The sequence below is a fragment of the Palaemon carinicauda genome, unplaced genomic scaffold (assembly GCF_036898095.1).
Source record: "Palaemon carinicauda isolate YSFRI2023 unplaced genomic scaffold, ASM3689809v2 scaffold597, whole genome shotgun sequence".
Lineage (NCBI taxonomy): Eukaryota > Metazoa > Arthropoda > Malacostraca > Decapoda > Palaemonidae > Palaemon > Palaemon carinicauda.
The window spans coordinates 10,284-82,372 of record NW_027171868.1 but is presented as its reverse complement, the minus strand read 5'-3'; the positions used below and the strand labels follow the sequence as shown (position 1 = coordinate 82,372).

At 38.3% G+C, this 72,089-nt stretch overlaps 2 protein-coding genes, 1 long non-coding RNA gene and 1 pseudogene across 4 annotated transcripts in view; 1 reads left to right on the top strand and 3 right to left on the bottom strand.

The window, feature by feature from the left end:
* LOC137637234 (zinc finger protein 585A-like) overlaps positions 1-9,044 on the top strand; it is a 22,795-nt gene extending 13,751 nt beyond the window's left edge. For both annotated transcript variants that reach the window (XM_068369494.1, XM_068369495.1), the window contains 2 exons: positions 76-864; positions 3,305-9,044. In XM_068369494.1, the coding sequence (XP_068225595.1) occupies positions 76-864; positions 3,305-5,022 (2,507 nt within the window). In that variant the 3' untranslated portion in view covers positions 5,023-9,044. The remainder of the gene's footprint in view (positions 1-75; positions 865-3,304) is intronic.
* Positions 9,045-12,222: 3,178 nt separating this feature from the next.
* Positions 12,223-45,109, bottom strand: LOC137637232 (ankyrin repeat and SAM domain-containing protein 6-like). Its single transcript, XM_068369493.1, has 11 exons — positions 45,017-45,109; positions 41,676-41,789; positions 41,083-41,310; positions 40,328-40,537; positions 31,741-31,929; positions 31,048-31,288; positions 19,256-19,434; positions 18,037-18,133; positions 16,508-16,649; positions 14,505-14,754; positions 12,223-12,856 (listed from the first exon to the last, which is right to left on the bottom strand). Exons 2-11 carry the CDS (start codon positions 41,755-41,757, stop codon positions 12,384-12,386), a joined length of 2,091 nt encoding a protein of 696 aa, XP_068225594.1. The 5' UTR covers positions 41,758-41,789; positions 45,017-45,109; the 3' UTR covers positions 12,223-12,383.
* Positions 45,110-48,853: 3,744 nt separating this feature from the next.
* LOC137637233 (uncharacterized) lies at positions 48,854-50,569 on the bottom strand. The gene is made up of 3 exons (XR_011043489.1): positions 50,505-50,569; positions 49,761-49,909; positions 48,854-48,949 (listed from the first exon to the last, which is right to left on the bottom strand). It is a non-coding gene; the product is annotated as an uncharacterized lncRNA (long non-coding RNA).
* A 4,177-nt stretch (positions 50,570-54,746) lies between these two features.
* On the bottom strand, positions 54,747-66,857 carry LOC137637231 (uncharacterized; annotated as a pseudogene).
* Between the last annotated feature and the right edge of the window lie 5,232 nt (positions 66,858-72,089).

Genomic DNA, 72,089 nt, shown 5'->3' with positions numbered 1-72,089 from the left:
GTAGAATAGTGTGCTTGATTTTAGATCAATTTTAAATGTAATTCCACCTCTTAAGACATGTTTTCCATTTGCTAGATGAAGTCTTCAAGCTGTCGGGCAAAGAGTGCCTTGTATGTGGCAAAACAGTTTCCAGAAGCAAGATGAAAGTACACATGCGTACGCACACGGGAGAGAAGCCATACGAGTGTGACGTGTGCAACAAGCGTTTCGCCAGGTCGGATAAACTCATCACCCACAAGAGGATCCACAGCGGAGAAAAGCCCCACGTGTGTTTCTGTGGGAAGCAGTTCCGACGGCTGGATCACCTGAAGGATCACATCAAAACGCACGACCTCAACGATGCGGACCGAGACGCCCTGCTCGAGAAAGCTAGAAATTGCCAATTCAATGGCAACGTCAGGAAGGCCGTGACCACGCAAGTACGTCCGCCCGGCGCCTTCACTTGTACGGAGTGCGGCATGTCGTTCACCCAGAGCTACAAGTTCAAACGTCACTTGCGCGTACACACCGGAGAAAAGCCGTACGTCTGTTTCTGCGGTAATAAGTACACTCGTTCGGAAGGGCTGCGCAGGCATCAGTTGAACTTCCACGGCCTTGATAAAAACAATTGTGTAGTAGGTGAGGTGCCGATAAGATTATTTCCGGAGGTCATTTTGCAAGTGGACCAACAGCTCCCCGGCAACGTGGAATTGAATGCTCCCGGAAGTTTAGAGACCCTAGTGAAGGCAGAGCACGACGAGACTGATGCCGAGCTCAGTCATGAAGTTGTCTTGGAGAGGGTGGACGGAATAGAAGGCTCGGAATCGGAAGGGGGTTACAACAATCTCGGCGAAGCTGATCTGGATGACAGCATGAGTCAGAGTGGTATGTATAACTTTTTATTTAGTGAGTTCTGTAAAGTTAGATTCTTAGCAGATTGTGATATACTTTATCTTGTTATTAGAAAATAATTGTCTTGGAAGTTATGAAGACTGTTGAAATAAGTTATTTGTTCATACACAAATACAAACCCTCGTGTTTCAATAGGAGTATTGTATTTCTTTTGTGAAGTTGGGACAGTCATTGGAAATTTATCGAGCTACATATAACTACCGTTGGGTGGTGGGTAAACCCCACTCTCCTGTCAGGCCGCTAGACAGTCGGTTTTGACTTCGGCTACGGCAGTACACATGCACCCTTGCTGCCTTTCAAATCTTGACTTGAACATTTTAGCTTTTGCCTTCTAGAGTAAATAGATAAGTGTGCAACCATGCTGTTGTATTAGGGTTAACATGGATAAAATAAATGAAAAGTACTACTGTATATTATGGAGTAGTTTCTGGACAATATAATACAGTACCACAAATGTGTGGCAGGTTTATATTTATTATTGTTATTGTTATTATTACTTGCTAAGCTACAACCCTAGTTGGAAAAGCAGGATGCTATAAGGCCAGGAGCTCCAACAGGGAAAATAACCCAGTGAGGAAAGGAAACAAGGAAAAATAAAATATCTTAAGAACAGTAACATCATCTAAATAAATATTTCCTATATAAACTATAAAAACTTTAACAAAACAAAAGAAGAGAAACTAGATAAAACAGTGTGCCCGAGTGTACCCTCAAGCAAGAGAACTCTAACTTGTTTGTAATCTCTTCACCCTTATTCATTTTTGAAGGGAGCTCATTGCTGTTTGCAGTCATCCCCTTGGTATGTCTGGCAGTTTGACAATGACAACTTAAACCCAAGGAAGTTTATATTCCTTGGGCATCAATGGTCTACTGTTAGCGGAGCAGTGTCTCTTACTGCCAGGACTTCTAAGACTGCCCTTGTGTCGTCTGCATGACTCCTCCTTTCAGCTGTGGCACCTGTTGGTGTTGTCTCTGCTGCTTCAGTAGAGGGCCCTTTGGTCTTTCTCTATTCTAGCATCGTCATTGGTTTTCGAAAAAGGCCAGCAAGAAGCAGCAAGTGTGCTCCTCCTCCCCTTCTAGTTCTTCCTCCTCCTGGGCCTTGTCTTTGTTATATTCTTCAGATGTTGTTATTTCTAAGAATAAAAAGAAAATAACATAAGTCAAGGAAGATAAATCGATAGGAGTCGTGCAAGACTCCGATGGTTCTCTCCCTACTTACGAGTGAAAGAGACAGTGCGGGACCGAAAACTAAGTTTGGAATGCGTTAGAGTACTAGGTACAGGAGTTTATGCTATTGCTTTATTGCTGCTCAGTCTTGTATTAATTTATTATGCAGAAAGGAATCAATTATTATTAAAAGGAAATAATTAGATGATGGAGGGCACCATCTTCCTCCTCTTCCGTCCCCGGGACGATTCTGGTACACCTCGGTCTCTGCCCCTGATGATACTTTGGTTATGAAGGGATGGAAATTGGCTCGTGTCGGGAGAGAGGAAATAGCGATTGGTCTACAGTACTGTATTCGCTTTTACAACTAACGAGACATTTGAATTCACAGCACACCTCGCTCTGAGGAAATGCACCCTGTCACGCCCTTACTGCGCGGCGAGTTCCTGTGTGTAGTCCTGCTCACCACTTCTGCAATCTCTCCCTACACTATCTGTTTGGTTACTTGTCGCACAGCAATTGTGTGACAAGGTGCACTTCGTCAGAGTGAGGCGTGCCTTCAATTCCTGTGTCCGGCTATACATTATCACCTTTGACCTGTTATTTCCCCATATGGCCAGTCCACGCGCTAGGAAGTTGTTATGCTCTCGTTTGACCGGGAACCAGAGCAAGTCGGTGTTTAGTTAACTAATAGGAAAGGATTCAGGTTTGTCTATTGTCAGGAAAAGTACAAATTACTTTTAAAGATTTATGATAGTCTCTTGGTTTTAGTATTTAGGAAGGATTTTCTTTTAGCTTTTTTTCTATGATAATGAATGACTTTTATAACAGAAATTTGAATTGGTCCAGCGTCGAAAATCAACTTTCTACTGGAAGGTATCGAGTAGGTCTTTACTGGCCCTGTTGGTGTACCAATGACTTTTTAGAACTGGCAATAGGTCTTGTGTTAAAGTGGCTTCAAGTGTTCTAACATGAGATTCATCTATTCCTTGTCTTTGAAGGGCTTTCATTACTGCTGAAGTTTTGGCAGAATCATTATGATATTGTAGTAATTTTCTTCTGGATTTTCAGGTACAGTTCTGGTGTAGCTTTGATAATCCCTTTTTTGTAGGTAAATTAGTCTGAAAGAGTTGAGCAGTTGTTGTAGGATTATCATGTAAAATCCTTTCTAATTTTGATGTATTTTAGGTACTGTACTGCCAGCATGTCATCAGTCAGTTTTGTATACGTACCTCTTTATTTTCAGGGGACTTGTCCAATAAAGACTGCCCTATTTGTGGGAAAAGTGTATCAAGGAGCAAAATAAAAGTCCACTTGAGAACACACACCGGTGAGAAACCGTTTCAGTGCGACATATGCAACAAGAGCTTCGCGCGCTCTGATAAGCTCACGTGCCACAAAAGGATCCACACGGGTGAGAAACCTTACATCTGCTTCTGCGGGAAGCGGTTCAGCCGAATAGATCACATGAAAATGCACGCCGCCATACACAAGGTGGACGGCAATAGACTCGATGTTATGCTGGAGGAAGCCAGAAATAAGGACTTGATAAGCAGGGGACTTCCTTTGCCTATCCACTCTACCTCCCCATTTACCTGCTCCTACTGTGGGGTGACTTTCACCCAGAGTTATAAGTATAAGCGGCACTTGCGCGTCCACACGGGAGAGAAGCCGTACGAATGCTTCTGCGGTAGTCGTTACTCGCGTTCTGAAAGGCTCCGCAGGCATCAGATCAAGTGTCACGGATTCCCAGAGAAAATCGTCTCCCGGAATGGGGTTTCAACGAACGTGATGCCCGAGGTTTTATTGCAGGTTAAGGAGCCCGTAAGCGGTGTTTCCTTCGAGGTGAATGAAGCCGGTATGTTAGAAGCCACGAATTGTAACGCTCAGCCGGAAGTCAAATCAGAAATGGGTGTTAATATTGGCAGTGCAATTCCTCCACCTTCTTTTGGGACTTTAGCAGATATCGAGCACGTCATGAGGGAAGTGATCGTGGAGCAGGTGTCCCAGCCAAAACCGAAGCCCGTTAAAGAAAGTGGAGTACACTGCTGTGAATTCTGTCCGAAGACTTTCAAAAAAGCTCACAAACTAGGTCTTCATCGAAGAATTCACACAGGGGAGAAACCTCACCTCTGCTCTTCGTGCGGCAAGGCCTTTGCTCGTAGAGATCACATGCTAAAGCACATGAACATACATTTGAAAAGAAGGAAATTCTCACTGATGAATGCTGCGAATGCAGGGGCTGAAGGACAGAATCTCTTTGCGAATTCCTCGAATGTAGAGGGTGAAGAAGACCTTAGGTCCTGTGAAAACATCACCGACACAGAGGTCGAGGAACATAATTCAAGTGTGGACGATGCGAAGATGGATGGAAATCCCGACGAAGAGGATGGGGATTCAGAGCGGGAGAAAATGCAGGGCGAAGAAAGTGACACCACCGAAAATAAGGAGGGGGACGCGACCCAGATCAAAACGGAGGGCAAAGAATTGCACGTGTGTAATATATGTGGACATGCTTTTAGGAAGGTATATAACCTTCAGTCACACATGCAGATTCATACAGAGAGAACACTGTTTGAGTGCGGTGTTTGTAGTAAACAGTTCAAAGTGAAAAAGAATTACGAAGCACACTTACTAAATCACGAACAACAGATGGATCTCTCGGAGGAGATCATAGAGCGATCGGACCTCAAAAAAGCGCGATCTCAGCGAGCGCAGTGCACAATCTGCGGCAAGTGGTTGGTCTCCATGAGCAGTTTGGAAACGCACATGCGATCCCACACGGGGGAGAGACCGTTTCAGTGCAACGTGTGCGAACACGCTTTCATTCGGAAGTCCGACATGCTGCGGCACATGAAATCACACACGGGAGAGAGGCCTTACGAATGCATTCATTGTCTGACTACGTTTTCCAGGAAGGACAAGCTTGCATTTCATTTGAAAAAACATGAGGAAAGTACATAGTACAGTACTGTAGTTATGTCAATGGTTGATGTTTCTTATAAATGTACAGAGTATGTCTAATATAAATAAGATTTTATTGTATCCAGTATTTTATACTAGTCAAGAGTTTAGTATTTGGAATAACATAACGTTATGTAGCCAACCTTTATATACTTGTATATACAAGAGAGTTTTTGTGCACATATATTTGTATAGCTTGTTACATCGTTAATCTTAGGTCGTTGAAATGTGTCAGAGGATTATACATTTGTGGATCTGGTGCCTCCTTTCCCCGAAAATTTCTCTCTGGGTATTTTGAAGTATTGGAATTTTATCAGAATTTAAACATACTCTGTCTTCTTTTTTTCTTTTGTGGTGGGCCTCTTGTCGTCTTTGTAAATTCACAGCGTTGGTTTGTAGATATTTATTCAGATGTTTATATTAGTCGAGAACATTCTCCGAGCGTTTTCAGAAAAGATTTTCTTATATTATTTCTTCCTCGGATTTATGAAATTTATGATTTTTACTAATGCCCTTATACCTCGTCAGAGGGCGTTGATAGTGCGACCTGATAATAATATAATTGTTTTCAATTCGTACTTTTAACAGATCCTACAATTTGCAAGTTAAAAAGAGTAACCACCATGGCTTTAAGGCTCACTTTGCAAATCATTCTTTTTTTTTTTTCCTTGAAACTTTCTCTTGATGCAATAACCTCAAATGTCAAAGTTATTTTAGCTTGTTCAGCGTTTCTGGCAACTTCTGCCACACAGACTTGGTTGCTTCACAGAATGTGCTTTTGACAATTATTCTGTACAGTACTACAATTAATATTATTGAATTGATACACAATCTAATTAAATAAACATATGAAAACTTATTTGAGAAAGGTACCCATTAATATAATGATATTTTTTTTTCTCCTATAACTCACAGTGAAACGACAGATCGCAGGGGATTAGAAAAGTGTGTAATGTCGAACAAGATATTGGTCTTTTCTATGCGAAATGTGGCGACCATTTTCTATCGCTAGTTTGCTTGCCGTAATACTGTAATTCGATATTCGTTTAGCAATCTTGCACTGGGTGTAATGACGTTATTCAAAATTACAAGATACAGTGGAGTCATACCTCGGGTTACGAAATTAATTCAATCCGGAGTGGCTTGCGTAACATGATTTTTTCGTATAATGATTGATTAATTGATTGATTAATTTGAGGTTTTCCGGCATCCTGACATCTTAGGTCATTGATGCCGATTGTATAATGAAATACAATGAAATAGACTATTTCATTTGTATGATGAAATAGTCAAATATATTTGAATCATTAAATAAATTAACATCACAAATTTCGTTATGTATCCTGAGTTTTTTTCTTAAGAGACAAAAAAATCTTTGTATGTCATTTCCTACAATGAGTGTTTCGTATAAAGAAACTTTCGTATCCTGAGGTATTACTGTACTGTATTTATCTTTGGAAAATGAACTTTTACTTTATTTTGCGAGAGAAATTACGATAATGAGATTATTTGCTTTCTTGTAGGTCACAGATTGTATAAATAATGTTTATAAATACAATATATTTTAGGGGAAAGAGGCACAAATATATGCATACAGTATATATATATGTATGTGATGGATAAAGTATATATTATTTTATATGTTAGTCTGTAAAATCATTCTCGTAATAAACTTATGCAAAGTTTTTAATAATGTTGATCGCTGAATTTTTTTTTTTACAGTAGTTAAGTTTTTTGTTATTTAAGTACTGAGTATAAACTATTGTCCAACTCAAAGTTATAATTTATATCTTTAGTTTTGCAATTATGTTCTCAATTGATTATTCTTCATTCCAAGAAAATAGTATAATCCGTGTCTATATTTTAGAAGCCGTTCTTGTGAATCTACACTTTGTTAATGAACGTTTTGGAAAGTGGCTTGTCGATGTACAAGATGTTCTCTCGTCCACATTCCACTCTTAAACTGTACGTACATATGCTAATGACCAGACACCCTATGTGTGTAGTCCCTGTTCATTTAGGTGTTTAGTGTTACAATCAAAACCATATTGTAACCTGCAATTATTAAGTTAGTATTTCTTACAAGTTGAGAATGCAGAAATTGTTACAATCAAAATCATTTTGTAACCTCTGATTAAGTTTGTATTTTTTACAAGTTGAGAATGCTGAAATTATGTTACAATCAAAATCATTTTGTAACCTCCAATTAAGTTTGTATTTCTTACAAGTTGAGAGTGCAGAAATTATGTTACAATCAAAATCATTTTGTAACCTGTGATTAAGTTTGTACTTCTTACAAGTTAAGAATGCAGAAATTATGTATTTATTCATTTTATATAGAGTAATAGATTTTTATAAATTGTGCAATATATATTGTTATAGTTTATATGATTATAATGGTATTTATGTAAAGGGATCTCTAGATTTTATTGAAAAAGAATATTTATCTTTTGTTGAGAAGTCCAGCTGTTTGTCGTTTTTTATAATTTAATGTTTATATCGTGAATATGGGCTGGTGGATTCGTAATTTGAGGTTGCTGTGTTGTAAGCCAACTTCAAGATAAGGTTTTTCCGAAAGCTATGAATATGAAACATAAATGCAAGTAAGAAATATATTTATCGAAGCTCAAGCAAGGACATTGTATGGACTTTTAAGTTTTGAATAGTGTATTACCGAAATGTAATTTTAGTACCTTGATCGCTTTCGTTTTTATCGAGAAGCTAGTTGGCAGAACATTGTCGGTATTATATATCGTAAGAATCTTTTAAAAAAACTGTATTTTTAATTTTCTTGCCGACTAAATTTCGTCCCGGTAATTACGGCATGTTGAAAGTATTTCATCGCTCGTATGGTCTGTGTACTGTTTATCAAGTTTTCATTTGCTGGTTGCTTGTGATGAAATAATCTTCAGTAGAGTATAATAATTTACAGCAGTCTATTTTAACAATCTTTCAACTGAAATCTAACCGAGGCCCTTTGCATCAATGGTCGTAGATGATGATGATTCTTTCAAACCAGAAGTTATGAAAGTAAAACGGTATAGTCTCTCGCAAGTAGAACTTCAAATATGTACAGAAGGTTCTTAACTTACAAGCTTAATAGGTTCCAAGAAGTTAATGTAAGTCGAATTATTTTGCAAAATTAATTTTGTTAAATTTCGGTCTACGGTAAACCTAGCCTGACTATTCCATTCATATGATTTCCAGCTACAAAAGTCAACTAATAATCCCGTTCCATATGTAATAAATGTCAATTCATTTTATTAAATGATATAATATTGGTTTACAATATTTTTTTATCTCATTACAGTATACGAACTCTTCATAAAATATCAGAGATTTATGATTTCAGTCGAATTTGTGTTTGTATCTCCGAGTGTTTGTAAATTGAATGTTTGTGAGTTGACCCTTTTACCCCCCGTGGACGTACTGGTACGTTTCACAAAACTCGCCCCTTTACCCCCATGGACGTATTGGTACAGCCTTGCAAAAAAACAGCTATTTAAATTTTTTTTTTTTTTTTTTTTTTTGCATATTTTTGACAACTTTATGAGAAACTTCAGACATTTTCCAAAAGAATGAGACCAACCTGAACTCTCTATGACGAAAATTAAGGCTGTTGGAGCAATTTAAAAAATATATATTACAAAATGTGTTTAAAGAAAAAATAACGCCTGGGGGTTAAGGGTTGGAAAGTTCCAAATAGCCTGCGGGTAAAAGGGTTAAGGACCTTCTGTACAGCAGATTTCCCAAAACTTTTGTAAACCGTTTTCTATTGAAAGTAAACTGTCCGGTGGAATTTATTAAATTTACGTTGGCTTTAGTCAATTTTTTCATATAGAGCACGGCTATTTTGTATTCGGCAGATCTGTGTTTACGCCCGGTTAGATTCATGTTGATTGCCTTCTCAAGTACAGTAAAGGAACTAGACCTAAAGAGAAGAAATATTTTATAATTTTCTTTTTATTTATTTATATAGTCTTTAAAATAATTTATTTAAAGTTAACCCTTCTAATTTTTATATTTCTCAGATTCCTGGACAATCAATAATGTACGTTTTTGTGGGTTACACCTACTTATCAATGAATCTATTTAGGTTAGAATTTATTTATGTTCTCAAGCAAAATATAATGAAAAATAAAAGATCTAATTGATTTTAACTTTAGTTAGAATTATGAGCTGGAAGTCGGAATATTTTTATTCACATAGAAGCAGGATTAAGATTTTAAATTCAGACACTGATTGTGTGAGACAATAAAGTGGGGAAGAACTATTAAATGCCAAAACACTTACATTATTGTAAAAGAAATATCTCGTAGAAAAATAATATGAAGAATAATATTTCGACATCAAAAGGCCTCTGGTTTTATCAAAATATCTAACCTTTTAACATATTTAACTTTTAAATGTTCAGGAATTTTCAGTTTTATCAAGTGCTAAATATTCTCTAGCATGTTCCCTTAGCTGCATTGATCTGTCTTCAACTTGTTTAATCCCTTTTGAAGGAACAAATCTCTCCGGCAAAATCAATGAGAGTCAAGATAAAACATTAAAATTTTTATTTTCAAAATTATTCATAAATATTTTTAATCTTTCCATAAACTGAAAGTTTTTTTTTGTACAGTACTCCTCTTAATGGTGTTTTTATTTTATATTTTAATTTATACAAGTTTATTCTTTATAAATTTTTTTTGTTTGATTCTGTATTGTTGGTAACAAATTTCATAAAATGTATGACAACAGTACTTAATTTTGTATGTTAAACATTTCAACCAAATTTATATACAGTACTTGGAAAGTGGCTTGTAAAACTCAATTTATCTACAGTACTTGGAAAGTGGCTTGTAAAACTCAATTTATCTACAGTACTTGGAAAGTGGCTTGTAAAAATACATTACATTTTATATTCTTTTAAAGAATCTCCTAAATGTACAATATACCGATTATATAAGCAACTGTAGCCATATATACATTATTAAAAGTAATGCAGAAAATTTAGGATATTAGATATCCAGTAATGACAAAATATACAATATTTGTTTTTTATTACAAGATTTTTAGCATAATTTCACTAATAGAAGAAATTAAAAAATATATCTGTAATTTTGTTAAATATTATTCCTGTCAAATCGTAATTCTCTACTATGTTTTCATCAATGCTCTATTATTTTTTAAATACAATTTGTTATGGGTAAATAATGTGATATCCAAACTATGTATCCACTTAGTATGTGAAATGTTGCAATAGTTATGAAATGTAAGGGACTGCAATTCTGAACAATCCTCTTTTCCCCCCTTTGTTCATATCTCACAGAAACATTGATGGACCAAGCGCGAGAGAGCGCACACACACCTTTTTGATAGTGCTGTAGTTCTGAGTTTGGTCATAAGCATTCATATTTACTTTTAAGAGATATTTTAACTGAATTTTATATATACCCATGTGATGTTAATTAGAATTCTCAGTGTGTCACAATAAAGACACTTTTGGTTATGGTGAAGAGTATTATTGAACTATCTTTAAGTGTTTTGCAGGGAGGACGGCTTGAAATTCCAACGTAAGGGAGGTCTCCGCCCATTGATTGTATTATAAACTTTTAGTTATGACAAAAAAAAATTTCAAGATAATAGTCGCTTTAAAAGAAACGATGGTAGTCTCTTTGAAAGCAAGCAATAGAACATTGTATTAGTTTTATAACCACTTTTGCTTGTGTACGTATCAACGTGACCGATGTCCCAAATCGAAATTATTTCCTTCAAAGTAATCCTCTGCTTAATACAATTATTCTACCTCAAAATTATCATACCTAATCCAGGAAACTGCACATCAAATGCTGTGTTGGCGGTTACACTTTCCGTCATTTATATCGAACACAAAATTATAGTCGACTGGACAGTAACTGCGCAGTTGTACCTATACAACTTGTCTGCCTTGGCAGACTTGAATGGCTGTTACCGTCTGTTTTCTAAACCATTGCCCATCAATCTGAGAATGCTGTATACAGTACTGTAGATTACATACCTAAGGAGACTGTCAAGAAGTCAAGACTTAAGGATAACCACTCCAGTGGCAAGTTCATCAGGACAGCTCAAGAGTTGGGCCACTGCAGCTTTTGTCAGGACCTAATTGGACTTGTACACTTCTAACGCGCACACAATTGCACATTCTATATCAAGGCTGGTCCATCAACTATTTATTAAATACTCTTCCATACAGCACAGGCTTGCAGGTTGTGTACACCTTACCAAAAGGTGAGTAACTGGTGGTAGTCTCCATACAACATTATTCTGGCCTCCTTCATTGAAACTAATTACAGTACATTAGAGTTTGTCCCTGTGGCAGCCTATAATGTAGCTTAGTTACACTGACCAGCTTTTCTTTTAGTAACAGGTAAACAGTCTTTTCCGCATATTGTGGAGCCCAGCAAGTTACTAGTACTGTATTGATCAACCATTATATCAAACACTGGCTATCTTTTGCATTGGAAATATTGTAAGATTACAACCTAACTGACATGTCTATCTGGTGTAATAAATGACCTAATCTTGTTCTTGAAAAAATACTAAAATACTATTCACATTTTGAGTCCAATCAGCAACACTTAAAAGTCAGTTTATAAATCACTCCATCAACAGCAAGAAAGGGATCGACAAGGGCTTCCTTTCTGTACCTATCATGGCCTTTAACTACATACGATGGTAATGTCTCGGATACTGTACAGTATGTCATTACAAGATGGATAATAAAGGTTGTTTTTTTTAGGGTGACATTTCTTCAAAATATGAGACTAAAACCAATATCACAGTTGTCTTCGACATCCATAATTGGAGGATCTATAAAAAGTTAAAAACTCTAAATGAACATAAACTACATAAATTATCCAACAATATATTTCCAGTATTCTTTTAACAAAGTGTTTTATCCAACAAAGGTCTATTTCACTAATGTTAAATATCCACCCTGGGATGTATATCTTACCCGCCAAAATCATCGGATATAACTCATCAATTTCAGCACTACATCGTGAACAGATATATGAAGTCCTATAAAGATAGTAAGAAATCTCACTAGAGTTTACAATCAAATGAGCCCTGATTTTGTGAGACAAGTTCAAGCTCTGAACTGAATGGTAAGGAAACTTGAGAACAAAAGTTTCTTTGGTAGTACAGTATATCATTATTTCCACAATAGTTGTAAATATTTTGTAGTCGGGTTAAGATTATCAAGTGCGGTAATATATTACTACAATTATAAGAAGTACGTAATTAAGATTATGGATTTATTAAATTAACGGTTAGGGTCTTATCTTTTGTTCAAAGAAACACGGAATGACCAGATATTTGATTGCGACGTCTTGATCTCATTGATTAACTTTGGCTTTGAGACTAGCAATAGCTTTTAAGATTTTTTCTCTGGCTGGAGCAGTAGATATACCTAAATCCTCGAGGTCTTCATCTGATAGTTCTAAGAAAACATCTAAGTCCACTTCCTGGTCAATAAACAAATCTAGATACTGATTGAGAGCCAGTTTCTGGAGGACCTCCGACAACTGTCCCGACCCCAGACTGAGCGTCAGGTGATGGGACGAAGAGCTGGTCTCGTTCTGCTCTTCTCCTATCTGCGGAGTCAGCGTCGCGGTGGAATGGGACGACTTCGAGGATTTCGAAGACTTGGAGGACGTCACTGTCTTGAGGGACGAACCTCCCGAGCCGCCGCTGTCCAGCGAGGACCCCAGGAGGTTGCTTTCCCCGGTGCTACTGCCGCCGACTTTCTTCTTGTCGAGGCCCCTCCTGCCGCCGTTCTTCAAGATGTGACCGAGGCCTCTTGCTTCACCTGCATGGTTAAATGTGATTTCTTCATCTTTACAGGGAACAAACTGTTGTATCCAAAATAAAATAGTTAATACAGTGTACAGAAGGTCATCAGTTTACAAACCTTTGGAGATACAAACACAAATCCAACAGAAAATAACAAAGATAAGATAAATACTGTAATAAAACATATCATTTAACCCTTTTACCCCCAAAGGACGTACTGGTACGTTTCACAAAACTCATCCCTTTACCCCCATGGACGTACCGGTACGTCTTTGCAAAAAAATGCTATAAAATTTTTTTTTTTCATAATTTTGATAATTTTTTGAAAAAATTCAGGCATTTTCCAAGAGAATGAGACCAACCTGACCTCTCTATGACAAAAATTAAGGCTGTTAGAGCAATTTAAAAAAAATATACTGCAAAATGTGCTGGGAAAAAAATAACCCCCTGGGAGGTAAGGGTTGCAAATTTCCAAAGAGCCTGGGGGTAAAATGGTTAATACAATAAGCAAAATGACATTTGTAATTACTTCTTATCTTTTCATATGAAACCTGACTATTTCTTGACTTTTGCAGCTGGAAATCATAGTCATGGAATTCAGGTTAGGCTTACAATAGGCCAAAATTTAACAAAATTTGACTTTCAAAGTTTGTAAGATGAGGACCTTCTGTACGTCTAGCTAAAAATTTCAACGGGGGATTTTGAGGAGGGAGAAGTCTAATTGGAAAGGGACCTCGAATTGTTATCACTCGCCCCAGTTTTAATACCGACACCCTTTAGGGGTGAGGGAGCTGGGTATATTCCTGGCATTCCATGCAACTTTTTTCTCTGGTATATTTAGCAGTGTTTATACCTTAGAAATGGTGCTTTAAGGATCATTTCACTGGGGGACACAGGTCCCTCGCCCAGAAATAGATTTTTCCTTCGTCAAAATGCCTTTTTTATGAAAACTATAAACTCACTTTGCAAGTTAACAGTGCTTTATGAAAATTAACAAGAGAGTGCTTTTTGGCTATTGAAAGGCTGCCATTGCTGATAATTTACTCAAATTGTTAACATTTCTAAAAAAGACCGAAGATGTAAAAAACAAATTTTATCGATGAATAGTCTGAATATTGCAGAGATTTGCATACCTAAAATTGGTGAAGCTCCTTTTTTTTTTTTTTCAGAGCAGAAAAATTACTGAGATAAATCTGACCTTTCTTACATATTCTAAATCTGATCCTTCCTATATATTCTTTTAACCTTAAGTATGCAATTGGCGCTGAATGCATCCACCGTGAAAAAAAAAAAAATTATTTCTCTTACGATAGGTTTTTAAACCTCATAATTTTCAGACTATTATTATGATGATAATTATTATTATTATTATTACTGGCTAAGCTTAATCCCTAGTTGGGAAAGCAAGATGCTATAAGCCCAAGGGCTTCAACTGGGAAAAATAGGCCAGTAAAGAAAGGAAATACGGAAATAAATAAACGGTATGAGAAAAAACAATGAAAATAAAATATTTAAAAAGACGGTAACATCATCAAAAAAGATATTTCATCTATAAACTATAAAAAGACTTATGTCAGCCTGTACTACTAATAGTTACAACAACCTAAAGTCAAATTCTCGACCAATGTACTGTACTGAAGAAAAAATCAAAAGTACCACAGTACCTGAAGACTGGGGACTTGGTCCAGAGAGCGATGACCCAGGAGACAATCGTCCCCCACTTCCCATGCTGGATTTCAAGAGATGCGAATTCGTGGCATGGTGGGGGGGTTCGACCGGCCCGCCCGGCAGTATTCTCCGTCCCGGAGGCATCACTTTGGAGACAAAACCGGGTTTCCCACCCGTCGGAGATATAAGTGGAGGGACCATGTTCTTCATGGTTTCGGTCACATATATACTTCCGCCTTCAAAATCCTGTAATTTATTTCATTAATTATTATAGTGGATACTGTGGCATCTTATTTTCTTAACTGAAAGACTTGAAATATGAGAGGAAATGAGTAAGGGAACTATCCTTCCTTGATTAATTCTAACAATAATGGTTTTTATTTTGTAAAGTGCAATACTACAGGTATATGGTATTATACAAGTCTTAATCTCGGCAGTGAACAAATTTTGGCATGATCTTTCTGAAAAAAGTTGAACCGGTGGACCTCCTGAAGTTCAAACTAAGTTCAAACTTGGTACATATGCTTTTTTTTTTTTAGTTTACAAGTTACTTATTTTTTAATTGTTATTGTTTACAATGAAAGAAAAAATAAAATATTTTTAAAATCTGATGTACTACCTTGAACTTTTAAATCAATACCTCTCCACTCATCATCTCCCAGTTGCCACTTCATAGTCCTCAGCCATGTAGGCCTGGGTCTTCCAACTCTTCTAGTGCCTTGTGAAGCCCAGCTGAACGTTTGGTGAACTTATCTATCTTGGGGAGTGCTAAGAGCATGCACAAACCATCTCCATCTACCCTTCATCATGATCTCGAGTAATCTCTATTAATGTTTCATTTCTAATCCTGTTCTGCCATTTAACTCCCAATATTCTTCTGAGGGCTTTGTTCTCAAATCTACCAAATCTGCTTCTTCCATTTATAATTCTTATGTTCATCTTATTTCAAGATTTCAATCGTGAAGATTATAACAGTGATTTTATGACTGCATTACATTCTTTATAATATTCATTCTTTTGAAAAATCTTTTGTATATCCTGAACAAAACTAGAGGGGCAGTCAGCAGAGCGCAGACCTCCGCCGCAGCAGCGTATTTCTAAACCTTTTGCTTGACCTTTGACCTTAACATGTATTAAATGGCATAGATTTTCATACTCAATTATGAACTAAGTTTGAAATTTCTGTGACAACAATGTCCAAACTTATGGCTGATTGTGTGAATTGGTTATTTTGTTTGACTGTGACCTTGACCTTTGACCTTGACCTTTCAAAATTTAATCATTCCCAGCTTTTTACACAACAGGTAGTCTAATCCCTGCAAGTTTCATTACTCTACGATTAAAATTGTGGCCAGGAATCTGTTCACAAACAAACACACACACAAACAAATGCACAAACAGGGGGTAAAACATAACCTCATTCCAACTTTGTTGGCGGAGGTAATGAATGTATTAACGGAGTACTGTGATGTACACTGTATTTATAAAAGTATTGCATAATCTACTATACAAACATAAAAAAATAGCTTAAGTACATTTACTTAACCCTTTTACCCCCAAAGGACGTACTGGTACGTTTCATAAAACTCATCCCTTTACCCCCATGGACGTACCGGTACGTCCTTGCAAAAAAATGCTATAAATTTTTTTTTTTCATATTTTTGATAATTTTTTGAAATAATTCAGGCATTTTCCAAGAGAATGAGACCAACCTGACCTCTCTATGACAAAAATTAAGGCTGTTTGAGCAATTTAGAAAAAATATACTGCAAAATGTGCTGGGGTAAAAATAACCCCTTGGGGGTTAAGGGTTGAAAATTTCCAAATACCCTGGGGGTAAAAGGGTTAAAAATAAAACCAAAACTGTACATAAAATTATTCATATGACCAATTTACCATCACATATATTACATCGTTGATGGTCGAAACTGCAAATCAATTTACTTAAATTCCATCCCAATTATACAGAAAACTGAAGGCAAAAAAAAAATATGCTTACCATAATTGGAGGCAATCTGAATTCCTGCGGTAGGATTGGATCATAGTGTATCGGCACCATGGGAGGAAACGGGCAGATATCGCCCAGACTGTCATCTTCCGATGTTGATCGGTGCACCTTCACCCCCTTCACTTTGTTGAATCTGAGAAGTTAAAGATTTTAAACTCTCTAGGCTCAGTCAATGCATGTCATTTTTTTTTTTAAATCGAGGTACTTTTTGTGATCAATTCAGTGAAAGGGAGGTTCCCAATAGAATGCATTTGTCATTTTTTTTAAAATCAAGGTGCTTTATTAATTGAGAGCTGATCTATCAGGTAAAGAGAAAGGCATACAGGTAGGTAGTGTGTTCGAAGAGAAAGGTACTATTTGTGTAATAATAATACTGGTAATTAACCCTTTTACCCCCAAAGGACATACTGGTACGTTTCACAAAAGCCATCCCTTTACCCCCATGGACGTACCGGTACGCCCTTGCAAAAAAATGCTATAAAAATTATTTTTTTCATATTTTTGATCATTTTCTAAAAAAAATCAGGCATTTTCCAAGAGAATGAGACCAACCTGACCTCTCTATGACAAAAATTAAGGCTGTTAGAGCAATTTAAAAAAAATATAATGCAAAATGTGCTGGGAAAAAAATAACCCCCTGAGGGTTAAGGGTTGGAAATTTCCAAATAGCCTGGGGGTTAAAGGTTTAATAATAACAATTGATGATGGTTCATAGCAAGGTCTGACATGTGTGCTGTATATACAGTATAGTATTAGGTTGAATAGTAAAATGAATATAGAATTACTATATAGCTGAGTAATGTGCAGCCATTCCCTGCCCCTCCCTGGTCCTCGCTTGAATATAGAGGAAGCTTTGGCACTGATTATATATAGATATGGTCATTCTCTAAGGCATTGTCCTGTCCCCCGTCTCCGCTGCTCACGAGTGATCGTCACACTCGGATGACACACGAGTTTCTGCTGGCTGGCCAACACCTACCATTTTGCGATGACTGTTTGATACCCTTGACAGTGAGACATTTGTTGACTGAATGCCCCATTTATACCACAGAGAGAAATAGATATCTGTTTGAGGCTCGGGGTGAGGATGGCAGGTTCATCCTTCCCAAGATCCTTGGACATGATGTGTTGTACAATACTAGTGGCATTTTTAAATTTATATCAAAAGCAGGTCTTCTTAATGCTTTTTAACTTTTATAACATATTTACTTTTCTGGTTTTAATTGAATATTCTTTTAATCTGAGTCCCTGGTTAGGCTGGAGGAACGTAGAGAGTAGTCCCCTTTTTGTTTTGTTTCTTTGTTGATGTCGGCTACCCCCCAAAATTGGGGGAAGTGCCTTGGTATATGGATGGATAACATATTTACTTTTCTGGTTTTAATTGAATATTCTTTTGATCTTTATTTGTAATAAATGATATCGGCGTCAATGACCTTCGATGTCAGAATGTCAGAGAACTTCAACTCAATCAATCAATCACGAGTGATCTTTAGACCTTTAAACACATGTACGTCACTGACCTGTTTGACACCCGATTCCACCAGTGCTTGAGACCGTGCTTCGACATGCTGGCTACTTCTTGGGAACTCCCTCTCTGCTGCGACCAGCCAACCTGAGGTGCGAGAATTCATCTAAACGTTAAATTACATGTCTATCTGATATAAGACATCCTGGTACTGTTTACATTGTCACTAATACAACTAACTAGTTACTGTACAAGCTATTGTTTATAAATAAAGTTTCCTAAACATTTCTTCAGAGGATATGCCTAAAACTGCTTATACTGTCACTAATAAAACTACTGTAGTTTGTAACTAAAACTTCCTAAACATTTCTTTTTTAAAATATGCCTATATAATCCACAAAAGATTAAAGATATAGATGTAATTAATGATATTGGTGTTAAAATTATTATAATGATGATGTTGAGTAGGAAGAGAGAAGTCAATGTTACCCATTCTCTGGGATTTATTCTACTCAATTTATAACAATTGTTGGCAACCAGTAAGAAGATTTAACAGTTTTATGTGGTTTACTGTTTATGTCAACAGCAGACAAAAACCACAAGTGAATTATCAGCATCTGTCCCTGTTTTGCAAGACCAATTCTATACGAAAGACCTCAACAATGCTCATCCCTGGCGATATGCAGCATTTGTGAATAGGAAGACAAAATAAAAGCCATACAGTGATGCCCCAGCATACAAAAGTAATCCGTTCAGGATACGGTTTCGTATGCTGATTTTTTCGTATCCTGAGTCGCGTTTTACATGTAATATCCAATCCGTTCCAAGCCTTACGAAAAGACACCTTTTCTTTCATAAACATGCTAAACTGTAGTAATAAACATGCAATGCAGCCATTTCTATCATTCAATAATTAACCCAACCGTTAAAAACAGCCTAATCCATTCCAGAAACCACCATGAGATTATTCAATAATGTAGTTATAGCCTAGTTATCCCCTCCAAGCCCTAAGAAAACGGTCCGTTTTCTTTACTACTGTATAAAAGTTACGGTACTGTATGTAAAGCATTTGGATCAGTGAAGGTGTATTGTTACCTGTACACCTAAATTAAGGGTTGATACCCTGAAAAAAAAAAAAAGGTACTGTACTCTCGGCGACGAGTTGGGATTTTGTAAGCTTTTCGTATCCTGAAAATTTTTTCGTATACTGGGGCATAAAAATCTTTGTATCGCTTTTCGTACCCTGAATTTTTCGTAAGCAGAAACTTTCGTATCCAGAGGTATCACTGTATTTATATTAAAAAAATGGTCACTTGCCTGAGCTTCCACTAAAATACTCATGATATCAATGTCGAGCGTTTCACTGGCAAAATCATAAGCCGTGTATCCTCGGTGCGCTACTTTGTTCGTGTTGGCTCCGCACTTAATCAGCAATTTGGCCATGTCTGTCTGTCTGGAATTAAAAGAAAAGTGATCTCTAATTGTTGGTGGCTTTTTATCCCTTTATTTCAGTGTTTCCCAACCTTTTTTAAATGATTACCCCAAAATGTTATTTTCATTAGTAAAATAAATTTTTGAATATACTTACCCGATAATCATGTAGCTGTCAACTCCGTTGCCCGACAGAATTCTACGGAAGGGATACGCCAGCGATCGCTATACAAGAGGGGGGTGTACTCACAAGCGCCACCTGTGGCCAGGTACTGCAGTACTTCTTGTTGACACCACTTCAATTTTTCCTCGGTCCACTGGTTCTATGGGGAGGAAGGGTGGGTCAATTAAATCATGATTATCGGGTAAGTATATTCAAAAATTTATTTTACTAATGAAAATAACATTTTTCAATATTAAACTTACCCGATAATCATGTAGCTGATTCACACCCAGGGAGGTGGGTGAAAACCAGTGTACAGTACATGTATATCAAGAAGCTAAGTATCCCGTATTTCATATTATCAGTTATTCAAAATAACAATGAAATTACAAGTACCTGGTAAGGAAGTCGACTTGAGCCATTACTCTGCCTTAAATAAGTTCGTCTTCCTTACTGAGTGCAGCGTTCCTCTTAGGAGGCTGAACAACTCTAAGGTGCTGAAGTATCAAGGGCTGCAACCCATACTAAAGGACCTCATCACAACCTTTAACCTCGGCGCTTCTCAAGAAAGAATTGACCACCCGCCAAATCAACAAGGATGTGGAAGGCTTCTTAGCCGACCGTACAACCCATAAAAAGTATTCAAGAGAAAGGTTAAAAGGTTATGGGATTATGGGAATGTAGTGGCTGAGCCCTCGCCTACTACTGCATTCGTTGCTACGAATGGTCCCAGGGTGTAGCAGTACTCGTAAAGAGACTGGACATCTTTGAGATAGAATGATGCGAACACTGACTTGCTTCTCCAATAGGTTGCATCCATAACACTCTGCAGAGAATGGTTCTGTTTGAAGGCCACTGAAGTAGCCACAGCTCCCACTTCATGTGTCCTTACCTTCAGCAAAGCAAGGTCTTCTTCCTTCAGATGAGAATGTGCTTCCCTAATCAGAAGCCTGAATAGTAAGAAACTGAGTTCTTAGAACTTGGGAAAGAAGGTTTCTTGATAGCACACCATAAGGCTTCTGATTGTCCTCGTAAAGGTTAAGACCTTTTTAGATAGTACCTAAGAGCTCTAACTGGGCAAAGTACTCTCTCCAGTTCATTCCCCACCAAGTTGGACAGGCTTGGGATCTCGAACGACTTAGGCCAAGGACGTGAAGGAAGCTCGTTTAGCAAAAACCGAGCTGCAAGGAACATGTAGCCGTTTCAGATGTGAAAACAATGATCCTGCTGAAGGCGTGGATCTCACTTACTCTTTTAGCTGTTGTCAAGCACACGAGGAAAAGAGTTTTTAATGTGAGGTCCTAAAAAGAGGCTGATTGGAGAGGTTCAAATCTTGATGACATAAGGAACCTTAGGACCACGTCTAGATTCCAGCCTGGAGTGGACAACCGACGTTCCTTTGAGGTCTCAAAAGACCTAGGGGGGTCCTGTAGATCTTTGTTGGTGGAAAGATCCAAGCCTCTGTGGCGGAAAACCGCTGCCAACATACTTCTGTAACCCTTGATCGTAGGAGCTGAAAGGGATCTTACTTTCCTTAGATGTAACAGGAAGTCAGCAATCTGGGTTACAGTGGTACTGGTTGAGGAAACTGCATTGGTCTTGTACCAGCTACGGAAGACTTCCCCTTGAGACTGATAGATTCTGAGAGTGGATGTTCTCCTTGCTCTGGCAAACGCTCTGGCTGCCTCCTTCGAAAAGCCCCTAGCTCTTGAGTCTTTCGAAAGTCTGAAGGCAGTCAGACGAAGAGAGTGGAGGTTTGGGTGTACCTTCTTTACGTGAGGTTGACGTAGAAGGTTCACTCCTAGAGGAAGAGTCCTGGGAATGTCGACCAGCCATTGCAGTACCTCTATGAACCATTCTCTCGCGGGCCAGAGCGGAGCCAATCCACGTCAGCCGTGTCCCTTTGCGAGAGGAGAACTTCTGAAGTACCCTGTTGACAATCTAAAACGGCGGGAATGCATACAGGTCGAGATGGGACCAATCCAGCAGAAAAGCATCCACGTGAACTGCTGCTGGGTCTGGAATCGGAGAACAATACAACAGGAGTCTCTAGGTTATCGAGGTAGCGAACAGATCTAAGGTTGGCTGACCCCACAGGGCCCAAAGTCTGCTGCAAACACTCTTGTGAAGGGTCCACTCTGTGGGGATGACCTGACCCTTCCGGCTGAGGCGATCTGCCATGACATTCATACCGCCCTGAATGAACCTCGTTACCAGCGTGAGCTTTCGATCTTTTGACCAGATGAGGAGGTCCCTTGCGATCTAGAACAACTTCCACGAAAGAGTCCCTCCCTGCTTGAAGATGTAAGCCAGGGCTGTGGTGTTGTCAGAGTCCACCTCCACCACTTTGTTAAGCTGGAGGGACTTGAAGTTTATCAAGGCCAGAAGAACCGCCAACAACTCCTTGCAATTGATGTGAAGTGTCCTTTGCTCCTGATTCCATGTTCCCGAGCATTCCTGTCCGTCCAAAGTCGCACCCCAGCCCGTGTCTGATGCGTCCGAGAGGAGACGGCGGTCGGGTTTCTGAACAGCCAAAAGTAGACTTCCTTGAGAAGAAAGCTGTTCTTACACCACGCGAGAGAAGACCTCCTCTCTTCGGAAACAAGAACTGAGACCGTCTCTAGCGTCATGTCCTTTATCCAGAGAGCAGCTAGATGATACTGAAGGGGGGGGAGGTGGAGTCTCCCTAACACGATGAACAGGGCCAGCGATGAAAGTGTCCCTGTTAGACTCATCCACTACCTGACTGAGCATCGGTTCCTTCTCAGCATGCTCTGGATGCATTCTAGGGCTTGGAAGATCCTTGGGGCCGACGGAAAAGCCCGAAAAGCTCGACTCTGAAGATCCATACCCAGGTAGACAATGGTCTGGGATGGGACGAGCTGAGACTCCTCAAAATTGACCAGGAGGCCCAGTTCCTTGGTCAGATCCATAGTCCATCTGAGAATCTCCAGACAGCGACGACTTGTGGGAGCTCTTAAAAGCCAGTCGTCTGACGGAGCCGGACACAAGATCATGGTACTGCTGCACAGTCTGTGAACTGTCAACCATGGGGAAGCGAGGAAGTACAGTGACAACCCGAAGCTGTCTAGACTGTCTGGGTTGTATAGACAACTCCTTATCGGGTTGCTGAGGTTGCCGCACTGCGTCACAACAAGTCACTTCTGCTGGTTGTTGAACGTCTTCCCAGTGACACACTGACTCCGTAAACAAAAAATCCTCTAAAAAAGGACTAAGCTTGGACTGCATGTCTTGCAACACAGCTCAAGGTCTATGGGAGCAGGTGTGTTAACAGACGGGGTTAGCGACTGAAGTGGAACCATTACCTTCCCTGGAAGCATGTTATGCTTAAATAAAAGTCCATAGGAGGCTACGCAGCAAAAGGCTCCTCTCCAAATGACAGAGTCCTCAAGGGAATATCAGAAGGAGGGAGAAAAGCACTTTCTCATCTACAGGGACCAAATCCGAGAAAAGCTAAGTTCTCTCAGTGAGGGTTTCACTGGTGCAAAAGCAGCAGACTAGAAGGCAACGTTATGAAACTGCTTGACAGTCTAGTGAGTTGGCAACAACCAAAGATGTGTGACTGAGAAGCATGCGGTAAGGTATGCAGAGCATGCTGTATGTAGAGCATGCTGTATGCAGAGCATGCTGTATGTAGAGCATGCTGTAAGAGAAGCAGAGCATGTTGCATGGCGTGTAACATTTCTCAGAAATTCCATGACCAGTGCTAGATTGAGTAATATCGCATTACTGTCCATTGAAAGTGCACGTGCCGAGGGAATTGATTTAGACTGTTTTGTTGATGAATTTGATAGCAGGCATGATAATCGTAGAATTAAGCTGCACTAAATATACGATCTATAATCTACTTCACCTCAGGACAGGGAAACTCGCCCTGTTGGCAACACTGCATTACTTCATGCATGCTTGCATGGGGTTTTAATCAACATAATATTTACATTACATTCGTAACTCATGATTCATTTTTGTTTTGAAGATATTTTGCCATATTTGCGATTTGTTAAAAATATATTGCAAGGAATACATATATATTTTTTTATTTAAGTAATACGAATAACCTCCATTATCATAATGTTTGTGTAGGCATACATGTATATGATTACAAATGCAAGTTATGAAAGTAATGAGGTGTTATTATTGTCATTTGTTATTTCAAAGTTGAATGGGAAGAGGCTCAAGTTGAGGAGAAAGTGGCAGATGCATGCGTTGAGGTGGCTGACTCCTAGCATGAGTTTCTTGTCTCAAGAGCTGCGCTTGCTGTAAGGGTAGCGGATGCGCAGTAGCAGGTTCCTGAGGAACGAGTTGAGGTTCCTGAGGTGTGAGCTGCGAGAGTTGAGGTAGCGGCTGCGCAGAACGCAGTTCTTGTCTCGCGAGTTGAGGTTCCTGAGGTGCTAGCCTAAGGAGTTGAGGCTCACGCCTTGAGGAGGGTTGAGGTCGCTGCAGCGAGTGCTGAGGTGGCTGCCTCATGGATGGAAGAGGTTGTCGTACCTCAAGAGATTGATGCCTCGCTGGTGGAACCGCAGGCGGAAGCGGAGGAAGTAAGGCATAAGACTCCTGCTCCCATTGCTGAGGTTGCCTTAAGGAAGGCGGAGGTTGCTGCACACCGCTGGTAACTGGCAACTCAGTACGCGGTAAGGTATCCTGAGGAACCTCAACTTCGTACGCCTGGCAGACTGGACTGCGGTGAGGCGGAGCGATCGCAGGAGGAGGTGTAACCTTCTCAGCCTGACACTCACGCATTAAGACCGCAAGCTGTGACTGCATGGACTGCAGCAAAGTCATCTTGGGGTCGACAGACGCTAAGGTCTACTGAGGCAAAGCCTTAACAGAAGATGAGGTCTGTTGCGGCATCACCTTACCTCTCTTAGGAGGTGTGCAGTCACCTGATGACTGCGGAGAGTCAGAGCTAATCCAATGACTGCAACCAGGTTGTAGAACTCTTGAGGTCTGGACTTTGCGTTTGAGAGGTCTTGAGACCTGAGTCCAGCGTTTTCTCCCTGACATTTCTTCTGCAGACGAGTAAAAGACGGGCTCAATCGTCTGCGGGTGGGAGTGACGGTCTCTGTAAGACACGCCCGCAACCACCGAGGATACTTCTGTGCGCCGATCAAGGCCTGCCGAACCCTTTTGCCCTTCGACATTGCTTCTCCCCTGGGCTTGGGAGCTTGCAAGAGGTCCCGGACTGGGAGGACGACTGGCACGCACAGAAGTACCCTCACGCACAACACTGACACACTTTGCGCTAATCACTTATCACTTTTGATTTTCTGTTTGCACTTATTTCACTGAACTCGAAACTTTAAGTGGTTTGTACCTGAAACACGCAATTCTATCCTTCCTTAAAAGTTAGTAATTGCGAAAACAGAATTACAATGTAACAGAAAAATCTAATGAAAGATAAATAATTCAGTGGCTGGAAAGAGACTAAACACTAGATCAAATAAACTACGTTTAAAATCTCTCACCGCATAAAGCTTGAGAACAAGAATAAAACTCTAGAAACGTTTACCTTCTACCCCTAAAGAGACTAGGGAGAAGAGCAAAACCGATAACAACGTTACTCGCTTGAACGAAACGTTTATCCAGCTCTCTCTCCCTCCGTCTCTATCTCTCTCTCTCTCTCTCTCTCTCTCTTGACTTAGAACCTGAGAGAAGAGCCCAATCATATATATCGTTAAAACATATTATTGTTAAAGGAAAAAAACTGAAATATTTCCCAAATAAAAAGTTCCTTTATTAGAATTAAAACCATTAAGCTAAGAAAGAATGAACAAAACGTTAGAAACGGTTACTCTTACTGCAACGTGACACCGTGAAAATTCTCTCTCTATCGTAACGATAGAGCGCAAGTTGAACGTTCTGAACGTCAACAACTGCAGAGACAAAACAAAACGTTAGTTCAACTTTGAAAACAGTACGAGACTATCAAAGAAATTCTTTCAAAAACATTAAAATAGCATAATATGTTAACAGGTAAAACCGAAATGACGGGCTCAATGTTAATTAACTTCGGTACAAGAAAAGACCGCCTACTATTAGGAAAGGTCGAATATAAACAAATATAAAAATTAATTTTAATAAGTTTATAAAAAAGGAAGTTAATCGAAGAGGCCTATAAAAGGCGGAGAGATAAAAAATAAATCTATAACTTTTGTTAAGCAAAATTAAGAAAGAGAGTCTATACTCTCTTAGACACCAACACTTCCGTCTAAGGGAAGGGTCGGCCATTTAAAGGTGAAAGAGAGTTCATACTCTCTTCGTCACCATAATTAAATTAATTCCAAAAGCTAGCTAAGCTAATAATAAAACTTCCTGAATAGCGAAAGCTGAAATCTTAGAGCAATACTTCACCAAAAACCGTGAACAAGACTCCAAAATTATAAGCGTATCCATGAACGTCTTGCCGGAAGCACGACAGAGGAAAAATTGAAGTGGTGTCAACAAGAAGTACTGCAGTACCTGGCCACAGGTGGCGCTTGTGAGTACACCCCCCTCTTGTATAGCGATCGCTGGCGTATCCCTTCCGTAGAATTCTGTCGGGCAACGGAGTTGACAGCTACATGATTATCGGGTAAGTTTAATATTGAAAAATTATATTTCCAACTAATCAATTACCCCATTGAACCTATATCCTGTAACATCGGATGTTTTTTTGCAGCCACCTGATGAACTGTATGGATCATGTAGCCCGCTATTGGCTGCTTATAGTTAAGGATCCAAAACAAATGCAAACTTTTCCATTTTAATGAATATCAAAATGAACCGTCATCAGTGCAGAATATTCAATGTGAATGTGAATAACTCAATTTCAGAACATCTTGATTACCCCAAAAATACGGGTCCATTACCCCACTGGGGTAATTTACCCCAGGGTTAGGAAACACTGCTTTATTTCTGTTGACAAAAAACCATATATTCTCCATATAATCTCCGTCATCCACGTAAATTTATGATAATGTTTAAAAGGTAGATAGAAAATATAAATCTTCCTTAGCTTTAGAATATGTATAAAAGGTAATATTCTTTGCTTTATCATTTACTTTTTTATTCTTTATTAAACTGAAAGCCTTTCCAGCATTGAACCTAAATATTCAATATTTTAGACAAATCAAAAGAAAAACTATGTAGTAAATATTTTCACATTCAACATGATCTAATTGAATGTACAATACTTACTTTATAAAGTCTGTATTTCATGCATATTTTAGCATCAGGTAAAAGAAGGTAAGATAGCAAACTATGAATTAACAAGTAGCATTAGCAAAATATAAACTAAAACAGCAAGGCAACATTCTATTAAAATCACAAATCTTACTTTTTACAAACGCAAGTGAAAAAAAAAGCTGGTAAAAATTTAACGAAGCAGTTAAAACTACCGGTTGCGGCATGCAAGAAGTCAAAACGATGGTCTTTTGCTCCCCTTGTGATAGAAATGATGGCCACTTCCATTATTGCACCATAGGTAACAATGAATTTTCACAGTAAAGGGATTTTGACGAAGGAAAAATCTATTTCTGGGCTTGACCTGTGTCGCTCTGTGAAATGCTCCACTAGCACCATTTCTAAGACATAAATACTGCTAAATATACCGGAGAAAAAAGATGCATGGAATTGCCAGGAATAAACCCAGCTCGCTCACTCTAATGAGTGTAGGTATAGTAACTGGGGGCGTGTTAGAACCACAACCACAGGTCCCTCACCAGTTAGACCTCTCCTTCTTCAATATCCCCTGGAACTACGAGGTGCCGTTCTACAGTACAGAAGATCCCCAACTTACAAACATTTGGAGATACAAATATCTAACAGAAAATAACAAAGATAAAGGAATACAGTGAACCCTCGTTTATCGCGGTAGATAGGTTCCATACGCGGCCGCGATAGGTGAAAATCCGCGAAGTAGTGACACCTTATTTACCTATTTATTCAACATGTATATTCAGACTTTTAAAACCTTCCCTTGTACGTAGTACTGTTAACAAACTACCCTTTAATGTACAGAACACTTAATGCATGTACTACAGTACACTAAACTAAAACAGGCACAAATATTAAAGGCAATTTTATATCATGTGTTTCCTAAGCACGCTAAAAAGCACGTTAAAAAATGGCAACCAATGTTTTGTTTACATTTATCTCTGATCATAATGAAGAAGCAAACTGGAGGTAGAGCTTTGCTTATTGCCCAGACATATTTCCCATACTATTCCCTTAGAACTACATCACATCTTCCTACTTTAGATATATATATATATATATGTATATATATATATATATATATATATATATATATATATATATATATATATATGTGTGTGTGTGTGTGTATATATATATACAGTATATATATATATATATATATATATATATATATATATATATATATATATATATATATATATATATATACATACCTACATACATACATACATACATATATACATAAATACATGCATATATATATATATATATATATATATATATATATATATATATATATATATATATATATATATGTTACTGTATATATATGGGTTATGGAAAAAATCCGCGAAGTGGTGAATCCGCGATGGTCGAACCGCGAAGTAGCGAGGGTTCACTGTACTGTAATAAAGGGATTTTGACGAAGGAAAAATCTATTTCTGGGGAGATACCTGTTACACCCGGTGAAAAGAACAACATCCTTCTTTTGGACATCGTAAGCGTTGTTAGCTTCGTGTTTGTGACTCTGCTTGTATTCGTGTTTTGAGCTGTTTTTCGCCATGGCTGAAGCTCTTCTATCCGCAGGACCAATGTTAAGTACCATAGATTGTTTTGACAGCTAATTTAGTACCGGGCTTTTATTACTTTTTGCAATTTTAGTGTTTGTTAGTGCGACCGGCCTTACGCCTTCCGCGGTGATGGCGGCCATTATTGTTTACGTTCATACGTTTCAATTTATTTTGTTTGCCCGTTTGGTACTACAGTATTGTCATTCTAGGTTCATTTATAAAACAATATTATATCATTTAATACAGTAAGCAAAATTTTATCTTTAATAACCTGATATCTATTTCATTTGAAACCCAACTATTTGTTGACTTTTGTAGCTGGAAATCGTAGGAATGGGATTCAGGTTAGGCCTACCCTAGGCCTAAATTTAAACAAAATTCGACTTCCAAACAGTTTCCCGGAACTTATTAACGGATTTTGACTTAGGAAAAATTCTATTTTTGGGTGAGATAGGCATGTCGCCCTGATGGAAGTTCCTTTGGGCAGCATCCTACTGAATATTTCTGTGAGTGATATTACAAGAGAATTACCGTCAGGTATCACAGGGTTCTAACCCCCAGAACGATATCCTAAGATAACATGTATAATCAGGGACGTATCCGTAGATAACCATAGATATCTGCACCCCAAACAGACTTAACCCAGTCTAGGAATCTAAGGAGAAGGATAGGTGAGGAGCCGTTACATATCCTCTCCCTTCATAGTACTGTTCGTCTTTGATAAACTCATTCCAATTTTTGCAGCTTACCTACACGTTCGTTTATTTGTCAAGAGCGCCTTTGCAGCTTACCTACAGGTTCATTTATTTGTCAAGAGCACCTTTTCTCAGCTTTTTGGATTTTTTCCTCGCAAGATGGCTTCCCTTTAGTCGTCAAAGTTGTGTACCCTCCTCTTTTACAGTTTGATTTAGCTAAGCTTGTAAGTTGAGGACCTTCTGTATGCAGTCAGGTGATAAACGCGGATATTTCTAATTTCTTCGCTCTGTTTTTCTATACCAACAAGTTCCCAACACCCGGAATAGTCTGCAGTCCATCATGGACATTAATTCAACTTAAATTTAAACATGAACGGGAAACTAATAATGTTATTTGGATTTCACTCTTTAAAAAGAAACCAGAGCCTATGTAGGATGTTGTACCATGCTCTGATTTTTATATTGTTATTATTATCATTACTTGCTAAGCTACAATCCTAGTTGGAAAAGCAGGATGCTATAAGCCCTATAAGGAATCCAACAGGGAAAATGAGCCCAGTGAGGAAAGGAAATAAGGAAATAAATAAGTGATATGAGAAGTAATGATCAATTAAAATAAAATATTTCAAAAACAGTAACAACACCGAAACAGATATTTCATATACAGTATACAAAAAACTTATGTCAGCCTGTTCAACATAAAAACATTTACTGCAAGTTTGAACTTTTTGAAGTCCTACCGATTCAACTACCCGATTAGGAAGATCATTCCACAACTTGGTCATAGCTGGAATAAAACTTCTAGAATACTGTGTAGTATTTTGCCTCATGAGGGAGAAGGCCACACTTTTAGAATTAACTGCATGCCTAGTATCATGAACAGGATGGAACAGTCCGGGAAGATCTGAATGCAATAGATGATAAGATGAATACGGAAAGCTAGTCAAATATCTAACAACGCCAATGAAACAAATGAGAGAATTAATTTTTAAAGATACGAGAGATATTATTGTAGTCGAAAGACTTGAAAAGTCTAAAATCGAGGCCTTGAAATATATAAAAAAAAAAAAAACATTGGCTGAGAATATAATGCACATAGATATTTCTACAAAATGGGCTAAGCTTTTGTAACCTCAGGCTTGTTACTACAACTTGCGATTTCTTTAGTACGACTCACCACTACACTCTGTTATAAAAGTTTTGCTCAGGACACTATCAAACTGTGAAATGATCTCCCAAAAGGAAAGGTTGAATCCATGGAACCTCAGTTTCAAACATGACCAAAACGTTTCTTTGCCGAGAAGATTAACTTGAGCCTCATTCCTGAAGTTACTTGTTACTTTCCGTCAAAATTGTTATCCATCTTACATAATTTGTTATTTTTTACTATTTTTCTTTTATAGCTTGATTTTAACTCTCATTTTTCCCACACAAAAATGTTTTTCCTCTTGGGGTGCTTAGTATTGTAGCATTTTGCTTTGCCAGCTATGGTTGCACCCTTTACTTGGAATGATAATAAAGGCTTGGGGTAAACAGATAATCAAATCGTAATGCTAGCAACATTAATCTCCATAAAGCTTGGTGACTTCCTAAATATTTTCCAATATGTAAAAAAAATCCGGAATTCGGGTATCAGAGAGAATAAGTGAACATATCTGACATCTAAATCAGTAAAGACTCATGTTTTATACCTTATATTGATGAGTTTCACACTTAATTGGAATGATTAATTTCCACATTTCTAGAGAACATGTCGAGTCGCATTCTAACTGCTGAAGAAAGGAATATATATGCTACAATCTGGATATCATACATCAATAAACTTTAAAAAATATATTAGTACTCACTAAAGTAAATCCTATAAGAGTTATCATTATTATTATCATCATTCAAAACATACAAACATTCGTATGGAATAAATATGTGCACAATGGCTTTGTCAAAAAATTATACATTAGTGATCAACACTTCTGCTTCTTTCACCTCACCTATGATATATAGCTTGCATGAGAGCTGTCCAGCCATTCTTCTGGTCTTGGGCATCGATTGGAGCCCCGTACTGCAGCAACATCTTAGCTATCTGGCAATGGCCAAACATGGCGGCTACCATTAGGGGTGTTGCACCGTCAGATGTTGTTATTTGGCTCTGGCCGGGATCTGCTATGAGTATCTCTTGGACCGATTTCAGGTCCCCATTCCGAACTGCTTCCATTAGATCATATCCGGCACCTTTGGCAAACATGAAGCTATTGAAATTCAAGATTAAATTTTACAGATTCAGTTCCAACTGATACGATTTCAAAGTTCTCCCAAACATCTCCGTCATTCACAATTCAAGTTCGACTTTGCTTCCAAACAGAGGATTTAAAATAGAACGTCTATTCATTTATCCTGTAATAAGGATTCCAACGTACAAAACACTTCAGTGACAACGTAAAATACGAAATACGAACACGTCTAGATGTCAAACAAGTATCATCCATACTAATTCTACATAAAAGTACACTTAAACTACACAAATAAACGGATAACAGGAGTACTGCATGCATAATATATTTACTTTAATATTTCTAGCAAAAATTAAAATTGCATTGTCTATAAAATATTCAACCAATTACCATAACTCTGACAACAAAACAAAAGATAAGAAGCGAGAATATCAACACGTCTCCATAAAAGACCTTTTTTCTTTAGTCTTGTGGTTACTTTCTCGAGGCAGTTGGCGATGTCTGGCCTATTACAAGCACTTGCAACATCTACTGCAGTGAGGTCACTTGCACTGGTCGCATTTGGGTCGGCACCCCGTTTCAAGAGGAGCTGCGCTGTAGATACATTTCCTCCGGCAGCGCTAAACATGAGAGGGGTAATACCTGGGAAATGACAGAAATTGCTGAGGTTGCTAAATGGTATTTGGAATATATATGACAAATTCGAAGATAATTTGTATTTTTCCTAACCATACAAACCTTAGCTATTTACAAAGGGTATTACTTTTAGCGTAGCTGAAATGGCGAGCCATTAGAATTTAACGAGGGTGTATTACCCCCGCGCTAGTTAGCGGGGGGGTAGGGGAGTGGTAGCTAGCTACCCCTCCTCCCCCTCACACACAGGTGAATACTCACTTTCACTTAGAGGTAGGACTTGTCTTGGGGGACAGGGCTGGCGGGCAAATATGTGTAAATAGCTAAGGTTTGTATGGTTAGGAAAAATACAAATTATCTTCGAATTTGTCATTTGTTCCGTAACCGAAATACAAACCACGCTATTTACAAAGGGTGACTTATCCCTTAGGAAGGGTGGAAAGTCCCCAGCCATACTGGCTTTGGCTTTACCCGGGGACTCAGAATCCGAGTGAGTCGCACTCGAGAAAAGGAGTCCCTGCACCTCACAAGTTCCTTGCTCCGCAAGGAACCATGTGGCCTACGTAAGCTTGTGTGTGAAGGAAGAAGTGTGACCCGTCCTAGGCAGTTGACCTGGAGTTCCAGAAGGAACTCTGGGTTAGGACGTTCCCAATACCACCTCATCAGGGTATGGGGGACGCGACAGTATTGACTCAATACTCGGAACACAAGGAAGCATGGTTTACCTGCAGAGGTTCGAGGTCAGCTATGCAGAGACCAGGATGCTGCTTCCCCGTAGAGGGGATGATGAAGAAAGAAGTAAGGGCCAGACATACTTCTTTCGTTCATGCAGACTAAAACCTGGTAACAATGCCCTCAACCTTCTGCTACCTGTCCAAAAAGGAGCCTGAGGTTAGACCAGCTGTTGTGTAGCCACCACAGAGCGATAGAAAACGTATCGAGACTCCTGTGGGTCACGCCCTGCAGGAAGCGGGCTGCGAAGGTCATTAGACGCTTCCAGACTCCAGCTTGTAGCACCTGCGTCACAGAGTAGTATTACTCGAAGGCGAGGGACGTTGCGATGTATCCAACATCGTGCTGTAGGGCGACGTGACGGGGGAGGGTCTGGAGACAGGTCGAGATGAATGTCCTTGAGTCCGGGCTGAAGAGGTATACTGGTGACTCTCCCCCCATGTCCTCCTTGTGCTCCCAAATCGGCTGCAACTGAGGACAAACTGCAGCTGTTCCCAGCGCTAACCTCTCGATTCCTTTACTGGCAAGAAAGAGAAGGTCTTGGGACATCAGATACAGAATGGAGACTCGAAATCTTGAATGAATCGGACCGAAGGGCCGGGACCCTCAGATTCTGAGTCTAGCCAACAACTCAGGAGCGAGCCTGAATGTTGCCTTCCCCTCTTCCTTAGAAAGGGGGGAGTAGTAAGAGACCAAGAAGATTGCTTACACACTGGCCGTGGCCAGAGTGAGCAGAAGACCCAAGGCGGAATACAATCCGAGGCCTGTCGTAAAGGGTCTTGAGAAGATCTCTTAAAGGACTAAAAGTCCGAGCCATGCTCCAAGTTGGAGGTCTTCCTCCGACTAGGGCAGGGACGATCGTAGCTTCGCATGAGCGAGGATAGATCCAGCGGGCAGGAAAAAGTTATTCCTTTAAGCCTGAAGGTCAGGGAAAGGCTGAGCGACAGGCTTCATTGACGAGAGCGGAAAGGAGTTTCCTCCCGCCGAAAGGCAATAAGATAGTTATTGCTGGAGAAGAGGCCTCAAGGGAAGAGGTATATCTCCCACGGCACCAACCACCGAAGACTCTTCACTTTGCCTGGGAGACCCCTGTGGATGACTATCGCCGAAGACGCGACCTCCGTACCGCGACTGTAGCGGGTTGTCTCTTCTTGAGGAGGAAGCGTAGTGTCTCCAGGCATGAAGCCGAAGCGACGCCCCGGTTCGGGAGAGATGTCGCAGTGTGGTTGCTTGAGTAGTCTGCGCCGTGGGAGAAGCTCTCCTGGGAGTTCCGTTAGGGGAAGCAGAGGGTCCAGAAACCGTTCTGCGCATAGTCCCAGTGGAGCTCTCCCATTGAAAGGTTGACAGACAACCTGGTCTTGTTGAGACCCATTGTCCACAGACAAAAAGGAGGGAAGACGCAGGCGTCGAAGTTGTCCCACCATCACCGGAATGCATCTTGCCAGAGTCTCGGGGTCTGAGACTGGGGGGAAGAATAGCGGAAGCTTGAGGTTCCAAGCTGTCGCGATCAGGTCACCCAAGGTCAAAGACCCCCAGGTACACTCTCTCTACGAGGCTCTGCTCGGATAGTCTGAGAGAAACATTCCCCTGCCTGGAATGAGAGAGCCGATGGTGGTATTGAGAGAATCTCAATCATCCCGGTATCTCTACTGCAAGATGTGAAGGTGTGAAAATGCGTCCCCTGATGGTTAGAGTGAAGTCGACGCGCAACGGGGCGACTCGGCAGGAGCTGTAGGATCTGAAGAGGGGCCAGACTAAGGCCCCTAAGCCTGCCTGAATGATGGAGAGGTATCCTTCAGGTCTTGACCATAGGCCTGGACCAGAACATGCCCCCCCCCCTTTCCTTTGACGAGTCCGAGAACCGCATCAAGAATGTGGGGAAAGGACGAGAATATCCACTACCATCAAGAGGCTCCATAGGTCAACACCCATTGCAGGTCTAATAGTTCCGCTGGTCCCCTAGGGCCAGGGAGTCCGGTTAAACATTGCCTGAAGCCACCGGAACTTGGATCGCCCCACATGGAACTTATCCTGAGGCGACCGTTCGGACTATAGACGGGTCAATGAGGAAAGGAGAACTAGGAAACGTTCTAAGGTAGGGCTGAAAGCTCTGCTTGACTGAGAACAGGTAATGCGACTCTCCTCAGTCTTGCCACAGTCAACCGAGAGGAAGGCTCGGAGGATGTGGTAACAGAATCTGGCGTCCCCAGGTGGTCACCCATCCAAGCACCGACGTTGCTTAACCTCGCTGGACGGACGAGAAGCGGGGTTCCAACGTGGTAAGGCCGTTGACTCAATATCATGGCCAGATACTCCAGATATTGAGGCAGAGGAAGAGAAGGCTCCAAGCAAAATACCATGAGCCCACACTCATGGTAAGCATCCGGAAGCTTGTCCCGGCGCTGAAGAAGGTCGAACCCGAGCCTACCGGAGTTGACCAGCCCTCCAAACAGCAGAGGAGGCGGAAGCCTGCACCTGAGCGGCCAAGAGGAAGGCAGGGAGAGTTCTCTGGGGAAACAAACCTGCTATGCCACGGCGGGATAGCCACACTGCATCATAAGCAGGAATACTTGCAGTCTAGGCTGAATTCGACGAAGACCCTAGAAGATGGATGGAATGGAAACTGAAAGTACCCGTCCTTCCGATCCAGGGTTTAAGGAGTCCTGTCGCCTCGTTACCAGTCTGATCGATTCTGCTGGTCTACGCTGGCCGAAGTTTGTTCGACAAACTTGATCAGGGCTGAGAGGTTGACTACGGACATCCCCTCTCAGATCCTTCCTTACAAGAAAGGATCGACTGAGGGGGCCGGGGGTGAAGCCGTCGATGATCCTAAGGAAGACCTTCGCCTAAGGTATGGATCATTCTGCCTAACCGGGCAACTCTGCTGACGCTATGGCAAGAGGTTCAGAGACACTGAATTCGCTGACGGCAGGCGCGATATCCTTGGCTAATCACAGAGATTGTGCGGGAATGGGCATCGGGAAGCTGTCATTCGGATGAGTAACCTTAAGCATCCCCCAGCGAAAAACCTGCAATCCTAGAGTTCGTGAACTCCTTAGGACTATGCCCCCCCGGGGGAGTCTCCCGTGCCATCTGTTCCTGACAGGAGGAAACTGCAATTGGACACCTTGTCCCAGTTGTTGTAGACGATAACTTAGGCCGACGTGGTTGAAAGAAAAGGGCGCTGGAGCCCTGCAGAGTCTGGAAGAAAGCGCCTTGGAGGAGCGAAACCGGAAGTCGATTTCCTCCGCACAGCAGCTGTCTAAGTCTCTGTCCTTGGGCACAAACAAACTCTTCTCAAGGATGGAAGGGTGTCTGAGGTCGTCGACCTCCACAGATGAGACACCCGAAGGAAGCCCTCAGTCAGCGCGTCCAGATGGTACAACATCGAGTTTGTCCGCAAGTTAGATACTTAACGACGAAAGGCCAAGGTGCCTGAGCTTGAGAGGAGGAAAGTACCCTTGATCTTCCTGTAGCTTCCTAGAGCCAAACCTCGGGCCGTAACCGAGGAGGGAAAGAACCTGGTAAGCTCCCAGAGGAAGAGGTAAGCAGTCACCCCTAGTCCGATGGAGAAATCTCGAACGGAAAGCCCCCCCGCCAAAAATCCTTCCAGGTAATGACGGGGAAGGGCTAACCAGGTTCAGGAAAGAGGAGTGTTGCTCAGATCTCCCTTAAGTTTCTCCTATTCTTGCAAGTGCCATGCTCTGCGTTTACGGGGTGAGGCCGTGTTCTGGAAATACGCTCCAGAAGAACTCGCCAGGCTGGTCATGCTGCGAAAACCCCATTGGGAATCGTGGTCGCAATCGCCCTGGAGCTCGCGCGACGGAAATTCAAAGATTTTCGCGTGGGCGAACGTGGAAGCGCTCATGCCTGGTAACGCAAACGAAGGTGAGCGAAGGAGCGCAGAAGGAGGGCGAGCGTGGTAGGAAGGGCGAGAGCTGGTGGTCGGTGAGCGATAACCCATAGACGAGCAATGGATACTGCAAGAAATAAGCCGACATTTGTGCGAAGAAACACTGTAAGTTCGCGCGACGGAACACCATCCGTCCGCGCGATAGAAAAACCGTTGGTTCGCGCGTGGGCGAACATTGGAGAGCATGAGCGTAGACGTGTAGGCACGTGGGAGCGCGGGCGAGCGGTCGCGCGGTCGTGAGGGTGGGCAGGTGGATGAGAGCGAGTCCGAGGCGGCGAACGCAAGCGTTAGCGCGATGGCGAGGAAACGCGCTGCCGCGTGGGCAAGGAAGACCGCTGGCGATATGGATCAACAAGCGATCGGTGGTGAGCTGGTGAGCGCAAATGCGCAGGTTGGCGATGGCGCGTTGTGTTATGCCGACGCAATGGTTGAGCAGTTTGTGAAGGTGAGCGATCGCGAGCAGCCTGTGCAGGAGGGCGATCGCGAGATGGTGATCAGCATGCGCCGGGTCGCGCGATGGTGATCAGTATGCGCAGGGTTGCGCAATGGTGATTAGCATGCCAGGGTCGCGCGATGGCGATCAGCATGCGCAGGTCGGTGGTCGCGCGATGGCGAGCAGCATCTGCAGGTGGGCGATCGCGCGATGGCGAACAGCATACGCAGTTGAGGGTCGCGCGATGGTGATCAGCATGCGCAGGGTCGAGCGATGGTGATCAGCATCCGCAGGTGTGCGGTCGCGCGATGGCGATCAGCATCCGCAGTTGAGGGTCGCGCGATGGCGATCAGCATCCACAGTTGAGGGTCGCGCGATGGCGATCAGCATCCGCAGTTGAGGGTCGCGCGATGGCGATCAGCATCCGCAGTTTGAGGGTCGCGCGATGGCGATCAGCATCCGCAGTTGAGGGTGGCGCGATGGCGATCAGCATCCGCAGTTTGAGGGTCGCGCGATGGCGATCAGCATCCGCAGTTGAGGGTCGCGCGATGGCGATCAGCATCCGCAGTTTGAGGGTCGCGCGATGGCGATCAGCATCCGCAGTTTGAGGGTCGCGCGATGGCGATCAGCATCCGCAGTTGAGGGTCGCGCGATGGCGATCAGCATCCGCAGTTGAGGGTCGCGCGATGGCGATCAGCATCCACAGTTGAGGGTCGCGCGATGGCGATCAGCATCCGCAGTTTGAGGGTCGCGCGATGGCGATCAGCATCCGCTGAGCTAGTAGCTGGCGAACCATGTTCCTTCAGAAGTGTTGGAGAACGTTGGCGTGCCGGCTGTAACACACGTGGGCGATCCGGAGATCGCCGAGAGACAGGTGATTGCTGGCGAGCTGATGATCGCTGACGAGTTGATGATCGCTGGCGAGCTGATGATCGCTGGCGAGCTGATGATCGCTGGCGAGCTGATGATCGCTGACGAGCTGATGATCGCTGACGAGCAGAAGGCTACGCGTGGAAGCCTGCGCAAAGAAGAAGAGTCCTTGACCCCAACCTGAACCGAAGTTCTAGATCGCGAGGGCGAACGTGGGCGCACAGGGCGCGTAACAGGAACCAACAGGAACCGCAGGGATGATCATCTTGAAAGCGCTGACGAACAGGAGAGCGCTGATGAGCAGAAGAGCGCCTGTGTGCTAACACTGAGCAGGAGCAGGAGAGAACACAGCAGAAGGGCGCGCAGGGAAACCCTGACACGCAAGGGAAGAACCCCCGTGGGGGCAACCCTTTGCCCCGAAGGGATCGTTGTCCGCCGGAAGACTGATGTCCGTCGGAAGACCGTTGTCCGTCGGGAAGACCGTTGCCCGTCGGAAGACGAGATCAGACTGCTGTCCATCTGCACCAAGGCGGAAGATCGAGAAAAAGGAGTTGTAGGCTGCAAACGGAGATCCAAAAAGGCGCCTCAAGCACCCTTATAGGGAGATGAGAGGCCCTTACGACGAGGCGGACGGTGGGCCTTACGGCGAGGGAGGCCAACAGCAACAGCAACAGAAGAAACCTCCGAAGAGGAGTCTCTATGAGTGTACTCTCTCGCGAACGAAAGAGAAACACTTCGTGGAAGAGACTGGTCAGCCAGTGACCTAAAAAGAGCAATCCTCCGAAGAGGAGCTCCTGCAGTTGCCCAGCCCCTTGAGCGAAACTGCAGGTGCGACCGCTCAGCACCAAGAGCATAGTCGCACGAAAAAAAAAAAAAAAAAAAAAAAAAAAAAAGGCAAGAGAAGAACCCCCCAAAAGGGGAAAAACTCAAGCCTGGACAGGAAAAACTTCCCTCGGAAGGAAAGTTACCCGCCCAAGGAGGCAAGCCTCCTGAGAGTTCTAAAATGAACTGGAGAGCTGTCCGTCGTCACGGGAGTACTTCCAGTAGAAGGAGACACGCCCCTGACGAAAATACAAGGGGGGAGGCAGCAACAGCCGAATCCCCAGGACTCAACCAGACAGCTCACACCGTTGCCATATTACAGAAACGAACTAGATCGGTAACTGTAAAAAAATAAAAACAAATAATATTAGTACACATTCATTCCCCCGGGAAGGCTCCGAAGAGGAATCCCGAGGGAAAGGAACAAGAATTACACAACAGGCACGTGCCCTCACAACCACTTACACTCGCGGAAGGAGAGCTGTAACCAAAACAGAATTATAACAATTATAATTATGTAACTATGTAATTAAGTAATCTAAAAATGAATGAACACTAAAGAAAGAACGAAAACCACGAAAGGAAACATTCTACAAGCTGAAAAACAAAAAACAACTACAATTAGATTCATAACTAATTGAGACAAACGTACGGAGTAGCAACCCCCCACACGGAAAGGAAGCTACAAGGCCGTAGTAACACGTAGTAAAAAGGGTGAACGACCTCAAGAGAGAGAGAGAGAAAGACATAAGTCAAACTCGATCGCCACCCATAAAAATACGCCGTGGTGGCCTAACTGCCGAGGCCTCCACGTAGATATCGTACACTACACACACAAAGCTGAAAAGGAAACTTACTTATTTCTATACTCAAATATATATACAAACATGAAAACATGTTTACATATATATAGAGTAAAAGAAAAGTAAGCGATTAAGTAAAGACAAAACAAACAATGGCTGCCAAGCGAGGACCAAGACAGAGACATCTGTCACAGTCCGAGCCAAAAGTGAAAGTGAGTATTCACCTGTGTGTGAGGGGGAGGAGGGGTAGCTAGCTACCACTCCCCTACCCCCCCGCTAACTAGCGCGGGGGTAATACACCCTCGTTAAATTCTAATGGCTCGCCATTTCAGCTATGCTAAAAGTAATACCCTTTGTAAATAGCGTGGTTTGTATTTCGGTTACGGAACAACTTACTTTTAAGTGGAAGGCTTGCTTTACAGGGCCTACAAAGCACTATCAACTCTCTGATAACTAGAGGGGCACTCAGTAGAGCGCAGACCTCCGCTGTGGCAGCTTATTTCTAGACCTTGACCTTAACATGTACTAATTGGCGTGTATTTTCATACACTCAAATATGAACTAAGTTTGAAGTCTCTGTGACAATGATGTCCAAGCTTATGACTGATTACGTGAATTGGACATTTTGCTTGACCGTGACCTTGACCTTACAAAATTTAAACATTTCCAGCTTTTTACATAACAGATGATCCCTTCAAGTTTCACTACTCTACCATTAAAATTGTGGCCAGGAAGCTGTTCACAAACAAACACACAAACAGGGGCAAAAACATAACCTCCTTCCAAATTCATTGGCGGAGGTAATATATGATATGCCTGAACGTGTTTACAAACCTATCTTGGGAATCGCTTTGTTTGCGCTGACGCCTTTGTCCAGATAGAGCCGTACCACAGCGTTGTTTCCGTGTTGGGCGGCGATCATGAGAGGCGTGATCTGACTAGAAGTGTTTGTGATATCTGGATCATACTTCGCTCCAGCTTCAATCAGCGTGCGAATCGTTCCCATGTGGCCACTGACGGATGCCAGCATGAGTGCTGACATTCCTGAAACAAGAGAGGAAGAGAATTCATGAAAGATTTGGTCCAATACTTGTTTCAAACATTGAAAACTTTTGAAAATGGATATTGTTTAATTCTTGTTTCAAATATTGATTATTTTTTAAAATAACCTGAATCATAAGAGTTAACTGCATTCAATATTTGATATTTTGATAGACCATAGTTAAAAGCCTGTGAATAATAACCTATTTTAACATATGTGAAAGACTGGAGTTACCATTTCTTTGATAAGACTAAAAACAGTCATTTAAGTGATTTGATCAAAAATTATAATTTGGCTAAGTTGTTGGCATAGTAATTTTGAAAATGTAGAGTTCTTGCAAACACTGGACTTCAGCACTTTATTTTACTTTGATTTTCTTCTCTTATTAAGAAAAAATCCTTCATAGCTTTAATGATAATTATAACAATAAAAGATAATACTACAGTGAACAGTCTAAAGATTCCATTTGAGATCTTACTGAGCTATCAGCTTGGTTTTTATGTTCCGTAGCCTGCTACCAAGAAAAAACAAACTGAAACATACTAACCTAACCTATTATAAGCATCCACCATGGCTCCAGCATTTATCAGACAGTGGACGACTTGCATATGACCATGCCTGGCCGCTTGCATAAGCGGTGTCCACCCGAGGTTATTCGTGGCTTCACGGTTGGCTTCCATGACGAGTAAGAAGGAGACGACATTCTCGTGGTCGTTGGCAGCAGCGATGTGGAGCGCTGTGTTATTGTCATGGTCAGGTGCCTCGATGTTCACTCCTGAAAACGATCAAATAGTTTCATCACAATTCTAAACCAATTAGATACTCTAACATACTCGGGTAACTTTGGTATTTATTTGCTAGTTAATAAACTCTTCAAAAATTCAATTTGAGATAGCAAGTCTAAAGAAAAAATCATTACCTGATTCTTGAAAGAATGTGACAAAATGTAATACAATTAACAAAGTTTACTCCTATCTAACATTCAAGCTGTTAGTCGCATTTGATTAAAAAGTTACACTGGATACTGTGAATAAAAGAATACATCACATGTAAAACTTTCTGAGGTGTATGATACTCATATATCTAAAAGAAAACTCATATCTAATATAAAAAGGTAGGTGTAATAGACAAAATAGCTACCTGATTTCAAGGAAGCCTTAATGAATTCAATATCTCCTTCTTCTGCAGCCCTGTGAAATTCTTGCACGGGATCTATCTCCATCTATGCCACAGACATCACAGTTTTATACTACACTGTTGAAAATGAAAATAGAAACAAATTTATTATACAATTTCTAAGCACAATATAATAAAGTTATCTGTTTGCAAAGGAGTCGTCAGAGTAAAATCATCAAGAAATAGCTCTTCAAATTTAGCAGGAAGCGTAATCAATGTAATAATTTACATAAGTCAATGACTAATACCTAAAATTCTTCTAGGAACTGGATTGACTTTGCTTTTCTCCGACATGAAATTAATATCCAAAATTTTTTAATTGATTTTTATTTTTCTTAACCCTTTTACCCCCAAAGGACGTACTGGTACGTTTCACAAAACTCATCCCTTTACCCCCATGGACGTACCGGTACGTCCTTGCAAAAAAATGCTATAAATTTTTTTTTTTCATATTTTTTATAATTTTTTGAGAAAATTCAGGCATTTTCCAAGAGAATGAGACCAACCTGACCTCTCTATGACAAAAATTAAGGCTGTTAGAGCAATTTAAAAAATATATACTGCAAAATGTGCTGGGAAAAAAATAACCCCTTGGGGGTTAAGGGTTGGAAATTTCCAAAGAGCCTGGGGGTAAAAGGGTTAAAACTAGAATGTGGGGAGCAGTCACTCTCCACCTAGCTCCCCTTCTTTGATATCTCACAGGAAACTAATCAGGAGAATGGATTCCCAGTCCTCTCGTCCTGTAGAGCAGGTTTACAATCGGTGATTTTGTAGACATTGCTATTGTGGGCCCACAGAGACCTGCAAAGCGTAGACCACTACACCGTCTCTTTTATCCGCCTCTTACGACACGCGTGGATACGTTGGCGCTCTTTTAACCCTTTTACCCCCAAAGGACGTACTGGTATGTTTCACAAAAGCCATCCCTTTACCCTCATGGACGTACCGCTAAGTCCTTGCAAAAAAATGCTATAAAAATTTTTTCTTTCATATTTTTGATAATTTTTTGAAAAAATTCAGGCATTTTCCAAGAGAATGAGACCAACCAACCTGACCTCTCTATGACAAAAATTAAGGCTGTTAGAGCAATTAAAAAAAAATATACTGCAAAATGTGCTGGGAAAAAAATAACCCCCTGGGGGTTAAGGGTTGGAAATTTCCAAATGGCCTGGGGGTTAAAGGGTTAATTGTTGTTATGCCCCAGCGGCCACAGGTGACATAACGGTTCCTATACGCCCTGCTGCTTCCTCCGGTCGCCTTGGTGACGGTTGAGGTAGCAACAGTAGGGGATTTGGCATATGAAGCTTCATTTGTGGTGGATAATGGGGGAGGGTGGGCTGTGCCACCCTAGCAGTAGCAAACAAACTTGACTGAATTCCTCGTCAGGCTGGGAGGAGCTAAGAGAAGAAAAGTCCCATTTTGTTCCTTATTTTAAGTCGGCTACCGCACAAAATTGGGGGAAGCGCCTTGGTAGATGGATGGATTTTTCATAATACAAACTGGAGTCATTTAATTAAAGCATGATTTCAGCTTAGCTGGAAATGGCTGTTTAACTTTTAGCGAGGTAGTACAAGAGGAAGGCCAAGGTTTGGGTGGATGGATGGTGTGAAGAAAGCTCTGGGTGATAGGAGGATAGATGTGAGAGAGGCAAGAGAGCGTGCTAGAAATAGGAATGAATGGCGAGCGATTGTGACGCAGTTCCGGTAGGCCCTGCTGCTTCCTCCGGTGCCTTAGATGACCGCGGAGGTAGCAGCAGTAGGGCACTCAGCAGTATGAAGCTTCATCTGTGGTGGAAATGTGGGAGGTTGGGCTGTGGCACCCTAGCAGTACCAGCTGAACTCGGCTGAGTCCCTGGTTAGGCTGGAGGAACGTAGAGAGTAGAGGTCCCCTTTTTTGTTTTGTTTCTTGTTGATGTCGGCTACCCCCCAAAATTGGGGGAAGTGCCTTGGTATATGTATGATGTAACAGTCTCCACTTGAGGGCAATATGTGGTTAGGTTAAGAAGAAAAATATGCAGTTTCAATGATCACTACTGCAATTATATGAGAAAAGAGGAGCCATTATAGATCTACGCATATATTGGTACGCGTGTAGACTGTCGGGTTACCAGACCTGCTGCTTGCATAGAAAACTAGAATCCTTCCTATCATCGTCACTCACATCTTACTATATCTATGAGTACCGTATGTTGGTAAATGAAATATTGTTAGTTATCCATTTACTGGTCTTCGCGTTGCCGTGGTTCAATACGCTCTCAATTGAACATTATTTTATTGTTACCTCTGGGGGGCCCCTGTTGTCGGCAGATATATTATAGAGTATATCTCACTAACTATTTATTTGTGATGAAAATAAATCTTATTTTCGAAGAACTTAGGAGTTTTTTCTATATGAAATAGTTTTTTTTAATTAGAAAAAGTTTTCCCAACCAGAACTATAATAACACCAAGTGGGTGAGTATTTTGGGGATGAAAAATCGGTGACTTAACGTTATACACACTACCCCATATACCTAACAAAGAACTAAACCGACACCTCATTGTAATAGGAGTAAGAACGTAACGTACTATGACACTTAAGGTAAGCGCAGTACGGAGAATGGTAAAGTTTTACTGTATAAAAGTAGTTCTTTTCCTAGGTTACATTGCCCTGTAATACAGTACAATAATACCCGGAGAATTATAGTTTCGGGTAGTTTGTAGCGCTACGGCCAGGCGTCCTAATATGCTTATTATCGCTCCGACTGTTATCTTGTATAGAATAAAAACGTATGGAAATGGTCTACGGATCTTAAATATGTTGTGTAAGGGGGGTCCGGGGGGGGGGGGGGGGGGGGGGCGCAGGCCCCCTGGGCAAGGACACGGCTTTTAGCATAGGTTAGGTGGGTTTATTAAGTTAGCTTCTCCTGTCGTACTCGTAGGTAAGGAAACTGTTGTGTAAAGGGGGGGGGGGGGTCAGGGGGGGGGGGGGCGAAGCCCCTCTGGGTAAGGACACGGCTTTTAGCATAGGTTAGGTGGATTTTTTAAGTTAGCTTCTCCCGCCAAAATCGTTTTTAGAACGACGGCCACAGTTCAGAATATTCCCGTTTACTACGGGATCTGGCCGTCACCCTACAAACGCTCCATAGTTTCTAATGTTAGGTTTCTAGTACCGGTGCAAAAGTAAGTTTTCACTATAAGCCTAACCATAGCTAAGAATTGCCTATAAAAATACCTAAAAAAAATATTTATGATCAATGCAGTAATACATATCAGTACATATACCCTGTAAAACCCCCCCAAAATAATCATGTATGAAAATATTACCTTGTATAAAAGAACAGAATGGAAATCCTAAGAAGTAACCTGCAAAATGGAGCAAACACGTCTCGGTAGCCAAAGAAACTGACACTGCCAAAATGTAAACAAACCTCACGTTGTTCGAGTGTTTCGACCTTGGCTTAAGTTCATTAATGCAATTATTTTTTGTGTTATGCGATTAAATAATAATCCAATAATTTAATTTATATGTTTTATTATTTATTTTTTTTATAAAAGATTAAATATTAACACATTATTACTACAGTTTACGTAATTAGGAAACAAATAAAGTTGATGAAGGACTTTATCCGAATGCTGTCCATCTTCTGTCGAAACTTTTCAAGAAAATAGTGCACAAACTGTTGGAAAATTCCTTTTTTTTTTTTTTTTTTTTTTTTTTTTTGTGAAGAAAATATTGAAAATAAGAAAAATGTACTACAGCAAGTGTGGATGAAAAGAGAAAAACTAGTGAAAATAAAGAACACACAAAACTAAAAGACACAGAGGCGCCGTTGCAAAAGCCTCAACGTGAATCTGATCTGATCTATCTAATCTTAAGTCATTTAAATGAAGTACCTTATGAAAATAGCAAATTAACGCAAAGGAAAGTAAATACATCAAAAAGGTGTATTTACATCACATATTTTCACATTTGGAGATGGTTATTATAGAAATACACGAAAGCTCTTGAGAATGTATTTGTTCGACCTTTATTTAAGTTCATGCCTGTATAGCCTACCAGTAGGAGAATATTTCAAATAAAAACTAAGTTTCAATATCTTTATTGTAGAATCTTAATGCTACAGTTATTATAGCGTATTATGAATATATTTAAAACTACAAAATAGAATTTAGGATGGTGAATACCATACATAGATAATGGTGATATATATATATATATATATATATATATATATATATATATATATATATATATATATATATATATATATATATATATATATATATATATATATATATATATATATATATATTATTACTATCCAAGCTACAACCCTAGTTGGGAAAGCAAGATGCTATAAGCCCAGGGGCTCCAACAGGGAAAAATAGCCCAGTGAGGAAAGGAAATAAGGAAATAAATAAATGAAGAGAACAAATTAACAATAAATCATTCTAAAATAAGAAACAACGTCAAAACAGACATGTCATATAATAAACTATCAACAACATCAAAAACAAATATGTCATAAATAAACTATAAAAAGACTATGTCCGCCTGGTCAACAAAAAAGCATTTGCTCCAACTTTGAACTTTTGAAGTTCTACTGATTCAACCACCCGATTAGGAAGATCATTCCACAACTTGGTCACAGCTGGAATAAAACTTCTAGAGTACTGCGTAGTATTGAGCCTCGTGATGGAGAAGGCCTGGCTATTAGAATTAACTGCCTGCCTAGTATTACGAACAGGATAGAATTGTCCAGGGAGATCTGAATGTAAAGGATGGTCAAAGTTGTGAAAAATCTTATGCAACATGCATAATGAACTAATTGAACGACGGTGCCAGAGATTAATATCTAGATCAGGAATAAGAATTTTAATAGACCGTAAGTTTCTGTCCAACAAATTAAGATGAGAATCAGCAGCTGAAGACCAGACAGGAGAACAATACTCAAAACAAGGTAGAATGAAAGAATTAAAACACTTCTTCAGAATAGATTGATCACCGAAAATATTGAAAGACTTTCTCAATAAGCCTATTTTTTGTGAAATTGAAGAAGACATAGACCTTATATGTTTCTCAAAAGTAAATTTACTGTCGAGAATCACACCTAAAATTTTGAAAGAGTCATACATATTTAAAGAAACATTATCAATACTGAGATCCGGATGTCGAGGAACCACCGTCCTTGACCTACTTACAATCATACTTTGAGTTTTGTTAGGATTCAACTTCATACCCCATAATTTGCACCATGAACTAATTCTAGCTAAATCTCTATTAAGGGATTCACCAACCCTAGATCTACATTCAGGGGATGGAATTGATGCAAACAGAGTAGCATCATCTGCATATGCAACAAGCTTGTTTTCTAGGCCAAACCACATATCATGTGTATATAGTATAAAAAGTAATGGGCCAAGAACACTACCCTGTGGAACACCGGATATCACATTCCTATAATCACTATGGTGCCCATCAACAACAACTCTTTGAGATCTATTACTTAAAAAATCAATAATAATGCTAAGAAACGACCCACCCACTCCCAACTGTTTCAGTTTGAAAACAAGGGCCTCATGATTAACACGGTCAAAGGCAGCACTAAAATCAAGGCCAATCATACGAACTTCCCGACCACAATCAAGGGATTTCTGTACAGCATTGGAGATTGTAAGAAGGGCATCACATGCTCCAAGGCCTTTACGAAAACCAAATTGCAAACTAAAGAGTAGATGATTACCTTCAGCAAACCTATTAAGACGTTTTGCCAGAAGACGTTCAAAAACTCTAGATAATATGGGAGTTATGGAAATTGGGCGGTAATCAGTGGGACTTGAGCTACCACAAACACATTTACATAGAGGAGTAACATTACCAATTCTCCAACTAGTGCTAAAAATAACAGACTGAGACTGACTGGCTATGAAAAGAAGGAAACAAAACCACAGATAAACTCTAAATAAAATATTGGTAATGTTTACATTTAAGAGAAAATATGAATATTTCTTTATTTGTAACAAGATAAAATTCCATGCAGCTTTTTTGTGAAACTAAGAAACATAATTTGAAATAAGCAAAAGTGATCTAAAAGGGTTTATTATATATCGCGTAGAGTTCAGATTATTCGGTAAAACTCACTCGACCGACTACTCGCTTCTTCAATTATCTCCCGCTTCTGAAGAGATCTTACACCAACGTTGGGCCAGTGCACTGTCACACCATTCACTTTACAGTAATACTTACATTCAGAAATCCTTTTATCGGTCCTGCAAGTGGGACGCGGGCCCATTTGTAGTTTCTTACGCATTATTTTACAGCTTTCTTGAGTAAACTCTGATTCTTGGCCTTCCAGTCATATTTAGTATTTCTACATCTTTCTTGGATATTTCTGTTTCAAACAGGTCATGTTAAATCTCAAAGAAGAGTCTAATGCTTATAAGGGCATACATAAGTTAGCCTATAGATCTCCTAAAGGAGAAAGTCTAGGAGCTATAGGGACACTACTCACCCTTTGATAAGGAGTTTGGTGGCCATATAAATATAACTTCTCACTTGGACAAGACCCTGATGGCCAAACAGTCATGATTTGTCCATTGGAGAAGTGTCTCATAGCCCTTTAAGATGATTCTGGTATTAATAAAACCCATGATTTGTCCCTTCGAGACCTGCTAGTTACAAGACCACGCGCCAGCAATGGAGTTTAGTGGTCGTTAGGGCACACCACTTCGTAAAACTGCTGCGTCTTCGTGGCGGTGATGGTATTATAGCGCTTCTCGGTTTTCGTTATGGACCGGATGAAAGTCGAGTAGACGGTATGGGTGATGTACTGGGGTAGTGTTGCCATCCTCGTTCTGAACTCGGGAACCTAATATGAGAAAGAGAGTGGGGTTCAGTTAAGTTTTGCGATAAATGTAAGCAACATAGTTCAATGGTTTTTATTTTGTTAAACTGTAAGAAGATTGGGGAAATGTTATGTGAGAGTGTTTGAATGTAAAATAATGTTATGCCACCTGGATTTGAATGTACATTCTCTGATAGAAAAATAAGGCACTAATAAGTTACCTTTGTGATAAGAGATTGAATAATAGTTTTCAAATGTATAATGGGATTGAGACTAGAAAATGCACATTTATATAAAATACAAAAGTAAGCTACTGACATTTTGCGTTTGAGTAACGAAGTACGGAATCATCTTGGTAGACTGGATTATCTGGGTCATCGTCTGGGGCACGTCGTAGTAAGACGTACTCTCTCTGCAAAAAACTAAAAATATTAGTATTTTGAATGATGCTAAAAATCATTCAACTATTATGACATCAAATGGACAAGATAATAAGATATAGGTTACAGAGATAATGGTTTGAAATGCATGGGCACTTGTGTCCTCTACTAAACTTGCCCCTGCTAACACGTGCTTCTAAGTACTCATTAATGTGTAAAATAGCAAATAGAATGGTTCATACGACTAGGAAATTTTGTTCTACACTTCCTACAATACCTGGTTTGAATTTTACCTCGCGACATGCACCAGTACTACACCTTTGGATATGTGGATTAAGTATCATCACTCATACCATTTATTTTAGTGTTTCTGTCTACGACACACTTTGGAAAATTGAATTTGACAGTTTCGATATAGAAATGATTATTAATAAAAGTGATGACACTAGGGTGAGACATATGGTGTTAAACATTTTATATAAACAATTGCTATTTTTGCCTCATGTTATTAGGTCCATAGAGAGCTGTTTGATAGCGTTAAAGATAAGCCATAGGACTATGGTTTCTTACACGTGTTAGCTTCTTGGTAAAAAAAATGTCAAACAATAAAAGCGCTAAGAATTTGAATTAGAAAAAACTTGTCTGTATAGACTTTCAATAATGAGCATTTATGATTTCTAATCATCCAAAGAAGTTAAAAACAGACTTCACTAACACGCATGCTAGAAGAATGAGCACTCGCTGTAAAATGCGTTATCCGCCAAGAATCAGCACATTAAATCATATTACTTTCTTTTCTATCCATTTAGTCTTTTCATAGTCATTCAATTTCTGTCCACTAACCTGCTCTTTTCCTGAGGAACATTCCGGAACTCTGTGGTCTTCATCCAAATGGTCACGGGTTTACAATCATTCCCCGCTGGCTGCGCCTTGTCGCTTTTAGTCGCACTGAACAACATTATCCATAAAATCACGCGTTGAACGACCCTTTTCTGAAAATGAGATAAGAGTTATTATTTCATTTAAAACAGAGACAGAGATCAGTAGGAATATATTTTTTTTGCTGATCTATAAATATATATTTTCGTCTGTAATTAACAATATAGACTATATAGATTATTCGAAATTAGTGTGAATCATGAAATAGGAAGAAGAACTTTTTGTTATGCTGCACCGAGACTCTTCAACGACCTTCCACTTGATGTCAAGAATAGCAAAAATGTGGCAGCTTTCAAGAAAAACTTGAAGACTTATCTATTTGGAAAGTGCTATAATAGTGATCTGAAAACTATTAAGCCTGAATACAAATGCTAGCGAATAACTGAAAAGATAAAGAGCAAAATATTAACTGGAAAGAAATTATTTTCACACATCAAGGCCCGCCTGAACAGACTCTTAGTGTCTGATGGAGGGCGAGAAATAAACCCTTAAAAGTAAAAGTAAAAGTAATATGGCATTTTGCTTGAAATGGATTATCTATTTTAATTTTGATGGAGTGAATTGGACAACAAGTTTGATAGCTTGTTATATATGAAAGTATCAAACAGGCTTCGTTTAAAAGTGAATAAAAATTACAATCTTTCTTACCTTCATGATTTGCATATGTGACATAGGCCTAGTTTTCGTTTCAATCAAAATCAGACTTGAATCTGGAATTAAATTTTAGAATTATAAGTCTTTTAATGAATTAACCGATGAAACAGTCTATGAGAGAGAGAGAGAGAGAGAGAGAGAGAGAGAGAGAGAGAGTAGAACATACTGGTATTTTCAAAATCAAAATTCCTTGAATATAAGAGAAATTTCCATAACTGATATTCTCCTTAACCTAATTTTCATGTTCACGGGTTAGATTAACAATAGTTTACCTACAAGAAGAAGAAGAAGAAGAAGAAGAAGAGGAAGAAGAAGAAGAAGAAGAAGAAGAAGAAGGAGAAGAAGAAGAAGAAGAAGAAGAAGAAGAAGAAGAAGAAGAAGGAGAAAAACTGTCACAACCTGATTACCGCTCTAGCGGTCAACTGGAAGCAAGAGCAAGCAATAATTACAAACTTTCTATCATTAGTTCTCATCATTTATTCACACTCGGTCTAATACTTCTTCGAGCGATTCTCCTTTTTTTTTTTTTTTCAAACTGCAGGTGTATATGGTCCTCCAAATGGGTGTAGAGGGGTTTTCTATATGTTATACAAGTGTAAAAACATACATTTTATTAATCTTAATGTCTTGGTACCATAGTTTATTTAATTATTAACAATTTCGAGCAAATTCAAAATTGTAGTGCTATTCTAGGTCTGATTAACTCTAGGGAAAATTAGTTAATCAAGGGAAATAAACTTTGATAATATTAAATTAATTCGAATGTTTAATTAACTTTAAATGTTATCTTATTATCCATTATGGTAGGCCTACCTCAAGGAATACGTGTCTAATTTTAGATATACTTGACTGATTAAGTTGTGGTGGCCGATGTGCTAACATCCCTGACTAGTGAATGCCAGACTGGGGTTCGAATTCCGCTCAAACTCGTTACTTCCTTTGGTCACTGCAACCTCACCATCCTTGTGAGCCAAGGATTGGGGGTTTAGGGGAGCCTATAGGTCTAACTGCCTGGCCATCCTTGGTCCTAGCTTGGGTGGAGGTGAGGCTTGGGCGCTGATCATATGTATATATGGTCAGTCACTAGGGCATTGTCCTGCTCGATAGGGCAATGTGACTGTCCCTTGCCTCTGCCATTCATGAGTGACCTTTAAAGTTAAACTTGGAAAATTCTGAGGATATTATCTGATTTATGACATATAGTTTAAGTCAAGTGTTAGTTAAAAAGTAAGACATCCATCAAAATACAATTTTATGATACACAAAATATTTATAACAAACAAGAACAATATATAACAAAATAAATAAAAAACGGTACAAACCTTTTTATTCTTCTTTTTAATTGTTTAGATTCTCTGTCTCCTTTAAATATTTAACCTCGGTCTAGGCCCAATCATTTGCTTATACTCCATCTATCAATATCTATCTATCTATCTGAATTGATAGTTTCTTTGCAGTGTCTTCTAACAGCTATCTATCTATTTAACTATCTATCTATCTATCTATCTGCATTGATAGCCTCTTTGCACTGTCTTCTAACAGCTATATATCTATCTATCTTCATATCTATCTATCTGCAATGATAGCCTCTTTGCACTGTCTTCTAACAGCTATATATCTATATATCCATCTATCTTTCTATCTATCTGCATTGATAGCCTTTTTGCACTGTCTTCTAACAGCTCACCTCTCTATCTATCTATCTATCTATCTATCTATCTGCATTGATAGCCTCTTTGCACTGTCTTCTAACAGCTCACCTCTCTATCTATCTATCTATTTATCTATCTATCTGCATTGATAGCCTCTTTGCACTGTCTTCTAACAGCTCACCTCTCTATCTATCTATCTATCTATCTACATTGATAGCCTTTTTGCACTGTCTTTTAACAGCTCACCTCTCTATCTATCTATATACCTATCTATCTACCTACATTGATAGCCTCTTTGCACTGTCTTCTAACAGCTCACCTCTCTATCTATCTATCTATATATCTATCTATCTATCTGCAATGATAGCCTCTTTGCACTGTCTTCTAACAGCTCACCTCTCTATCTATCTATCTATCTATCTATCTGCATTGATAGCCTCTTTGCACTGTCTTCTAACAGCTCAGTTCTCTATCTATCTATCTATCTATCTGCATTGATAGCCTCTTTGCACTGTTTTCTAACAGCTCACCTCTCTATCTATCTATCTATATAACAGCTCACCTCTCTATCTATCTATCTATCTACCTGCATTGATAGACTCTTTGCACTGTCTTCTAACAGCTCACCTCTCTATCTATCTATCTATCTATCTATCTGCATTGATAGCCTCTTTGCACTGTCTTCTAACAGCTCACCTCTCAATTTATCTATCTATATATCTATCTATTTATCTATCTATCTGCTTCGATAGCCTCTTTGCACTGTCTTCTAACAGCTCACCTCTCTATTTATCTATCTATATATATCTATCTATCTATCTATCTATCTATCTATCTATCTATCTATCTATCTATCTGCATTGATAGCCTCTCTGCACCGTGTTGTAACAGCTCACCTCTCTCCTGGACCACACTGAAACCAAGACTGTCTGGGTCCTCTGGGACAGCCATGACGATCCAGTGAACCACATGGACCAGAGAGATATGGTTCCATATTCGTGTGATACACTGTGTGATTGAGTGAAGTTGAAAGCGTGACGTTTTCCTCACTTTATAATGATAATCTTTCACACTTTTTTAGCTTCGGAATTTCTGGGAGTTTCTCATAGGAAGATTTTGCATTGGAGAGGTGATAAATCGGTCTATCTTATCATAAATCTTGTTTTATTTAGTTTATATTTTAAGCAAATTATAATAAATTCATATTTTCCGTTTTATTTATTATTTTCATTATCATTTCTGGTTTTATTTATATAGAATCTATGATACCGATATACTTAGACCTATAAATGACTTTTTTTCATAGATAAATATAGGCCTATTTGAGTTTTCCCTTGAAGAATATGTTATTAAAATCTTTTGTCCTGTTTCATTATTCAAAATTGGGAATTCTTTCGTTTATAATATCCATGAATTACTATTTAATCTTTACTGTGAAAATACATCAGCTGATACTAACTCATATTGTTTAGAAATACGTTATTCTGTTAATTTTACTTAAGACAACATAGATATAATGCCTTTTCAGTGTTGATATATCAATTTCTTTATTTAACTATTTAAGTGTTTATACTGAATAACTGAAGTTATTTTTCTATATCACCTTGTGTATATTTATAAGTATATTTATGTATTTCTTCAAGTTTAAGTAAAAACTCGCAAAACTTTTAATGAATTTCAAAATTAATATTTGAGAAAGGCTGTGGTGTGACCTACTGGCCTAAAGAGTTTTTTATCAGGTTTTCAAACTAGGTGAGGATAAGTTAACTAATATTTTTTCTTTTATAAAAGTAAATTCTCTCGATCTGATTTTATTTTATTAATCATTATAAAATATTTGACATTTTGGTAAGTTACTAGACCCATTGGTAGAAAACTGGGTTAGCCTTGTGGTGTACGGATCTGCCTAGCTAGCTATATACATATATATATATATATATATATTTAAACCTAACTTGTTTTTTTTTACACAAAATTGCTAAAGCATTTAGCTCTGTACCCCATTTGTTTTTGTTTTTAAACACCTCAGTGACGTTGGTACAGTGATAGTGAAAACACTTCTCAAATTAATGGATAATTTAAAGCATGGATTTAAGCTTATTTTTGCACCTGAAGCTGAATATTGTTAAGGTATTGTTGATGCATATATTCCTATATTTACTTTTTCCATATTATTCATTTAAACACATAGATCTATATTAAATAATTTACAATTTGTTGATGTTTTTTTTTCTTTTGTATTTTTCTGCTTCAAGATCGCAATAGGCTATATTTATTCCTCTCCATGATATTTTTATATATATATATAAAATGGTAGGATAAAAACCACTTTAAATCAACGTGATAAAAGTTTATTATTTAACAGTAACTATTAACAACACCAAACCTAAAATACACCATTTTTTTTTTAAAGAAGAGAACCATATGCCTATTTCAAACCTTTCTCATTTGGTTGAAAGGTTTTATATATTACAATGTATACGAAATAACTCGAAATACTATGAATAGATTTTGATTAAAATTTAATATATACATCAAGTAAGATGTAAGGAAGAGATATGCTTGATAATTCTCAAATTTCATTGAGAAAATAACATTTTCGTCTTTGGCGGGGGTATGCGCTATCTCAGACTATTCCAGCTTCTTATTATATTGTCACAGGTGGGCTGTTCATTTTGTTCTTTGCCTGTTCAGGTTAGAAAACATTGTTCAGTTATTTTAATTTCGTTTTGGTTCATGTACAGATGGAGTTTTGAACATTTTTGAAAATAATTTTCAAGGTGACTATATATATATATATATATATATATGTGTGTGTGTGTATGTATGTATGTATGCATAATATATGTGCAAAAAAAATCAAAACTCAATTATACTATATCATAAAGTTAAATACTAAATGTTGAGTATATATTATATATATATATATATATATATATATATATACACACAAGAAAATTTAACTCCAAGACTGTCAAAATTTAATATCATTATTATTATCCCAGCAAACCCAAAAGAAAAAAAGCGTTAAAAATACTATAAAAACACAAATAACAAAATATACCCAAGACATTACCATAGCCATTTCCGAAGTGTTTCCTTATTCTTCTCCGGCGGTGCTGACGTAGTCACCAAGGACTTCCGGGCCCTGAAGGAGGATCTGAAGGAACTAGTCGTGGTAGCGTGCCTTAGAAAACGCTGATCCATCTTGTTGAAAATGTAGGGCGCCGATGTGCTGTCCAGCTGTCATATTATATATTAATTGCTTTCATTTCTTCTTTTATTCCCTTATGGTCTAGTTGTTCCAAGTGAGTATATTGATTTTTTAATAATGGATGATGTTTATATATATTTCCTAGTTTGGTTTGATTGTCTAGATGTTCGTAAATGGAATTTAATCGTATATTTTATAGTTATTCAGTTAATACACTGTCATATATGGTTCAGTTTATGGTTTAGAAGTATTTAGAAGTAAATTAGAGGAATTATAGTCCGTGAAGGCTAATTTTATTCTGGTGCACTGAACTATTGCATAGGACTAGGTCATCTGTGACTAGTATTGTTAGACTAATTATCTCAACTTAAGATTAAGTCGAAGTCAGAGTCGATATGGGTTTTTGGTTGTCGAAAGTTCTTTGTCTTGTCTAATGTCAGTTGTCTGTTTTCCTTGTAGGCCTACTATTGTCAATTTCAGTTTCCTGTACGAAAATTCTTACTTTTCTTTTTATTCATGTAGGCCTTCATATTTTTTGTATACATTATATAACGATTATTTATCAACAGAGACTTAATTTGGGGTTATTTTTGATAGGCCTATATTATTTGAAGAATTTTTTCGAATTGTTACTTTTCTTTTGATTCATGTAGGCCTATAATATTTATGTATACATTATTTAACGATTATTTATCTACAGAGACTTAATTCAGGGTTGATTTTGATAGGCCTATATTATTTGAAGGTTTTTTTTAGAATTGTTACTTTTCTTATTGATTCATGTAGGCCTTTAATACTCTTTTGTTTACATTATTTAACGATTATTTATTAACAGAGACTTATCTCAGGGGTGATTTTGATAGGCCTATATGATTTGAAGAACTTTTGAGACAGCCATTTAACTCTAATGTCTATAGAAATGGGATAATTTAATATTAAGCACATTAGAGAAGTAAATAAGGGGGCATACCCATCTAGGATATATATTTCATCTTTCATCTGATTGGCCGATATTTCTGCCAATCACGAATATGTTCAAGGATATCGGCTGATGATATTTACCGTCAGCTTCAATAAAACAGTCATTAGACCTAGTTTATTTAGATCTAGGCTTCAAATTGAAGATTGATTAAGAAATGTCATTAGATTGACAGTAGATAGTCACCTAAGGTATTACCTTGATTACTTTTTTACTAATTTTATCTTCATTTATAGTAAAAATTATAATCTTAGACCCCAAATGAAGGGAGAACAAAAGACCTATTTTTTACAAGTCTATAAAAACATATTTAAAATGTTTTTTAAAGGTAAAATAACCTAAAATATAACACAATAAACTATGCCTATTTGATAAAACAATATTTTTGACTAGGGAATAATTGCTATTAGATATAGTCTTATATTCTTGGCTAGAAAAAGAAAAAAGTTTTGAATATTCAAATAGAGGACAATAATCTATCGATAGATTTGAATTAAAAAAAGTCTGTAACATTATTATAGGCCTATGTCCCGTCATCTGTCATTTCTTCTCTTATTTTTATAATCATATTTTATATTTCTTCTCTTGTTCCTACTGAATTATTAATTATATATTATTCCACTTTATTCCTTGCTCCAAATCATGAGATATGTCTAGTTCATTTTGTTTTGATGCTGTCTCTTTTCTGTCTTTTGTGTCTTCCTGTTTGTCTTCTGTCTTGCCTTTCGGTTCTGTCTCCTGTCTTGCAGTTTGGTTCCTGTCTTGTCGTTTATGCGTCTTCTGTGTCTTCCCGTTTGTTTCTGTCTGGGCGTTTGTTCCTGTCTTTTGTCTTGCCTTTTGATTGTCTTTGTCTTGCCTTTTGATACTGTTTTTTGTCTTGTCCTTTGTTTCCAGGCTTCTGTCTTGCCTTTTGATTCTGTTTTCTGTGTTTTACCGTTTGTTTTCTGTCTTTTGTTTTGCCTTTTGATTCTGTCTTTTGTCTTGTCCTTTGTTTTCAGGCTTCTGTCTTGCCTTTTGATTCTGTCTTTTGTCTTGTCCTTTGTTTTCTGTCTTTTGTCTTGTCCTTTGTTTTCTGTCTTTTGTCTTGCCTTTTGATTCTGTCTTTTGTCTTGCCTTTGTTTTCAGGCTTCTGTCTTGCCTTTTGATTCTGTCTTTTGTCTTGTCCTTTGTTTTCAGGCTTCTGTCTTGCCTTTTGATTCTGTCATCTGTGTCTTGCCCTTTTATTTCTGTCTTCTGTCTTGGCATTTGATTCTGTCTTCTGTGTCTTCTTTTAATTCTGTCTCCTGTCTCTCGCCATTTCCCTGTCTCTTCCCGTCATCAGAAATAATAATCAGGTTTCCTGCTATAGCTAGGGTTAGTATAATGTACCTGCGCATTGACGGTCGTCGTCACGTAGAAAGGCACGGCCGTCGTGATAAACCTATCGACCGTGCTCACAATGTACGAAGGCACGGTGGTCGTGATGTAGTTGTTGTACGTGCTTGTGGTCGTCAGATGAACCTCGGAGACGGCCGTGGTCGTCAGGTATAGAGGCACCGTGGTCGTCTGAGTGACGGCTAGCTCTTTGACGTAAGTAGTCGTTATGTATTGCGGGAGGCTGTACGTCTGAGTGATGATGACCTGTTTGTAGACGGTCCTGCGTAACGTACGTCGGGACCTCGTTCGTCTCCGTGACGTACACGTCCTCGTACCTAGTCTCGGTGAGGTACGTCGTCGTGGTGATGTAGTCGTACGCCGTGGTGGTGAAATGCGTCGTGCTGGTGACGTACTCGGTGTCGAAATGCGTCTCGGTGAAGGACGTCGGGAAGAAAGACGTCTCCGTTATGGTGGAGTAGACCGTGGACGTCACGGGGAACGTCTCCGTGGTCGTGTCCGTTAGATATTCGGTCCGGTACTTCGTGTGGAAGATGGTTGAGACTATGGTGCTATAAACGGGTACTTCTTTGAAGTCGGTTAGGGTTTGAAATTGGGTCACAAACTTCGTCTCGTATTGGGTTGTGTATACGGGGACATCCTTATACTCTGTCTCTGTTAAATAGTCTGTTCTGTAGTCTGTCACGTATTCTGTGCTGTATACGGGCAGGGGCTCGGTCTGTAAACAAGAAAAATACGGGAATTAAATATCTATTAATATACAATAACAAATGCAGTCGTTTCTAGTCCACTGCAGGACAAAGGACTCAGACATGTCCTTATTTATGTCTGGGGTTTGGCCATTTACATCACCATGCTGGCTAGTGTAGATTTGTGATGGTGGGAGATTTTGGTCTGATCACTCACAGCAAACCAAGCTAGTATGGGTGGCCTTAGATAGTACAGATTTGCTGATCATGGCGATATGTAAACCCATTCACCGTGTTAAGGCATCCCCACTCAGAAAGGGATATTATATATATATATATATATGTGTGTGTGTGTGTGTGTGTGTGTGCGTGTGTGTGCGTGTGTGTGTGTGCGTGGCGCGCGCGTGTGAAACTCCTATATAATCACCCACCCAAACGGCAATAATTCTTCCCTGCAATTGTCCGGCGAAGTGTTGCCATTCGCTGAGTCATTCTTATTTGAATTTCGAAGCTTCTCCTTAGAGAAAGTAACGAAAGTTTTATATATTTTCTCTTCATATTTTTATCATTTTTATCATAGTTTTGGTTTCTCCTTTTCTATTTTTTTATTGAACATATTTGTAAGACATTTATGCGTGAGAAAAGTATTGAATATGATTGAACTGTGGTTTAATAATCAAGTATTTTGTGAATAATTATTTTTTTTTTCATTTTTTATACTTACACGCTCAAGCACACTCCGATATATCTATCTATCTATATATCTATCTATCTACCTATCAATATATATATATATATATATATATATCTATATCTATATATCTATATATATATATATATATATCCCTTTCTTAGTGGGTATACCTTAACGTGGTGAAAGGGTTTGCGTATCGCCATGACCATTAAAGCTGTACTAGTGACGGCCACCCATACTAGGTTGGTTTGCTGTTAGTGATTATACGAAAATTCCCACCATCACCAATCCGCACTGGCCAGCGTGGTGATGAAATGGCCAAACCATAGACATGACTGAGGTATTTGTCCTGCAGTGGAATAGAAACAGCTGCATTTGCTGTCGTTGTTGTTGTTGTTGTTAACATACATACATACATACATACATACATACATACATACATACGTTAGCAAATAACACCATTTCGCAACTCATCATCATCACCATTTCTTTAGTCTCACACTTCTGTTCCCACGCTTCGAAGCTCAAACAGTGAAAGTTAAGTTAGACCTACTTTAGTGATAAGTAGTATTAAACACGTTACGCCTCATTATGGATTTTCAAATAAGTTTAATTTTAGTCTTGATTTAAGGGTGAGGCAGTTTATTCTCTCTCTCTCTCTCTCTCTCTCTCTCTCTCTCTCTCTCTCATTAACTCCGTCTTTGTTTCCTTTCTTTGGTCTTACTTTCTAATCTCTGTTCACTGTATAAATAATAGCATTTTCGCTGGTTGAATATCAGCGCTGGAAATGTATGTTAAATACCCGTAGACTTTTAAATTATTATTATCATTATTATTATTATTATTATTATTATTATTATTATTATTATTATTATTATTATTATTAGCTAAGCTACAAATCTAGTTGGAAAAGTATTATTATTATTATTATTATTATTATTATTATTATCATTATTATTATTAGTTAAGCTACAACTCTAGTTGAGAAGACATTATTATTATTATTTTTATTATTATTATTATTATTATTATTATTATTATTATTAGTATTAGCTAAGCTACAACCCTAGTTTGAAAAGCATTATTATTATTATTATTATTATTATTATTATTATTATTATTATTATTATTAGCTAAGCTACAACCCTACTTGAACAAAGGATTATTATTATTATTATTAATATTATTATTATTATTATTAGTTAAGTTACAACTCTAGTTGAGAAAACATTATTATTATTATTATCATTATTATTATTATTATTATTATCAGCTAGGCTACAACTCTAGTTGGAAAAGCATTATTATTATTATTATAATTATTATTATTATCATTATTATTATTATTATTATTATTATTATTATTATTATTATTATTATTATTATTATTATTATTATCTAAGCTACAACTCTAGTTGGAAAAGCATTATTATTATTATTATTATTATTATTATTATTATTATTATTATTATTATTATTATTATTATTATTATTATTATTATTATTATCTAAGCTACAACTCTAGTTTGAAAAGCATTATTATTATTATTATTATTATTATTATTATTATTATTATTATTATTATTATTATTATTAGCTAGGCTACAAACATAGTTGGAAAAGCACTTATGCTTTAAGCCCAAGGGCTCCAGCAGGGAAAAATAGCCCAGTGAGGAAAGGAAATAAGGAAACAGATAGAATAGTGCACCTGAGTGTACCCTCTAAATTTAAATTAATTCTTACGATGTTGTTCACTTCATAATTAATATTTAAATAATATAAATTAATTAGATATACCTTTGAAATCCACTTACCTGTGTTATGTAATCAGTCGACCTATGCGTTACATAACTAATGCTTGTATCCGTTACAGTCTGGGTTACTAAGATCTGAAATTAGAAATATATATTTTTATTAACATTTTATAGGTATAGTTATTTTATTTCAATGGGAAATGTAAGACTTTATTATAATGAGGGAAATTAAGATTATTTTATATACAACAGAATAACTTAGGAAATATACACTATTTATGTATATTGGTGAGAATAATGTGTTGATCTTGAGTGATTTATTATATATGTATTTTCATATACTGTACAGTATGCGTAAGTTTAGCGTATACTGTAGATACGGGCTCAACTCTCTCTCTCTCTCTCTCTCTCTCTCTCTATATATATGTATATACAGTATATATATATATATATATATGTATATACAGTATATATATATATATATGTATATATATAGTATATATATATATATATATACAGTATATATATATATATATACGATATATATATATATATATATATACATATATATATATGTATATATAATATATATATATATCGTATATAAATCATATACAGTATAGAAACCCAAGGGCTCCAACAGGGAAAAATAGCCCAGTGAGGAAAGGAAATAAGGAAATGAAGAAACTAAAATAGAATTAATGAACAATATAGAATATTTCCAGAAGAGTAACATTAAAACAGATCTTTTATATATAAATTATAAAAAATATTTATGTCAGCCTGTTTAACATAAAAATATTCACTGCAAGTTTGAACTTCTGAAATTTCACCAATTCCACTGCCTGATTAGGAAGACAATTCCAAAATCTGGTCATAGCTGGAATAAAACTTCTAGAATGCTATGTACAGTAGTATTGAGCATCATGATGAAGAAGGCCTGGCTACTATATTCAATTTGTTTTAATGAGGCGCATTTGCACTGACTCGCAGCGGTACCCATTTAGCTCGGAAAAGTTTCCTGCTCTCTGATTGGTTAGAATTACTTTGTCCAACCAATCAGCGAGCAGGAAACTTTTCCGAGCTAAAGGGGCACCCATGCGAGTCAGTGCAAATCTGCCTCACTAAAAAGAATTGACTATAGAATTAACTGCGTATCTATTATTACGTACAGGATAGTACTGTCTTGGAAGACCTGAATGCAAAGGATGGTGACAATAATAAAAAAATCTTATGCAACCTAAAGAAATAAACACTATCATTATGTAAACACTATGCAATGGCTGCTTGCATATGCATACATACAATAAGCATTGTTTACATCAACTGTTTGCAAGCAGGCATGCAAGCACAAGTGTAAATAGAAAGCACAGACAAGATTATTACCAACATATTGGAACATTACTCGTTCCAATAACGCCCATTGTGCTCTTTTTAGAAGATCAACACTATACCAGACGTCACTTTCACCTTCAGGTTTTATTATTATTATTATTATTATTATTATTATTATTATTATTATTATTATTATTATGTAGTTGTTATGGGTGACTTAAATGCTAGAGTGGGCGCTGGAGAGGTAGAAGGTGTCATTGGAAAGTATGGCGTACCAGGTGAAAATGAGAGTGGTGAGAGACTGGTAGATATGTGTGTTGAACAAGAGATGGTAATAAGTGCTAGCTTTTTTAAAAAGAAAGATAAAAATAAGTATACATGGGTGAGAGTGGCAAATGGAAGAGTAGTAGAAAGGGCATTAATGGATTATGTGTTGATAACTAAAAGAATGTTTGGAAGATTGAAAGACGTGCACGTGTTTAGGGGTATGGCTAACGGCATGTCTGATCATTTTTTGGTGGAAGGAAAATTAGTTGTAGCAAAAGAGTGGGGGAATAGAGTAGGTGGATGTAAAAGGGAGCTAGTGAGGGTTGAAGAGCTAATAAAACCGGGGGTAAAAAGTAAATATCAGGAAAGGTTGAAAATGGCATATGACGAGGTGAGAGTAAGAGAAACTGGTAATTTAGAGGAGGAGTGGAAGTTAGCAAAAGAAAATTTTGTTGGGATTGCAAGTGATGTATGTGGCAAGAAGATTGTTTGAGGCAGCATGAGGAAGGGCAGTGAATGGTGGAATGAAGGAGTGAAGGTAAAAGTGGAAGAGAAAAAGAGGGCTTTTGAAGAATGGCTGCAGAGTAATAGTATAGAGAAGTATGAAAATTATAGAGAGCAAAAGGTGGAAGTAAAGCGCAAGGTACGTGAGGCAAAGAGGGCAGCTGACCTGAGGTGGGGTCAGGGACTGGGTCAGTCATATGAAGAGAATAAGAAGAAGTTTTGGAAAGAAGTGAAGAGAGTAAGGAAGGCCGGCGCAAGAATTGAAGAGACAGTGAAAGATGGAAATGGAAGGTTGTTAAAAGGAGAGGAGGCAAGGAAAAGGTGGGCGGAATATTTTGAAAGTTTGCTGAATGTTGAGGATGATAGGGAGGCAGATATAATTGCTGTTCCAGGTGTTGAGGTGCCAGTGATGGGAGATGAGAATGAGAGAGAGATTACAATAGAGGAAGTGAGGAGAGCACTAGATGAAACGAGAGTAGGAAAAGCATCTGGTATGGATGGTGTGAAAGCTGAGATGTTGAAGGAAGGGGGTGTGACTGTACTTGAATGGTTGGTGAGATTGTTTAATGTGTGTTTTGTGTTGTCAATGGTACCAGTAGATTGGGTCTGTGCATGTATTGTACCACTATATAAGGGTAAGGGAGATGTGCATGAGTGTTGTAATTCAAGAGGTATTAGTTTGTTGAGTGTAGTTGGAAAAGTGTATGGTAGAGTACTGATTAATAGGATTAAGGATAAAACAGAGAATGCAATCTTGGAAGTACAGGGTGGTTTTAGAAGAGGTAGGGGTTGTATGAATCAGATTTTTACAGTTAGGCAGATATGCGAGAAATATTTAGCAAAAGGTAAGGAGGTGTATGTTGCGTTTATGGATCTGGAGAAAGCATATGATAGAGTTGATAGGGAAGCAATGTGGAATGTGATGAGGTTATATGGAGTTGGTGGAAGGTTGTTGCAAGCAGTGAAAAGTTTCTACAAAGGTAGTAAAGCATGTGTTAGAATAGGAAATGAAGTGAGCGATTGGTTTCCGGTGAGAGTGGGGCTGAGACAGGGATGTGTGATGTCGCCGTGGTTGTTTAACTTGTATGTTGATGGAGTGGTGAGAGAGGTGAATGCTCTAGTGCTTGGACGAGGATTAAAACTGGTAGGCGAGAATGACCATGAATGGGAGGTAAATCAGTTGTTGTTTGTGGATGATACTGTACTGGTAGCAGACACAGAAGAGAAGCTTAACCGACTAGTGACAGAATTTGGAAGGGTGTGTGAGAGAAGGAAGTTGAGAGTTAATGTGGGTAAGAGTAAGGTTATGAGATGTACGAGAAGGGAAGGTGGTGCAAGGTTGAATGTCATGTTGAATGGAGAGTTACTTGAGGAGGTGGATCAGTTTAAGTACTTGGGGTCTGTTGTTGCAGCAAATGGTGGAGTGGAAGCAGATGTACGTCAGAGAGTGAATGAAGGTTGCAAAGTGTTGGGGGCAGTTAAGGGAGTAGTAAAAAATAGAGGGTTGGGCATGAATGTAAAGAGAGTTCTATATGAGAAAGTGATTGTACCAACTGTGATGTATGGATCGGAGTTGTGGGGAATGAAAGTGATGAAGAGACAGAAATTGAATGTGTTTGAGATGAAGTGTCTGAGGAGTATGGCTGGTGTATCTCGAGTAGATAGGGTTAGGAACGAAGTGGTGAGGGTGAGAACGGGTGTAAGAAATGAGTTAGCGGCTAGAGTGGATATGAATGTGTTGAGGTGGTTTGGCCATGTTGAGAGAATGGAAAATGGCTGTCTGCTAAAGAAGGTGATGAATGCAAGAGTTGATGGGAGAAGTACAAGAGGAAGGCCAAGGTTTGGGTGGATGGATGGTGTGAAGAAAGCTCTGGGTGATAGGAGGATAGATGTGAGAGAGGCAAGAGAGCGTGCTAGAAATAGGAATGAATGGCGAGCGATTGTGACGCAGTTCCGGTAGGCCCTGCTGCTTCCTCCGGTGCCTTAGATGACCGCGGAGGTAGCAGCAGTAGGGGACTCAGCAGTATGAAGCTTCATCTGTGGTGGAAATGTGGGAGGTTGGGCTGTGGCACCCTAGCAGTACCAGCTGAACTCGGCTGAGTTCCTGGTTAGGCTGGAGGAACGTAGAGAGTAGAAGTCCCCTTTTTTGTTTTGTTTCTTGTTGTTGTCGGCTACCCCCCAAAATTGGGGGAAGTGCCTTTGGTATATGTATGTATGTATGTATGTATGTATTATTATTATTATTATTATTATTGTTGTTACCATTATTATTATTATTATTATTATTATTATTATTATTGTTGTTGTTTTTGTTGTTGTTGTTGTTGTTGTTGTTGTTACTATTATTATTATTATTATTATTATTATTATTATTATTACTATTATTATTATTATTATTATTACTGGCTAAGCTATAAACCTAGTTGGAAAAGCAAGATGCTATAAGCCCAAGGGCTTCAATAGGGAAAATTATTATTATTATTATTATTATTATTATTATTATTATTATTTCTTTTATTATTACTATTATTATTATTATTAGCTAAGCTATAACCCTAATTGGAAAAGAAAGATACCATAAGCCCATGGGCTCCAAGAGGGAAACAGCCCAGCGAGGAAAGGAAACAAGGAAATAAATAAACTAAAAGAGAGGTGATAAACAATATCAATTATTTGAATAATAGTAATAACATTAAATTAGATTTTTCATATATAAACTATAAAAACATAAAAAAGAGTGAAATAAAGAAGACAGAACAGCGTGACAGAATGTGCCCTCAAGCAAGAGAACTCTAATCTAAGACAGTGGATTGATAAATCAAATAAACTTTCTCTTGCTGAAATTACAAGTTAATATTACATGACGTAACTGCGAGTATGTGACGTAACTCGGATTCAGTTACGTCTGGTCTTACTGAAGGTAGTTGTGATTTATTGTGATTTATAATCATGTTGTTATTCTTGTTATTGGAGGTTTTTTGAAGTTGTATGAAAATTTTATTTTTTATTTCAGAAGAAAATTATGTAAATTAAACTTCATAGATACTGAACTTATTATTATTGTTATTATTATTATTATTATTATTATTATTATTATTATTATTATTATTATTGTTGTTGTTGTTGTTACTATCATTATTATTATTATTATTATTATTATTATTATTATCATTATTATGGTTGTTGTTGTTGTTACTATCATTATTATTATTATTATTATTGTTGTTGTTACTATTATTATTATTATTATTATTATTATTATTATTATTATTATTATTCAGATATTTTTTACAAAGACATAAAATGTCATTAACTTATGGGAAAAATATAGGAAAATAATGGTTAATTAGTGGAGGATAATTAACAATAACTGACAGATCATTTATTGATATGTTTTCAAAAAAATCCCTATAAATATATAAGTACACAAATTAGGGACAAAACTGTCACTGAATATTTGATTGTTAGTCGTAGATGAAACTCCTTTTAAAATAATAAATCCTTAACGTTGATAGTCCTTTAATACACCAGTACAGAAGACTCATAAACAGCACGTTGAATCCTCAACGCTCACTGCGTCATTCCCTTATTAAACCGTTCGCCAATATTTCACTCAATTATGATGATGCTATCATTAGAGAGAGAGAGAGAGAGAGAGAGAGAGAGAGAGAGAGAGAGACCTTTCGTAGCTTTATAAACATCTTCAGGAGATTCTTACCTGAGAGAAACTGGTGTGAGTGATGGTCACTGTTTGCTGATTATATCCTCCTCCTCCACCTCCAATGCCTCCTCCAAATCCTCCTCCAAACCCACCACCACCTCCTCCTCCAAACCCACCACCACCACCTCCTCCTCCTCCAAATCCACCTCCTCCACCTCCTCCATATGCCCCTCCGGAATGGGCCCGAGGGGTGTCCTGGAATCGGTCTCCGAAGTCGAAGACTCCCTCGAAGAAGTTTCCGGAATCCCTGGGGGTCTTTTCGTACTCTTCCTTCTCGCTGACGATTCTGATGTTGTTGTTCAGTGATGCTCCAGGGTGGGCGTATGTGGAGCGGCTGAGTTGGAGCAGTAGGAAGATGAGTGACAAGTACAATGGGGTGGTAGGAGGAAGAGCTCCAATACGGTGTCTTTTCTTGGCAGCCTGTGTTGTCTTGGCAGCTCTAGTTGGCAGCATCTGTGAAGAGTTGGGTGAGATTGGTATTATTCTCAGATTTTCTAGAAGAAGTTGGATTGAGTTGGCTTTAATCTCAGAACATCTGTGAGAAGTTGGGTTAAATTGGCTTTAATCTCCTAGCATCTGTAAGAATTTGGGTTAAATTGGCTTTAATCTCAGAGCACCTGTGAGAAGTTGTGTTAAATTGGCTTTAATCTCAGAAAATCTGTGAGAAGTTGGTTTAAGTTGGCTTTATTCTCCTAGCATCTGTAATAATTTGGATTAAATTGGCTTTAATCTCAGAACATCTGTGAGAAGTTGTGTTAAACTGGCTTTAATCTCAGAGCATCTGCAAAAAGTTGGGTTAAATTGCCCTTAATCTCAGAGCATCTGTAAGAATTTGGGTTAAATTGGCTTTAATCTCAGAGCACCTGTGAGAAGTTGGGTTAAATTGGCTTTAATCTCAGAGCATCTGCAAGAAGTTGTGTTAAATTGGCTTTAATCTCAGAAAATCTGGGAGAAGTTGGTTTAAGTTGGCTTTATTCTCCTAGCATCTGTAATAATTTGGATTAAATTGGCTTTAATCTCAGAACATCTGTGAGAAGTTGTGTTAAACTGGCTTTAATCTCAGAGCATCTGCAAGAAGTTGCATTAAATTGCCCTTAATCTCAGAGCATCTGTAAGAATTTGGGTTAAATTGGCTTTAATCTCAGAGCACTTGTGAGAAGTTGGGTTAAATTGGCTTTAATCTCAGAGCATCTGCAAGAAGTTGGGTTAAATTGGCTTTAATCTCAGAGCATCTGTAAGAAGTTGTGTTAAATTGGCTTTAATCTCAGAAAATCTGTGAGAAGTTGGATTAAGTTGGCTTTATTCTCCTAGCATCTGTAATAATTTGGATTAAATTGGCTTTAATCTCAGAGCATCTGCGAGAAGTTGTGTTAAACTGCCTTTAATCTCAGAGCATCTGCAAGAAGTTGGTTTAAATTGCCCTTAATCTCAGAGCATCTGCAAGAAGTTGTGTTAAATTGCCCTTAATCTCAGAGCATCTGCGAGAAATTGTGTTAAATTGGCTTTAATCTCAGAGCATCTGCAAGAAGTTGGGTTAAATTGCCCTTAATCTCAGAACATCTGCAAGAAGTTGGGTTAAATTGCCCTTAATCTCAGAGCATCTGCGAGAAATTGTGTTAAACTGGCTTTAATCTCAGAGCATCTGCAAGAAGTTGGGTTAAATTGCCCTTAATCTCAGAGCATCTGCAAGAAGTTGTGTTAAACTAGCTTTAATCTCAGAGCATCTGCAAGAAGTTGGGTTAAATTGCCCTTAATCTCAGAGCATCTGCGAGAAATTGTGTTAAACTGGCTTTAATCTCAGAGCATCTGCAAGAAGTTGGTTTAAATTGCCCTTAATCTCAGAGCATCTGCAAGAAGTTGGGTTAAATTGCCCTTAATCTCAGAGCATCTGCAAGAAATTGTGTTAAACTGGCTTTAATCTCAGAGCATCTGCAAGAAGTTGGGTTAAATTGCCCTTAATCTCAGAGCATCTGCGAGAAGTTGTGTTAAACTAGCTTTAATCTCAGAGCATCTGCAAGAAGTTGGGTTAAATTGCCCTTAATCTCAGAGCATCTTCGAGAAGTTGTGTTAAACTGACTTTAATCTCAGAGTATATGCAAGAAGTTGTTTTAAATTGGCTTTAATCTTAGAGCATCTGCAAGAAGTTGGGTTAAATTGCCCTTAATCTCAGAGCATCTGCGAGAAGTTGTGTTAAATTGGCTTCAATCTTAGAGCATCTGCAAGAAGATGTGTGAAATTGGGTTTAGTCTTAGAGCATCTGTAAGAAGAAAGGTAAAATTGTCTTTAATCTCAGAGCATATGCAAGAAGTTGTGTTAAATTGGCTTTAGTCTCAGAACATCTGCAAAGAGTTGTGTTAAATTGGCTTTAGTCTCAGAGCATCTGCAAAGAGTTGTGTTAAACTGGCTTTAGTCTCAGAGCATCTGCAAAGAGTTGTGTTAAATTGCCCTTAGTCTCAGAAGTTGGGTAAAATTGTTTTTAATCTCAGAGCATCTGTAAGAAATTGGGTAAAATTGTTTTTAATCTTAGAGAATCTGAAGGAAGTTGTGTGAAATTGGGTTTAGTCTTAGAGCATCTGTAAGAAGTTGTGTTAAATTGGCTTCAATCTTAGAGCATCTGCAAGAAGTTGTGTTAAACTGGCTTTAGTCTCAGAGCATCTGCAAAGAGTTGTGTTAAATTGCCCTTAGTCTCAGAAGTTGGGTAAAATTGTTTTTAATCTCAGAGCATCTGTAAGAAATTGGGTAAAATTGTTTTTAATCTTAGAGAATCTGAAGGAAGTTGTGTGAAATTGGGTTTAGTCTTAGAGCATCTGTAAGAAGTTGTGTGAAATTGTCTTTAATCTCAGAGCATCTGCAAGAAGTTGGGTTAAATTGGCTTTAATCTCAGAGCATCTGCAAGAGGTTGTGTTAAATTGGCTTTAATCTCAGAGCATCTGCAAGAAGTTGGGTTAAATTGGCTTTAATCTCAGAGCATCTGTAAGAATTTGGGTTAAATTGGCTTTAATCTCAGAGCATCTGCAAGAAGTTGGGTTAAATTGGCTTTAATCTCAGAGCATCTGTAAGAATTTGGGTTAAATGGGCTTTAATCTCAGAGCATCTGCAAGAAGTTGGGTTAAATTGGCTTTAATCTCCTAGCATCTGTAAGAATTTGGATTAAATTGGCTTTAATCTCAGAGCATCTGCGAGAAGTTGTGTTAAACTGGCTTTAATCTCGGAGCATCTGTGAAAAGTTGTGTTAAATTGGCTTCAATCTTAGAGCATCTACAAGAAGTTGTGTTAAATTGGTTTTAGTCTCAGAGCATCTGCAAAGAGGTGTGTTAAATTGCCTTTTGTCTCAGAAGTTGGGTAAAATTGGCTTCAATCTTAGAGCATCTGTAAGAAGTTGGGTTAAATTGGCTTTAATCTCAGAGCATCTGCAAGAAGTTATGTAAAATTGTCTTTAATCTTAGAGCATCTACAAGAAGTTGTGTGAAATTGGGTTTAGTCTTAGAGCATCTGTAAGAAGTTGGGTAAAATTGTCTTTAATCTCAGTGCATCTGCAAGAAGTAGGGTTAAATTGTTTTTAATCTTAGAGCATCTGTAGGAAGTTGGGTTAAATTGTCTTTAATCTTAGAGCATCTGTAAGAAATTGGGTAAAATTGTTTTTAATCTTAGAGCATCTGTAAGAAATTGGGTAAAATTGTTTTTAATCTTAGAGCATCTATAAGAAATTGGGTAAAATTGTTTTTAATCTTAGAGCATCTGTAAGAAATTAGGTAAAATTGGCTTTAATCTCAGAGCATCTGTAAGAAGTTGTGTTAAATTGACTTTAATCTCAGAACATCTGTAAGAAATTGTGGTTAAACAAACATAATTTTTGCTCAGGGATAGTTTGTGAGAGGAAAAGGCAAGATAAAAAGAAAGTTTATCAATCTTCTGTTTTATAACAAGACTTACTTAAAACCTCAACTGCTTCTCAGGGTAAGCATAGGGAATAAGCCTAATCTAGTCACATCTTGCAATGTTTATTCTTTACGAAAAAACGCGATTAATAAAGAGGACATTAAAAGAATATTTTTGATAGCACGTTTAGTTGACATTCTTATAAAGTACGTTTTAATAATTACCTTTGTAACGTATTGTACTTTCCAAGCTGTATTTTGAGATATTCTGAAGATTTTAATGTTTTAAGAAAAGAAATATCTTAATGTTTTAATATGTAGGAAAATCAGTATTTTGAGATTTTTTAATTCTTGATTATTTTAAGATCGTAATTTATGAGAAAGGAAATATTTATAAGCTTTTATTTCTGAAAAAGAAAATATTTATAAGTTGTTACATCTGATAAAGGAAATATTTATCTGTATTTATATCTGAAAAAGAAAATATTCATAAGATTTTATATCTGAAAATGGAAATATTTATAAATTTTAGTTTGTGAGTAAATAAATATATCAATAGTTAATTTTTTTTAAAGGAAATATACATGTATATATATACATACATATATATATATATATATATATACATATATATATATAGATGTATGTGTGTATATATGTATATATATATATATATGTGTGTGTGTGTGTATATATATATGTATATATATATATATATATATACATATATATATATATATATATATATTTCAATTCTTATGACACTAAATAAAGAATTTTAATTATTTTAAAATCAGTATTCTAAGGTTCTGATACGTAAGAAGATATCAACTTAATTTGTTTAATAAAAAGTGACATTAAAAAGTAAAATTTATTTCAAGGCTCCAATTTAATATCTTTCCCTACAAAAAAATAAATATTTTGATCCATCTTTTGTAATTTAATATAATTTAAATTATTCATTAATTCATATTACTCATTCAATAACTAATTTTGTGGTAACGCTTACTTATTTATATAATTAACTAAATTATCACTAATATAACAGATCATTACTTAACATTATTAGCATATTCATAATTAGTGGATCATTACGTAGCTTTACTGATGGAAATTTATTATTATTATTATTATTATTATTATTATTATTATTATTATTTTTATTATCATTATTATTATTGTTATTATTATTATTATTATTATTATTATTATTATTATTATTATAAATTATTATTATTATTATTATTATTATTATAAATTATTATTATTATTTTTATTATTATTATTATTATTATTATGATTATTATTATTATCATTATTATTATTATTATTATAACAAAAACAGAAAAAAAGCTGACACAGCAATATTCTTTATAGACTTGAGATATATCATCACTAGCAATACAATATTGATTGATCCAATGAAGGGTATATGGCGCCATAATATCGCACTACCATTAATATAGAAGGATAAAAAGATATATTAAAGTTTATGCAGATAAACAAATAAAAAAAAAT

Coding starts and splice junctions, on each gene's coding strand:
- LOC137637232 (XM_068369493.1), bottom strand. CDS start 41,757: ATGGAGATAGATCCCGTGCAAGAATTTCACAGGGCTGCAGAAGAAGGA. Junction 31,289..31,740: donor CACAAGACTAAAGAAAAAAG/GTCTTTTATGGA, acceptor TGTTTGCCAAAG/GTGCCGGATATGATCTAATG. Junction 14,755..16,507: donor TCAGATTGCCTCCAATTATG/GTAAGCATATTT, acceptor AATAAATTACAG/GATTTTGAAGGCGGAAGTAT.